At 36.1% G+C, this 72,089-nt stretch overlaps 2 protein-coding genes across 2 annotated transcripts; both read right to left on the reverse strand.

The window, feature by feature from the left end:
• Nucleotides 1–10,526: 10,526 nt before the first annotated feature.
• LOC114533467 (uncharacterized protein KIAA1958-like) lies at nt 10,527–11,153 on the reverse strand. The gene has a single exon (XM_028554989.1). It carries the CDS (start codon nt 11,151–11,153, stop codon nt 10,527–10,529), a length of 627 nt encoding a protein of 208 aa, XP_028410790.1.
• A 20,033-nt stretch (nt 11,154–31,186) lies between these two features.
• LOC114533474 (pro-epidermal growth factor-like) lies at nt 31,187–60,548 on the reverse strand. The gene is made up of 3 exons (XM_028554999.1): nt 60,203–60,548; nt 39,648–40,026; nt 31,187–31,625 (listed from the first exon to the last, which is right to left on the reverse strand). The coding sequence occupies exons 1-3, from the start codon at nt 60,546–60,548 to the stop codon at nt 31,187–31,189; spliced, it is 1,164 nt and encodes a 387-aa protein (XP_028410800.1).
• Between the last annotated feature and the right edge of the window lie 11,541 nt (nt 60,549–72,089).

Below are 72,089 nucleotides of genomic sequence, written 5' to 3' on the forward strand. Positions count from 1 at the left end.
GTAACTCAGGGCGCTTTTCATTAAGCGGCCAAAATGGTCAGACAGGCCCTATTTTTCAATTTGAGCATTTCTTTTAGATTATAGTGGTGAAACTGCATTTCCGTGCTAGGCTGGATGTCAATATCGATAAACTCAAATGCACATTACTTAGGAAATTCTATCTAATGCGTAACCAGGTACAATATAAAGGCAAAGTTATTTTGTTACAATGTTTCGGCAAAACTAGTTAATTACTAGTGTTTATTCAAGCAAGCAGTGTGCCATATGACTCGCAGTGTCCTGAATTCTCGCCTCCCAGGATGTATTCTGGGCAAATCACAAAAAAATTAAAGAAATATAAATAAATTTAATAATAAAAATACAAACTATCTTGCTGTCACAAATCTCTTCCTTTTCTCACTTCGCCGTCACAAATCTTGCTCCTATTGTTCTGAGTCATGTGACTCATCACGAAATGTCAAAGTTCGTTAAATCCTCGTACACTGAATATGTCAACATAGCCCAGTTCGATACACACTCCTCCGTGTATACTCAGAGGGTTTACATGTCGAAATACGAACTGGGTAACTGAATAAATCAACAAGTGTTTTAAAATCAACTACTCTGAATAATTATTTAACGTCTTTCGATAAGTGTTCACATATAGCAAGTCTCTGCTACTGTATCTTTACAGTTCCTGTTCATTATCAGTATAATGTCTCTTATGCGCAACGTAGCTGCCACTGCGGCATCTGGCTTCCGTCTGGGTGTGAAATTCTTGTGCATCCGGATCCAGTCTAGTTGTAGTCTTTTCATAACATTTAACCCTAATGAGAATAATTGTATCGCTCGTTCCAGGTAATCATGACTACCAGCGGGTATAAGCTTAGCTGCCCCTATCACGCCGTCTCTGCCATTAATGAGTTGTGTAACTTTGGCAAGCTTCCAGGTATTTCTTGGCTTCTGATCTTCCTTTTTGATCACAATCTCTCTGACTTTAGGATGTTGCATTTGTTTTGGTCTGGTCCTTCGATGTTGCTCACGGAGAGCACGTACGAATTCTCTAGTCCACCCGGTTCCACATTGCTTGTTTGCATTTTGGCAAATATTTGGCTCGCTTTCCCAGATCTTTCACCTCGATGTTCCCGTTTAAATTTTATTTCTTGGCGTTTTAACGCTTTGTTGAAAAGGTGAGACGTTTAGATCGATCCGTGAAAACATTTTGCTAGAGCCGTGAAAACGTTTTGGTGCAGAAGTGAAAGTGTTTAAATCAAACCGTGAAAATGTTTTATTACAACCGTATAAACAACTAGGTTTCATCTTACCATGCAAACGTTTCCGCTAGCGTGCAGTTAAATATTTCTATCTGACAGTCGGGCCCTTGTAAATTCCTAATTAATATATGCAGCGCGCAATGATTTTAATCTATATGGGTTTTAATACATAAGAAAGTATATTCTATCGAAGGCAAGCAAAGAGGGCCGAATATCAAAGCGAGAACTCTCACTATCACAATATTTCAATAAAGTGTCTGTATCATGTAAATTTATAATGCATACAAAAGAAGTAGGATTGATTCAAAATATGCCGGTGTCTGTGGAGGATCTTTCAATAATGTATTACCGAAGAAGGCACGGTGATGCTGCCACTGATGATTTGCCAGCTTGCATTGCCAGAAAAAATATAAATTCTTGCAAATCACATGGGTCAATAGGCCCCAAAATCAAGTGCACGTGAGAAGGTATACAGATGGCAATGCATGTACCCAATTGTGAGCTGAATTCTATTTCAAGCTAGATCGTCACTGGTATTTGTTCGCTATGTTATTATTGTTAATGACGAAACCACTAAGCGTGACTGCGTGACTAATTATAGCTATAACGTGAAATATCTCATATTTGTTTTCATACAAATGTCGAAGTTCTGCCTTTAGCTAGTATACAATAAAACCTTTTATATATGGTTAAATTCAATTATATTTCATCTAAGCAAGGTGTAAATTGTAAAACATTGGCTACATTCGTTTGTTAATTTGCCATTAGGAACTATATGGGAAGCCATGCATAAGTTGTTGCAGTAAAATCTCATTTTGAACAATATATGCACCATTAACTATATTATGCGAGCTTGGAATCACTCCGTCACAACAAAATAAACGTGTATTATCGCAATTACAATGAGAAAATTTTACCACAAAATTGCCACTAGCTGGCAGTAGCTGCACGATAAGATGACATCGATTAAAATGTTAGTTAAAAATCGCGTTACCATACAATGCTGTTTACTTTCTTAATAACTATCGTCCTTTATATAAAGCTTTTCTGCTGCATCCCACCCAATAGTCCAAGTGCACTCTCCAAAACGAATGAAAGAATGAAAACAACGTCAGATTCAACAGATTCACAAATAAAAAATAATAAGAGATTGCGATTTAAGAGAAATATATATTCCCCTCAGTTTTAATATTTCAAATAATAATGTATTATGCAGTATTTCGTGTTGCGAAAATCGTGATTGCAATTACATGCACGTTGATTCCGACACCGTGGTGAAGATTAGAAAATTAATTATCAGAGAAAAATACTATTACCTAGGTATATTTTTAAGCAACATATGCTTTTCTATTCAGCTCATGACGTAACAAAATAGATACAAATCACATTCACGAGTAGATCAGACCTTCGGCAATGAATGATATTCTGTCTGTTATTACTTTCTGTTATGTCATTTCTGATTATTACCACTGGCCTCTGGTTATTTTAGTACACATTTTACTACGATATAACGTCAAATACTGTAGGCCTAATTGCTATAACTACAGCTACGTACATAAAACAAAAAAAAAACTTACCGTTTCAATAGTTCTTCTATGAAATAATCTGAGATAGTTTCGCTTTGCTAACCTCTGCAAACAACCCGAATGGGGATAGTCTCAGATGCCAGCTTTTTATGACTCCATATCTGCATATCATCGCCATCTACATAGCCTGTGTATCGTTTATCATTGCTCGCCGAAACGATGTACGCTATAGCCAAAATGCTAGTGATATGCTGCACTTCGACAATATTACACTTTATTATATGGCACGCGGTCTTGTGACTAAATGGCGTGCGCTGATTGGTTCTTTGCCGGTCTGCATGGAATCCCCCAGTATTAGACCGTTGCCGTAGGAATGGTCCAACTCTCATATTTTTTAACAACAACAAGCTTGCACTTTTATTTTTGACACAAAAAATATCGACGGAGAATGGACGAGGAAGAGCATTATTTGGTACATGTGAATATTATATTCAGTATTCATCTTTAATTTTTGTGGGTAGCCCGTTCGCGGGCTAACCATTATGCTACCACTATGGCGATGATGCATGTCTGTCCGCTGAGTTTGTCTATCTACGAAAGAGACTGGGCAGAGCCGAAATTTTGTCAGCCTGATCGGTGTAAACTGGCCTAAACTTGCAGATAAATTAATCGCAGAAATGGTATTGCATTGGTATTTCATTGATTATTCTTATGCCTACTTTGTTATAACTGTATCCAACTAGCAAACTAGCCCTTTTTTGCTTTTGCGTATGGCATTAGAACGTAAAACTAAGCATCATGCAGTTGATTTCCCCGCCATTATTGCGCCCTGTCATTTGACATTGAACAAAACTTGAAAATCTTTGCCAATGCTTTGGAGGTTACCCACATGTATGCATTGCACACCTATATATTTTTGTTTATATTACTGTATCATTCTTATTTAACGAGTAAAAAACAAAGTTTTGGAAGCCACTTCAGTGCCTGCTTGGCGACTGGCTGGCGAAAAAACCAGCAAGAATGCTGCAGCGCGTTGTATAAATAAATAAACTAAATACTGTATGCCATATAATAAATCCCTTATTAACCGAATACTTCGGTAGGATAACACTAATTAAGTGTTATGCTGAATCGAACACCGTTTGAGTGCAGCAATACACTCGAAGAGTGCAGCTCGACACCATGCCAGCGTTCCTATCACACTTTCTTGGTGTAAAAAGAAAAAAATTGTCTATCTACACAAACTTGTTATTTTCAGGGTGTTATTTTAACACCAAAAACAGGGGTTACGAGATTTAATCGAAAATAATCCTTTTTTTGGGGTTACAAATAACACCGTTTCTGGAGTTAAATTTTAATCCCCATTTTGGGGTTACATTTAACTCCCATTTTGGGGTTAAAATAACCCCGTTTTCAGGATCCCGCTATAATACCCGGAAAGAAATAAAGAATCATACAAAAATTTGAGCAAAATTTTATTACTTTATATCCAATCTACAATATTTACAACATAAATACAACTTCATATTAAAGTTTCCTGATAAATCATCAGAAATCTAAACTTTTTTCTTTTAAAGAACAAACAAATGCATTGTAAAAACTTTACAAATTATATCCTAAGGTAGGCAACTTCAATCACAATATCGAGATGTACACATGAAAACAATCCGAAAATACGTCAATTAATACCTAAAACTAATCTAAAATAACAAGTGAAATGAAATCTACAATATTTTTACTTTATACTTCCTATGTTTTAACTTTGAAAACAAGTTATAGAAGCGAGAAAAATGCGAAAAGTTTTTGATATTTTACTTATTTTTGGAATAGGCCGATGCTGGACCCGCGCTGTAGACTTTTAAGAACGTTTGAAAATGACGAATTCGTAACCTCATTGGCTGTTTTTTATTCTTGCTGTTGTGACAGCCAATGAGATTACGAATTCGTCATTTTCAAACGTCAACATGCAGCGCGGGTCCAGCAACGGCCCATTTAAAAAATGAGTAAAATATCAAAAACTTCGCATTTTCCTCGCTTCTATAACTTGTTTTCAAAGTTAAAACGTAGGCAGTATATAGTAAAAATATTGTAGATTTCATTTCACCTGTTATTTTAGATTAGTTTTAGGTATTAATTGACGTATTTTCGGATTGTTTTCATGTGTACATCTCGATATTGTGATTGAAGTTGCCTACGTTAGGATATATTACTATATATAGGATATATTATACTATATATAATACCTTTTCATCCTATTATTAAATATATTTAATTCATATATAAGTCCTTATTTTCCTTTAGACTATGAGAATATGAAAAATGTTTTTCATGTCTACTGTTCCATATCAAGATATTTTTAGCGACCTACATTAATAGTTTTGTATTGAATTATTTTGTCGACACTTGCTGAAGGTTTTCTGTTGAAATATTGAAAATATATTACACACCAGCGCAATTGTGTTTGTATCCTGGATGGCTGAGCAACTGTACACTTTCTTCCAACAGAGAATTACAGACAATTTAGCTCACGAACTGCAGTTTAATTTATATCCACAATCGGCAGGTAAACAGTCGCACTCCGAGAGGCATGAAAATGATATTCAAGTACGTACATTGCCGTTTTTAACTGCATACAGCAAATCCGCCAACCTTTCTTTCACTTTTCCTCGTTCAATTCGGTTTTAGTCGTAATTTATCTTTAAAAATACAGGCAATTCTCCCGTGGAACCAGTAGTGCTTGCGAAGGTTTTAAAAAATAGCTCGTTTTGCATGATTGCATCAGCTTGATCACGTGGTATAATGTACTTATTTTAACCCCCAAAATGGTGTTACATTGCGCGTAACCCCCTTACGTGGTGTTATTTTAAGTCCAACTATGGAGTTATTAAGCTGGAATTTTGTAACTCCCCTATTACACCCCTAGAATCCCTTAAAAGTGGTGTTAAAATAACACCCTGAAAATAACAGTGTAGTGTACACTTACATTAAAACGGCGTACATTTACGTAATTCTCAGGTAATTTTACACTTTACGATAGAGCTAATATACACCTATTTAGTGTTAGATATGCTTACACTCTAACAGTGCAAATTTACACTTACGTTGGTGTTTGATTACACCAAAAATATGTGAATATACCCGATTCTTGTGCAAAGTAAAAACCGGGGTAAAAGCAGCGAAAGCGTTGTAATTTTACCTCATAAAGGTGTATCTTTATATAATCATAGTGTTCGAGATTGCGCTGCTACAGCATAAACTTACACCTAAATTGTGTAGGAAATGTGGTCAGAGTGATGCAGTATAGTTGGCTTCATATGGGTGCCCTATTTGGACACCCAGAAATCTTAGCGGGCGTGCTCTTAGCGCGTTCTTTTAAAAATTCTGTTGAATACGAAGATTATATGCTGGAGTTTCCTTCATTTTTTCACAAAAAATGCATGAAATATTTCAGGACTTGAAAGCATACACATTCATTTGAAAGTAAGTGTTAATATTTATACATTCGTATATTAATTTCGCCTATTAACATACTGTAGAACATCAATATTTTGTTTCATGTTTATATATGCCAGTGTCGAGTGTGTTATATTGTATAAAACATTTTATGCTGGGTATTTTTAGGTGATTATTTCAATCTATCATACTGCCAAACAATGCTGTCATTAAATTCACGAAAACAAATTAAATAGTCAATGGCAATGCGAATGAATAGATAATATTAAAATTCATCTTTTGCACAGAGATCGATGTCTGGCATTGGTGATAATATTATTTGTTAAACTTCGTCGTTATTCTATTTACGTTGCAAACTGTACATTTTTAAATAATACGCTATTAATTTACATTTTTTAATTGCTAAATAGAACGTGATTTTTAGCTCACCTTGAACATCGTCGACCGGCATTGTCAATCCGTATCAATCCGAAGTGAAACAGCAAACAGTTGGGTAAATGATTGCTGATTCTCAAAGAATTTCATCTTTCCAGATTGTTTCGAGCAACAGAAATACATTTCTTGCAAGGAAATACCACAGTTTATTAAAACAAAACCATACAACGTGTCTGACATTTTTCCTCGAGCAGGGAATTAAAGACAATTTCAGACAAACAAACCATTTCTTGCGTCAATTCCATTTTTCGAGGAAATTTGACGAGGTTGTGGTCACATGTGGTCAAACAATCTCAAAGGCTGTTCAAGTCAGCAGAGCTAAGGCGGTTATCGAGTTTCCTAATTAATTCATGATTTTTTTATTTTCTGACGCTTCGCTTCACCAGTGCAGTAAGTTTTTTTAAAGAATAAAGCAAATATTTCCAAATATTGCCATATGGTTGCGAAACTAATGTGGGCCGCACAGATTTGAGCACAGTATCATACCTTTAGCACAGCCCAATTGCTCTTTCTCTCACCTTCATGAAGTCTGTCCACGCCTTTTGTAAACGTGTAAATAGAAGTATCAACAAAATACGATCAGTTGTTTGTATACGATTGTCGTTCTGACACATGAAAACGAATGCTGATGCCTGATTTTTATTTCTACGCACATAGTGGAACGTTCGTTGCGTATTCATTCAATCATAGAACTAAAAACGCCTCGAGATCAAGAGATCGTCATTTGAAAAAAATATACGACAGGTTTAAAGGGTCCATTGCCAGCAACTTCTGCAAAGGATCATCGAATTGTGACGTAGGCTTCCTGATTAAATATTGGTTGAATGAATTGGTTGCAAAGCTGGATTTGTGAAGAAATCCAAGCCGAACAGTCTGCAAGGGCAGTGGCGGCATTTAATAACAACGTTATTTCCGACAGATTTGTAAAGACATTTAAAAAATATATATATATACCAATGCGATTACGATTTTCAGCTGTAGTAATTTATTCTGCCAAACCTGGAATTCGCTACTGTTCAAAGGATAAACGACAATGTTAATAGCATTAAATGCTTACAATAGACCGCATTTAATAATATGGCCTAATTATAAAAGGATCATTTTATTTGTAAAATACCTTCAACGAAATGTGTATATATACCTTCATCAACTTCATCAAACTGTTCAGCTCAAGTCTGCCGCACACGAGAGCTATTACAGCTGAGCTAAAGACTTTGCGAGGTAAAGCTTTTTGAAATTATATTTTTGGTCTTGGATCATCTTGGGAATGCATAGATATTAAAACTCTCAAAGCACATGCTCTCATGCACTCTTGATGTACAGCGGGTATAAAAAATAGGTACGCAATGCGTACATGTGGGTAGCCTGTAAAACATTATTAATGCGATAAAGCTGCTATAGTGGCGAGTAAATATCAACTGATGCAATAAAATATTATTTTCTAGTCTTATGTTCTAATGCCATAGACAACGGAATAAACGCCCTATACTTAGCTGGTTGAATACAGTTATAACAAAGTCGATTTATTACACAATCTATATTGACTATATATAATATTTTATTGTATTAAATAGATTTTAGGACAGATCAAAACATATATAAAAGCATTTTTACAAGAGATAGGAAATGAATTTTTTTAAGCAGAATAGGTGAACAGAACAAAAAAAGAGAGTAAGGTTCCAGGATGGTGGCACACATTTTCTGATAACATAAAGCTTAGTTTAGAAGGATAAAGATCTAAACAAAGATTTCTTTGCGGATAAACTACTTGATTTGGCAGATCATTTTACAGTAACATAACAAAAAGTCCAACATTGTTTCAAACGTTTGAAATTAACAATCTTTCAGGATTTATCTATGTATCTGAACAATATTTTAAAGATTTTTGATCAGTTGAAATGCACTTTTGTTAACAGTTTTGTTTTTTGAACTCCAAAGCATTTGGTTTAATAGCCGCATGCTACAAGCAAGAAATTGACAAGTGAAATATTGCATTATAATTTATAAAACAGGGCAACTTGTTACTACCATTTGGCATTTGGCAAATTATGATTTATAAAACAGGGCAACTTGTTACTACCATTTGCAATAAGGTAATGTATTTGGTTTAATAGCTGCATGTCCACAAGCAAGAAATTGACAGGTGAAATATTGAATTATAATTTATAAAGCAAGGAAACTTGTTACTACCATTTGCCAAATTATGATTTATAAAACAGGGCAACTTGTTACTACCATTTGCAATAAGGTAATGTATTTGGTTTAATAGCTGCATGTCCACAAGCAAGAAATTGACAGGTGAAATATTGCATTATAATTTATAAAACAGGGCAACTTGTTACTACCATTTGCCGAATTATAATTTATAAAGCAGGGCAACTTGTTACTACTATTTGCAATAAGGTAATGTATTTGGTTTAAAAGCTGCATGTCCACAAGCAAGAAATTGACAGGTGAAATATTGCATTATAAGTTATAAAACAGGGCAACTTATTACTACCATCGGCGAATAAGGTAATGTTTTATTCATTTTCTATTAGTGTAATTTTCAACGCTCACCGATCACCGCTTTTTCGTCTTTAAAGCACTCAACTTCGCTTTAAAATTTGACAAACGTATTAAATATAACTTCGGTTGCTTTTTCGTTTTTAAAGTACTCAACTTCGCTTTAAAATTTGACAAACGTATTTTAATATAACTTCGGTTGTTTCCGTCCTTCGAAAACAACGAAATTTTCCGGAAGTAGAACGTACCGTTCGTCATCTTTCGTACATCCGACGATTGCCGAAGATGTGGCACCCACACAGAAACATACATCCGGACACTTTTTCGACTACATAGTGGTTAGCCGCGCATGCGCAGGCTACCCACAAAAAAGAGACTTGAATGTCTGACTATTAGTTATTTAAAATAAGAGCATAGTTGATCGGGTTTCTTTTGTTTTTACCGGGTCGATTACGAACTAAGCGCCCACTGTAGCGGGCGATTAGTTCTAATCGCCCGCTCAATTGTGGATGGTCAAACATGCAAATAATTACATTCTACACAACAACAAAACCACTTTTATTGACATAAAATTTAACGCTCATTAATAACATTCCCACTTCAGTAATGTCCAAATTGAAAACTCATCTACGTGTACTAATATGAATATGCATGTCTCCGTTAACAGTAGCGCTCTGCAGAATGCCACTTATATCTAGATTTGAAATACAGCTCTTCTCATATTCCACACAAGCAGCAACCAGAGTTTCATCGTCCACGTCAACACATGTAGCAGTATCAGAAGCAGATGACTTAGATGCACATGAAAGAGCACTAGATACGGCCATGTTCGCGTTCACGTCTTCTCTCTGATAGGTCCTAACACCCTCAATTGAGCGATGCCCACTTCGTCGCATGATAGCCTTTTCACCAATGCCAGCGTCGTACAAACGCGTGACTGCAGTTACTCGGCCTGAATGATTGGTGTAATTGCCCTTTAATCCAGCGTCCTGACACATCTCTTTGAACCGTTTGCTTAGTGTATTCCAACCAATTGGTCTGCTCTCAAACCAAACTGTTGATCCATATGTCCACTTTACTCTGGGTTTTAAGTAAAATGCAGAAACAATCGGGTTTTCTGGACTAAAGAGAAAGTATTAACAATTAATTATTTCGTAAAACATAAAGAAAGGGTATATACAACAACACATACCACATGGAAAGGTAGAAATTATAGATGAAGGTAAAAGACTGCTCGTGCAGCGGGTTTTCGATGTGCTCCACGCGCTTAAACTCGTGTTTGCGTCTTTTGATGCCACCTTGGTTAGTTTTCGACACTTTTTCTGTGTACTTAACGATCACCATTCCATCAGGTTTACTGAACAAATTCGAATTGATCACGCGTTAATTCTCGTTGCTCCTTGCCACCTCGAAGAGCAAACAACTTCCCGGTCAAGAATAACAGCGTATTGATAATACTATCCGGGGAGCCAGTCCCAAGCACGCCAGCATCCCACATCTGCCTTTCATCGGTAACGGAAACTGCAGCTGCTGTCTTTTTACCTGGCTTTTGCGTCGCTTGTAGTTCCTTTAGTCTCCCGTCCAGCGCTTGTTGAAGTGGTCTCAACTCAGGTGAATTGGACATATTCAACGCTGGATGTTTGACTTGTATACTTCGATTTAAGCCACAAAACAGACTATACAAAACTTCATGCTTGTATTCCCCTCCATCAACCTTTCGTACTTCTAACGCCAATCTGCTAAACCAATAGTTAATTTTCTTCACCGTTAAATCCTCGAGGTTTGGCACATGCTTAAACTCAGCATTCTCAGGAACAAAATCCCTGAACTCCTTGTTTCTCGCTTCAGCCCATTTCTTATAGACATTGCTACTCCATAAAGCATGCCTTGTTGTATTTTCAGGCGTCCTGTTCTCTCTGGCACTCTCGACATCGCGTTCTGTGACAAACAAGAACCGATTTTCTTCGATATTCTTTGACATTGCAAACAAAAACTGTACTCAATTCTATGCAATTCACTCATATTTATACGCGCCACTTACGCTAATGTATTCAATGCGAAGTTGTTGTTCTCGTAGGAGTTTTAACAATTAGTAAAAACAAATTATACGCTTGGAAACCCTCATCAACAATGCTATTACAAACTAATAGCATGGCTTTTCGGGAGATTAGTGATTAAATGGCCCCGTAACCCGAGGCAGGTTTGTGGGATTCCCGAGGGCGAAGGCGAAGCCCTCGGGAATTCCACAAACCTGCCTCGGGTTACGGGGCCATTTAATCACTAATCTCCCGAAAAGCCATGTTATTACTTATAAATCATTTGGTTTAATTCAACATAGGATTAGTCATATTTGATTGATTCACTTGTGTTTACGCACTTATGGGTTCTACAGGGTGTCCCAAAAAAAAAGCAACCACTTAAATATGCAGAACATTAATACAGCGCTAAAGCGCAATAGATATAAAGCACCTCTGGGAATTGAAAATGGCTCTTAATCCTTCATTTACAATGCTAAAAGTCATTTTAGCTGAACTATGGTGCAAACCCGAACAATATTAATATTCTTGCATATTTAAGTATACTCAAAAAAACGCAACCACTTAATATTCTAAAATTCATATTGTTCATAAGCTCAATAGATTTTATGCCCCTGGGATTTTAAAATGGCTTCTAATCGTACAGTTCAACTGCTAATAGTCAAATCAGCTAAACTAATAATGGTGCAGCTAACAACCGAACAACAAGTTTTTATTGTCGTGCATGATAACTTGAATGCTAACTGTCGACCTTGTAAAATAAATTGTAAATAAAATTTTACTCGTTAAATACTTACGCACCCGACTTTGTTTACCGACGATTGTGCCGCTAGAATATGATTACAAGCTTTCTCGCATTCCAGGGGCCAAACGTCTTTTGTTTTTTTTTATACACCCTGTATAATACACATCATTCAAATTATAAAATAAATTAATTGTCCGCTTAAAATCTCATTTGATCTTTTCTTAAGTCTGGCTTAAGCCTCCGTTCTCAGTGTTTGACCGACATAAAGACTCTTAGTCTTATACGGCAGTTCAGTTTGAACTATTCGCTCCTTCTCATGCATTTATCAGAAGAAGAAAATCGCATCGAAAATCAGTTCGTTCGCCATTTCGAGCTCCATACTGCTTGTGATCCGGCGCTAATATATCCATCAGAAATAAAACACAAAAAGAATCGTATGGAATCTATATTCACTTGGTTGAAACTCAATTACAACTGCTGTTGGCGGTGGTACGGAAGCGTGTAAGGATCATCCGGAATTCCGAAAATCCGAGATTGAATATTCGAAAATCCGAGATACAAAAATTCCAGTCCCACCAGGCAAAAACAAAATTACAGAATATTCAGCCCAAATCAAATTCAAATCGGGCTTCCATTAGAATTTTAAAAGTACAAACAAAAATGAATACAAACAGCCAATGTATTGATGTAAAAAACATTTACACATGCAAAGTTGTAAATATTTGAAATAAGATCCATACTTATACTCTTATAGACTATAACAACATCAATATTCAGCAAAAATCAAACCAAAACCGGGCTTCGTATTGATCACTCAGAAATTGATTAAACTACTCGAGTACATTACCATCAGTTTGAGATAACTTAGCAGAATTAAAACAACACAAGAAAGTTGGAATTTTTAAACTTTTACTGGGTGAAAATTCAATAGCAACTGCCAGTTACGACAGAGCTATACTAATTACATAATTGATTATAATATAACATGAACAAGAATCAAATAAGTGCTAATGAGGCGTCTTTCAATTATCAGCCATTATCACTTACACAAATTAGTTCTCATAAGCATAAACACAAAGTTCCCTCAACTTTAAACTAAAGTAGGAACAGACTGACTGACCAACATGCTGACTGACAATCTTTCATTGAGACGCGTCTAAAAACTACAAAATACTGTTGTATACAATAAACTACAAATCCTACAAATTCTAATCTAAATGAAATATAGAGCGAGTTGCACCATATGGGATATGCTTTTCATACCATAAAGTCAAGGGAGATTATGGCATGTTGCACCGCAATAGTCAATATTTATTTCTTTTTTTTCACCAAAACATGACTTTGTTCAGATAAACAGTATTTTCTTTCTCTTTCGCCAAAACATGATGTTTGTCATTAATTGCTATGTGTTTGTCCTGCATGAACAACAATTCTCTTCAAGTAAACTGGATTATCATTTCAATTCTTTTACAAGACAAAAGCATTCTTTAGGTACTGCCGACGTTGCTTCAAAAACACCATTTTTTCATGGAATTAGATTTAAGTGAGTTCTTGTGGTGCAACAGCTTTTTTTATTTCAACCTTTAATTACAATGATAGCATCTTACTTTAGAATTACAATATTTAGCCCGAAGCATTAAACAGATCACAGGGACCGGGGAGAAAATATCGGATTGAGGATCCAAACCTACGATTCGTTGAACAAACTCCAATGTGAGGGTCTTCGAACTTGCCACAACCGCAGAAATTCATCAAATTCAGCTGCTGCACTTCAATATATTTCCCAAGTCATTGAAATAGGAAAGTTATTTGAGAAACAGCTCCACATCCCCTTTCCCACCCTGCTCCACTGTCCATGAAATAAATATATGGTCTGGAAACTCGACTAAAGCCATTACCTGTATTTTTTCACGTTTTGCATAATAAAGCAATCTTTCAATAGGATTACCTTGTCAAAATTACTATTAATAACCCGTTAAAGTCATGATAAACATGATTACGAAGGATTTGTGCGCTTTGAAGAAATTGTTTTTTGCCATAGCAATATTATAAAACATCAAATATATAATAATTATAATAAAATCGCTCAAACAGGAACTGCTCCGCAGAATACAAAAGCAACGCCTTTGAAATTGTTTTGCGCGGATTTTGCGAACATTAGATACTCAAGTCCAAGAAGCTTTAGCAACGTGAACCTTTACGTAGGCATTTTCCTCGGCTGCTTCGTTAAGGGTTTGCTATTTTAGCCGTGTCTCTCAGGAACGTAAAAAATCTTTCGCAATTTTCAACATTTCTGACTAGTCAATGCATCATGCATTGGTAACAGCTAAAAGCGTGTTGTTTGAATGCTTTCTTGATTGTTTGTTGCGCTCGATCTCGCGTCGTAGATCACTTTGGCTGGTTTTTCAGAGCGATGTTTTTCACGCCAGCGAATTTACCCTTTTCTTTTGTATTTAAGCAATTTGTTCCAGATGATTGCTGTTGAGAGCTTGGAAACAAAAGTAAAATGGCGTCTCTCGTAAGTATCATCGGTATAATGGGAAACCCAGAATTTCCTCTCACCTACTTTTGCTCAAGATTGACTTCTATAGACGCAGGCTTTACTCGTCATAAATCTCGGATGCCGTCACTATACTTAGCAGGTTGAATGGTTAGGTGCAGACGTGTCCCTCATCATAACTACATATATAACCGAACCTTGCACACCATGTTAATTCCCAGTAGGTTTATATGTATATCGATCGAGGGATGCCGTTATTATTACACATTGCACCGCCGCGCCCCGAATTTACTTGAAATCCGCTACACTGCGCTGTCATGACCCACATTAGGGACCTTAAGCATGTAGGACGGCAACACGACGACGCCGCCGCTGAAATTCTCCTTTAAATAAATGCTATAGCAAAGTTGTTGCTGTATATTATTAATTGTACCGGTTTAGTGAGTATAAGGCGTTAAGAACATTGTGTTTATGTTTATGGACAATTCTAAAGAGCCTAATTCGAGGTAGGGCTCGCTGGGTCCTGAAATGCCCCCGTTCTAGGCAAGACGTAAAAAACCACGTTTTCCCGTTGTAAACAGAACGAAGACGACTTATAAAACCCATCAAGGTCTTTATTATTCATTTATTTTCAATGACCCATTGTATTGATAGCTGTCGTCGTCGCGTTCGCGTCCTACATGCTTAAGGTCGCTATTAGCAAACTCGAGAATACAAATTGCCTGGCTTTATGTCAGAGTTTTTAGCGAAATTTAGGGAAAATTTTCGAATTTTAGGTAAATTTGATAAAATTTAACCAAGGTTGCTATATTCAAAATTTTCTAGGTAATTTACACCCCAACATCAAACCCGCGACGTACGCCTTTGCAACTCGAAATGCATGCGCAACTCGTTGTTATAAAATGAAACAAACCGATTATGTTGTTTTATATCTCTTTTATATGCAGCGGACGAAACTCACGGCCGATCAAATTTTCGTTGTAATGAAAATAATGAAGAGATGGACGGTTTATATGTATATTTATATGATATAGTCAGTATATTTTTAGTATGAAATACCTTAATTTCAGTGATGTTTTTAGTAAGATATTTATGTTTAGACCAGTCATTGGTGTCTTGGGATGTGTTAGTGTGCAGTGGTCGCATGTCACGCAGTACCGATATTTTATCCTAGACGTCGCCGTTGTTTTCTGCAGTCGCGTCCCAGTTCCTTTTTATCTTATTAATGAAATTGAAGCTCGGCCGTTTAGTCAAATTACAGACCATATATTATTAACTATGTAAGCAGCAAGAAAAGAAAATCTAGTCTATTATCTAACCCAGTGTCCTTGAATGATTGTGATCTCAGTAGCAATCCACACCGACACCACTACCATGGCCGCAGTACCAGGGAGGATTATTCCATCCATTATGACTGCAATCCCAGATGAATGATTCATCACCAGAGCATTGAACATTAGAAAGCAATACAGCACCACTTCCTTTGCCATAGTGAGCCTTCGGTCTGATCTTGGTCGCTCCAGAGAAACCCAACTGACGACAGATGACGTTACCTTCAACAATACGCCAACCAAATATTTGGCTGCTGCTGCTGCTGCGCCAACGACACACTGTGCCCCAGCCAAGTGTTGGATGATAGATTTCCACTCTTCCACTCATATTGTTACTTGAACCATTCAATCTGATCTTCAGTTCAGAGTTGGCTATAACATAGAAAATTAGAACATGTTAAGGAAAGACAACTTCCAGTTGATTTTCAGTCCTCATGTGTCTCTTTTCTCTCGGGCAAATACGTACTACGGTATATAAATGAGTGCACTTCTAGTACGTCTAGCGCTCTCATTGCTCACAAAACAGAAACAATTTTGGTTATAGCTAAGAGACAATAAATTTTGTTAAAATTCAACGCACGTCACCGATTCGATAATTTATGTTAAAAATTTTCTCTTTAGTTGGTAAGAAATAAAGCCAGCATTAATACAATCATCATATTCCTACTATATAACTTCATTTGGGGTATATACTGTTAAAAAAAGATTAACAATAAATCACAACCAATATTCGAACATTTTGTTACTTGCATTATTATCCCTGCCTGCATGCTGCCTGCTATACCTGCTACATGCATAACAAAAGATTAACGTCGGCATTTTTATACTTGGAATAGCGAAGAGATAGAGTAGGCACGGAGTTTAGGAACTGTTGTGTAATGGATGCATGGATCATCCGCCAAACACACAATTAGAAAAAAACTGTGCAAATTCTTTGAGCAAAAGCAGAGATTTCTTTGATGTCTGCACGATGATATTTGCTAATTCGCAACGTTTATTAAAATAAATTCAAATTGATCTTGCGAAAATAATAACTGATTATTGATCGAGCGTGTGGTCTGTGCTGTGAAATATCAGACCGAGGCTTTTTAGTAGGGATCGAGCGACGTAGAAGTAAGGATCGCGGAAAGGTCAATAACCGAGATACTGGTTCAGATACGGAATATGCTGACCGAGGTCCGGATATGGGTTTTTCGGCTCCTCGTCAACCAATCAGAACTGAGGATTTTTAAAAAGAAAGTTTTATAATGACAAAACGGACACATAAAAACAGTTACCGTACTTAGAGGCTGATTACATGGTGCCATTTCAGCCTGGCAAACCGGACCTAAAGTATTTTTCAATTAAATGGCAAGTTTCAGCGCAGGTTGTGTTTATGACACGTCAGAAATATTGACGCTGAAATTTCAGCCGGGGCTGAGTTTGTAAAGGCGGCTGGTAGTAGACCTATTTCGATTCTTCGAGCGCTCTAAAACCCCGAAAGACAATAACTTGACCTTTAGGGGACTATGATTGCACATAAAAATGAAATAAACAAACGAAAAATCATTGTCGAGGCAAAGTTTTCTGTCCGGGTTTAAGTTTGCTTACGATTACATGACAATCCCAGCACGAGTAGCTTAAAACGAGCTGAAAATTGAGCCCGCGGGCTGAAATTATTGACATATAATCGCGAGGTATATTTTCTTTGCATTTCATAATAATAGTGGGCTGAATTTTCAGCCCTGTAAGCCAGACTGGAACTCAGCCTGGGTTGAAAAGACTCCATATAATCAACCCTTAAGTTATTGCTACAGTACTTACATGCAGTTGGAAATTATGATATACTTAATTGTTTGTCCGTTCCTACAAAAGTAAGTTTATCGCATGCTCCTATAAATATAATTTTTTTCGAAATAATTCGACACTTTTTTACTTCTCGCGTGGCCTTGAACATATGCGTGACGTCATGCGGAAAAAAATCGCTAAATTTCGCTGACTTTTTGCGTTTTTCAAGTGGTTGAAATAATGATGAGATCAAGGTTGCTGACTATGGTTGTATATTAACTCGTATACAAGAGTCTCTACAAAGCACCTTTAGTCAATTGAGTACATTCATGTTTTGTGTGCGATTTCTCTAATCACTAGATATACACATATATGATGTATGCTAAATTTAAATTTTTATAGTAGATAGTAGATAGCCAATTTTTGTGTAAATTATTTTTTAGCTATTTCTCCTTGTGCAAAAAACCGATGTAATTTAACTCACGGTTACAACGTCAGTTTATTATAATAAATTATCAAATTATCACATTCTTGAGGACCATGCAAGAAAGCATCAGCCGCAGCGCTTTTGCCTGAAGAGCCAGACTCGGAGCGAGAACAGATGGCTAAAGTCGCATAATTTCTTAGTATTCCCACTTCATATCCTCGATTAATTTACTTGAAATAGTTAAAATACTAGAAATAAGAAACTCAACTAGCAAGGTTTTTTAACGAAATGGTCTAAGCTAGAACTCGACCGGCGGCATATAACCAATACCATTTGGAAAAAATACGATCACGGTTGCCGTTCGCTTCCAAATTATGGAATGTTATATTACAACAATCAAATCGAAAACATGTTAAGAAATGTCTGTCAGACCGAGTTCGACAGAGGTTCAACATCGGGATCACAGTACTGCGTCCTCATGTACGTTGCTAATAATTACACAACACGCCTTTTCTTCTGTTCTTATAATATCTGCATGGATATTCACTTGCCGCAGTTCGTTAAGTATTAATTTTGAAATAAAAAAATCAGATAGACAAATGTTATGTACCCCAGGGTCTCCAAAGTGATAGTAACGTCGTAAAACCACTTCCTACCAAAGTGAGCGAGAAGGAGTTAATCCTTGTATAATTCTTTGCCATAGCATGAAATTTTTTGCTTCCTATGATTTAAAAGTTTTGAAATTGCACGAATGTCCAACTTTCATCGTGGCATCGAGCCATGAAAATTTCTCTTGGTATTATTCACATTAGTCACATAATTATAACAACACGTTCGAGGTATTTCTTTAACACTTTTCTCTCCTTTCACAATTCAATACGCAGCGCGAACTTTACGGCAATGTTGATTCTTCACAATAATTTAATTTGTTCATTTAGTTTAGTCATTGATCGATATAAATATGAAACTCACATATTCACCAACAGTTAGTTCATTATCTATGACCGCATCCAATTTTTTAATCCGCGAGTTACTAATAAACCTAAGCATCGTATTGACAACATCAACGCCCAAGGTAGTTTTGCCAGTACATGTTTATCGATTCACCCGAGCTCGAGTTATATTGCAACAGGAAAAACTTTAAAGCATTCAAATAAATTACAGAATGGACTCTTGATAATATAGTCAGGATTCAAACCTCTTTATCGAAGTTACATATATTATTTTCAACGATGTTCCTTATTGAAATAACCCTTTTCTTAGCCCGATGCTACCAACCTTTTTATCAACCCCAAATTCAACACAAATCTATCTCTGAATGAGAGAAACACTACACAACACTAACATTTCCCAACCTTAAGACTTCATCAACTCAAATTGCTAACACTTCCAACTCAGGAAAACTAATGTCAGTGGCGCGCTCTTAACAATTTTTGCGACTAAGAAAGACATATTTTATCAAAGCGTTCCTAAAAAGCCAAAAGTAGGCGACCGGCCGCGCTGTAAAGTTGCTTGAAGCAATCACAAAAGTCGTCTAATTCCACTCAATGCATGCCATGCAAATTTAAATCTAATACAAATACATGGCGTTACTGTATGTGTCGAAGGACGCTTTAATTCGTCCTATTCCAATATTCATCTTATTTCAAATGGAAGCAATTTCCACTGAGATTCGACCATCCCAGTCCAGTTTGTCTTTTAAAATGTATTTGAAATATAATATTTTGATTTTTACAGCGACCCGGCGAGACTAGAATTCACAATGGATTAAATAACGATTTTTTTCGGAAAAATCGTCAAAACGAAAAAAAATCCACGTCACCTAGGTCCGAACCTTGTCCTAAGGAAGTTTCATTGCCAGAACTAGTGTTAGTGGTTATCATCTCGAAGTATACGTCATGTCATCCACTATACTATTACTATAAATTATATACTGTATTCTTCCATGAAATAAATCATCTTTATATGTTGTATATAATATATTAAAGTTTTTTGCAAACTATCCCCTTCGCTAACCAAATCACCTACGTATAGATCATCTCCTAAAGTTTAAAAAATGCTTCTCGTTTTTTAAAAATTGGTTAAGAGCATGATGCTTTATAGTTGCAATGAACGGGAATTGGCTGCTAGTGAATCGAAATAGGATTTCGAAGAATCTGCAAATAACTATCCTTTCTGGATCAAGTTCTAAAGACAAAAAGCAGACGAAATCAGTATGATCACTAGTGAGTGCTTGTGTGCAAACTGATTCATACAAGTTCAGATTTAAGTAAACATTATTAAATCAGAATTATTGTTTGCAGCTGCAGGGAAAAACTGAGAGAGTGTATTCATTTCGCCTATTTATGTGCAGAGTCACATGACTTTCTACCTCAGCGCTATATCTGATAATATGACCTTAACGGTTATGCAATAAATTTTACAAACCAAATGAGAATTATTTATTTGCCTGAGAGTTAACAATTGCACCATTGCCCTGTTTCCAAGAGTGAGGAGTTTACAACAAATTTTTATAATAATTTATAAGTATTGAGTCCGACGTTTAAAGGAGAATCTATACTGCTTTCCACAGCAATAACTTTTTAGGCTGCAATGGCTGGTAATAACCAAATGATTGTGTCTTAAAAGAAACCAGTCAAGAACCGCATTCTTTCATAGCTTGGAATTGAATCAGATTCTGATTCTGATTTGCGCTTATACACGCATTAACGTTTCCGTGCTCCTTGTTATAAACCTTCGAAGACTAATTGAGATTTTATTTTAAAACCTAACTTTTCATTTAGTTTAAATTTGGCTAAATTTAAGGCGCATCGTCCTGGTTAAAAGACAAAATTTTATCACACAAAGTCATGTTAGAACCAGGTCCATGCACTGATGATGCACAATCCATAGTTTTCTTTACTTGCATGGTAAATTCACCGGTTCGTGTGTCAAACATACCTCTTCTAAATGTGGAAGTGATGTTAGGAGGAAGAGAGGATGAAAACATACGATCAAAGATCAAACTGGGAATGCTGCGAAAATTGCATTTTATGCGATAGAACAAATACCTGAAACTAGAAGAAACCGTCAAAACCCATTAATTTATTGCACTGGTTAAATTAGGTTTCCAAAACTTTCCCGGACTATGCCTGCACTATGGACGAAGCAGGCTGACAGTCTATTTTGAATTTGTTTGAATTTTCAATATTTATATATTACTCGAAGAGGATGCTAAATCTTTTCTGCGTGAGATGCTTTTGGTACACTATACTTAACCTTAAAGTTTATCTAAAAGTATGAGTATGCAGGTGTTAAAACGGCAAATTTTTCACTTCAAAATCTTGAAATGCGCAAATAAAAGAATGGAAATATCGAGAATTTCTTACTACATTAGTCAGCTCAAGGCCGTTATGTGCATCTTAAGTAAGCTCACTGTTCTCAAGGAGCAGTGGCGTAGCTGGCTAGCATAATAATTGGGGGAGGACATATTCAATTGCTGCCGCATCGAGCGAGCCTCAAGCAAAAGAGTATAAGGCAACAAATCCTAATTTACAATTCGGCGTATAATTCAAAATTTTCTTTAACGCATTGCATGACAGTGCCAGTGGCAGGAACGGTTAGCATATTTTATTTATTTTTTGGGGTGAAGGTTGAATTTAAGATAAAATTGATTAAAAGCCATAAAATTGATTAAAATTTGCTAATTACTACCATACAAAATGCAACCTAGAAATATGAATGCAGTCCATATAGTCTATACTCCGGGTTCGACATGCGGAGAAAAAATGAGTAGCGACTTTATAGCTTACATTAAAGAAAATCAATTTACTTTGACGGGCGAGCAGCAATTTGTGGACTTTGGTTTTACATGCATGTTTGTATACAATCGTGATGTAATTTGGGGGGTCATAGTATTCCACGTTTTTATATTAGAATAAATTTTCTTTGGTGCATTATATTAGGGTGCCAGTAGATTCTGAATATAAACGATACATAATTATTTTCATCACAACAAACACTATGGTCTGCCACCTTGGTCTACGCGCTAAATATTCAACAAACTTATAATTCTCTTAGACATTCCTAATGTTGCAAACGCAAGAGATGTACTTCAAGATTTGTATTTGGTTTAAATGTATTTTATTCCCATCCCAAATATATTTCCGTTTTCTCTGCATGCCTACCCCTGAAAAGCTACATTTATTATAATCATATTAGTTAACGACTAGCTTTCGCCATATATAAGTACAAAATATTTAGGTCTGCGAGTTTGAAGTAGATTATTACGTTAATTCTATTTAAAAATTAAAAAAAACTGCCCGGATTGCATGGCTGGAGAGTTTAGCGTAATTCCACTTTTTTAGCTGGGTATATCTGGGTATTATTTTATAATAATGTGCCTTAGACTAACGAACAACAAATTAAATAATTCAAAACCCTCGTCGCTCCCATTTTTGGTAATTTTCATAGCATTATTTTAGTAGGCGACTGTTTCAACTTTAACTTTGAATAAGGCATTCTTGCACTTAATTCATGGAATCATTAGTAGGGTGGAAGAATTTTAGAATATTTAAATCTTTGAGATAATAAGCCAAAGAGAAGATGGTAATTGCTGATTTATTAATGTGACAATATACATACCATCACATCCTTTTCCGTCCACAGAGCGTCCGTTTTCGCACATACAAAAGTAAGATCCTGGAGTGTTGTTACATGACTTCAAGAAACCAGTAAGATTCATGCATGGAGATGATAAACATTCATCAATATCTAAACAAAATATCAAAGAAAGTTTTAATCACTTTCATTATCTAATAAGGAAATAGTTGAAACAGAACACTAATTAACTAACTAGATTTATCTCTCTGTTAAACAGATTTTATTTTTCTACGGAACGCATTTTTTAGTATTTTTCTACTGTTCTTAAATCTTTGCTTCTGGATCGGCTCTCTCTCTTCGAGTCTTCGTCGTTTCTTGTTCTGTCTTCTTCGTCTGTTCTGTAATGTTGATCTTCTTCAACGTTTCATGACTTTTACTGCGTTGGTTCACTGAAGTTTCTGGTGCTGTGCACACCCTTTTATAATGAAGGTTGAGGGGCACTTGCACACGTCGTCAACAAGAATGGGCCGACCCTTATCCAGCTAATCAGTGTTGCCGTAGGTTAGATATATGGGTTGGCGTTAGAAGCTCGCTCCAGTTCTCATATACTGTTTATTTAAGGCGTTGTCGCACTAGTCGAGTTGGTCTTTTACTCCATCCATCAATACTTAAAAATGTTTACAACTTAAAATATTTATCATCAACAACTAGTAAAATTTTCAAACAACACCTCTGTGAACAATATCTTTCTAACTATTTTCATTCTTGATTTTTTCGAATTGAACTTTTTGAGACGTAATGCTTAAAATGCTCGACCGCCCAGAATATAAAGCACGGTTGATTGACATAAAGCTTACATTACACAGCATGCACATTTTTTTAAATATGACAATTGAACTTAGTAACGACATACGACTGTTTATGCCGAAAATTATATTTACTCATGCAATTTGCATGTGGCAAAAATCAATCACTAATTCCTGTCATGCCAGTTGATATTCCTATTTTTAAAACTATTTTAATATGCATATGTCTGAACTCAATAAAGCCTAGCGTAACAATTGGATGTGCTGCTCAATTTGAACATATCCGACTACTCTGAATGGATCAAGGTATTCTGCGCAGCTTCTGCAAAAAGCCTTTAAAGTATCATTTTGTTAGATGGAATAATTGAAAAGATCGAATATACCAAAAAATCTCTGATATAATTCTTTCGTTCTTCCCAAATTTTGTTTTGTATTGAAATTGCAGCTATTCTTAATTACGTATAACAGGCGTTATTTTGATATTTCATCCCTTATCCAAATAAAAAACAGCAAGCTTTGATTGGGCTTCAATTGAGATATTGCTAAAGGTATCGCTTTCAAATTTATCATCATTTATTCATCGCTTTGCAACTCACTGATCGCGTCAGAGCGATTCCTGGCTGCTCTCCCTAATCTTTGCTATATAGTTACTGCTCTTTTTTGTAGCCGTAATAAATATTTAGGCTAATGCCCCAACAAATTTGATGTAACACAGTAAATTAGCACGCTTGAACGTCACTTTAGGAAGGCAGTAAAGTAAGGCAAAATTATAGAGATAAGCCTGACAGAGATCAATATAATGTTTGTTCTAGGTAAGGCAGGTACACCAGGGAGTTGTACTATTAAGTCTATATATCTATATCTATACTTCCTAATTCCTATACGTTCATATGCCCAAAACGTTGTGGGCTGAGAGAAGGCTGAGAGGCAAACAGCTTGTACTCTTGGAATGGAAAATCATGGTTGACTATATTTTTAATATTAGCCGTTGGACAACACCGCAGTTTACAGGCAAAGAATAGGCCTGTTAAAGTTCAAATACACGCCTAAAAACTCTAAGCCTGCGGTTTATCAGCATGGAGCAACGTTGTTCTGCCATTATTGTTCACACTTGTCAACGACATTGAACAATATTGTTGAAAATGAATCAGGTGTAACAATATTGTTCAATGTTAATAACAACTCTGAACAATGTGGGCAGCACAACATTGCTCCTTCCTGTTCATATCAATATTGCATCAACCCGATCGTTTTAGGCGTGTGGGCGAAATATACGGAGTATTAGCGAGATTTAGCAAACACCCCAGTGGCGGCTATAATGCGTTGTAAAAATGGCATCGAGATGGCGTAACCACAACCAATAGATGTGTATTCAGGCAGGGGCGGATCTAGGATTTTTCGTACCTTAGTCAAAAAGTTTCAAACAAGAAATTCGGGGGGGGGGAGACGTCGCATTCGTCGGGGGGGGGGGGTGCAGATGCAATGTGAATGTTTCGCCAAATATCAGGGCTCATCAGCATGCCTAGGAAAAGCATGATACTACAAAGACATTGTGTGATTCTGACATAGACAGGCATTTTCCATAAGAGCACATGCTGATTGTTTTTATGCCCCAGCAGTAGCCCAGCACCCGCCTTCAAATCTTTGCACTGCTGTAGAAATTGGTGAATTTAGTAGCAATGATGCTTTACATATTGCAAGTAACCATACTTGATTAAATTTACATAGGTGCAACCACAAATATGCTAGTTCGATTGATTATTTTGGTGTTTCTTACATTTACAACACAACAAAATATGATGAAGATCATCCAAACCTTTCTTTGGAGTTAAGTGTGGTTGAATCATGCAATTAAATAGCAATTTACTTCTTTGTTCCTCACAATCAGGATAATTAATAGGTGAAAGTATTCCTATTTAAAATTGAAGCCCATTAAATACAGACCCATTATACAGAGAAAGGATGACCATTTCTTCTCACTGCAATTAAGTATATATAGCTTCCTGTCTAACCAAGTCATATTTCGTACAACCAGTATCTATAAACATCCCTTAGAAACAGACATTGATAAAAGGTTATTGATACTTTTGCTGAAGTATTGATCATGCTCTTCCACAGCAGAAGAAAAACAAGGGTGCTGAGAATAAACAGCATTAAGGAAGAGCTCTATGGAGGTCAAAATTCTCAATAGCTCCATTAAGCTATTGTTACCCACTTCTACTAAGGACACAGAGCTTATATATACAAGCAGTTCCCAGTAGTTTCAGATCTAAGAGAGACTAGGGCATGAATGAAACTTGGTTTTATTACACTTAGGTATATCTTAGTCAGTCACTTAGGTAAAGATGAATAAATATTAACCTAGTAATTGATAGCTTGATAGCAAAAACATCATGTTCCACTTTCATGAACCATTAAGTATGAATAATTGGCAATATAATTATAGAATTATTATATAATAAACTTGTGTTCATTGTTTAAAATGTAATCAGAAAATATGGCCACTTGTATGCTTTACTGCTATGTGTTTTGAATAATTATTTTTGAAATTAAAACACAGTTTAGTGCTCTAAGCTTTACCCTAACACATCGGGTTGTACATTTCACAGAAGGTATTAGGTACACACGAAGTTCACATAATAGTGATAAAACATTATTACACTCCTCGATGGCTCGATTCTTCTTGAAGCGTATGCATACGCCGCAGTTATATGCGAATTAAAGCGAAATCCTATGTAAATTTCAACGTGCAACGTGTAAATTTCTACTTTATAGCTTGTGCAGCTTGACAGTTCTAACACAAATTACACAATCACCAATAAACAAATGCACGAAATCTTTGTAAAATGTTGTTATGTTTACCTTAAGGCTGTACAAAACTTCTTTGTTGTCTGCCGAACAGACGCCGGGATGTACAATTTCGCAGCAAAATTTCTCATGAGGCAGAAGCTGGTTTTTTTCAGTTCGTTTAATAATTGCTCAGTTGAACGCTTTGCTGCGGCGTCTATTCGCTTCCTCAGATCGGCCTCGATAGTTTTAAGATATTGCCGATCGTCTTTCTCCAAAGCACATCTCACGGCTTTGTAAAGATCTGACATGATTAATAAATAGTTTTGATAATAAAATTTTTCTTTTGAGTTTAATAATCGTTCGAGTTTTCGTTGCTGTCAAAACGACGATGACGTCAATCAGAAAGGTCAAGGAAAAAAGGAACCTTGCGGTTTGCACGCTCTCAGGTCAAGGTCAGATCACACTGATCGATCAGAAAAATACAACCAATGAGAATTGAGATAGATTTTGAATTAGCCAATTGAATAGCCCAATTCGAGCCCCTGATAGCTTCACCGATCAGAACTCCCCACAGATCGCGCAAAAAGAGAGACAGCCAATCAGATGACTGGGATTTGATGACGAAGCGAGCAAAATTCATGCATAAGACCGCTTTTCTGCGCGCTCGTGCTTGAAGGCCTGGTCACGGAACTCTTTTAACAACTGGACTGCCAAACATCACCAGTGCCCGATCAGCTCAATACACTGCACGTGTTAGCAACTGGACTGCTACTTCATTCAAACACTTTTCTTCGCAATTTTTACCTTAGTCGCGTGATCGCTCTGATCACCCCTAGATCCGCCCCTGTATTCAGGCCATTTTCGCGACGTCCTAGGCGTCGCGTATTGTTTGCTAAATTTCTTTTGATGGAAAAATTTGATTAGATTCATTTATTATGTACCTTTGCAAGCTTGTCCGTTATATTTGAAACCCTTATCACAATGACAAATTTCTGAGCCATTAGTGTTAGAACAATGGCCGTGAATACATGGAATTTTTGTGCATTTTCCTGCAAAGGAGAAAAAATACTCCATAAATTTAGTATTCTAGGAATAAAGTTTCAGATATGCATAGTTTGTCTAATTTAGCTGCTGACAGCAGCGTAGTGACTCGTACAGGGTCGCTAGCCTCTTTGGCGGTTGATAGCATATAACTCAAATACTTGATATTTATGCTGCTATCAGACTTTAACCATTTTTCTTGCTATCAACAGATCAGGCATTATAATACGGAATTTTTACAAGGACACACATTGTCTTTAGGTTCAATAATCACTTAGTCTTAGAAATTACAACGTGAAATTACAACGTAAGCATATAAAAAAGAGCATAGCCATGCAAAGCAAACTTTATAATAGAAACAATAATTATTTTAAATAGTCAAATTAAAATTATGTTAGACATTTTTGTCCATGAGGCATGATTTTTAACTACACACTTTTCCATTTACAAGGACACATTCGCCTTTCACAAGGACACAAAGTGTGTCAAAAACACGCGTATTATAATGCCTGCAACAGATGTAATTGATAATTAGGTGAACTAGCATGGTTAGGTTTTCACTTCAATAATGGTAATTGCTCAGCTTTTAAATATTTACACCTCAAATTAAATGAATCATCAAGATACGTAAAAATTTACGATATTAGCGCCCATGCAAATTTAATAGCGTATTTATAGATGTGTCTAAATTATGTAAAATCGCAGCATAGCAGCAAATAATGTGCAAGTTCTTAAACATCACATTGCCGTTTCATTGACGTAAAGTTCACTGCTGGAAATAATGCAAAAGAATCGTTAGTCTACAGGCACAAAATTAAGCCCAATTTACACCACATGAATTTTTGGCACAGGCCGCTTAGAATTGGGCCCGAGGACCAATGGCACGAGAAACTCAAATAGGTAGTTTCGGCCCGTATAAACAGTGTTCGGCCGACTAAAACAATGTTTAGCTTCTTTTTTCAGTAATCTGGCAACCCTGCATGTTTTAAATTTGCACGCCAGTAAAATAATAGCCGTAATTAACTATAAATCTGCGTGCAATTGCTTGAAAGCTCGCTGCAAAATATCCAGTCGTAACATCTCCACCTTAACATGAAATTAATAGTGTTTGCAATGTGTCTGTTTTCCTTGCTGTATGTTTGTCCGAATGAATTTTTGTAGTACTGTATGATTTGCGCGTAAATTTATAATTAGAACAAATGGATAATAATAATATGAAGTCATGTGACTAAAACAATGAACCGATTTGGCGTCCGAAGCCCACAGTTAAACAGATTTATAGAAGTTTCTTGTTCGCGAGACAAACTTTGTGAAATCAGCCATTGAGTAGGATGGATTTTTTAAGGGTGAAACTCGTTGACATCGATGATAATCTCGTTCACAGAATCACCTAATTTCTTCATCATACATCAGGGAATGAACAATATTTGAATTCTTTGTTTAGTTTTAGCGAAATTTTAAGAATAAGTTAAATTTTCACCACACACCTCAGTTCAAATCTTTACATTCCTTGGTCATATGCCCAATAATATACTTGATTTCAGAAGCTAAAGATCAAAGAGTTTTCGTGGATGGTCCGTCCAAAAATTCTGATTTGTAACATCGACTGGATGGTCCGTCCAAAAATTCTGATACCGTTCCTGAAAGACTGTCGAACGTTCTACATCACCTCTCAACTAACACGACAACTGAAAAATTACATCAGTTGTAGACCAGACCCAGAGGCCCAACATTGGGATGCTTTCACGGTCAACGGAAAGGTCTTGCGGGATATGCCTTCCCACGGTTCAACTTAGTCCCTATTGTTCTCAAAAAAGTTATGTCAGGCCAAACAGGGTTCGTCTTAATAGCGCCAATTTGGCAAGCCCAGCCTTGGTGCCCTTACTAATCAGCCTTCTCGTCGAACAACCGACTCTCCCACCAAACAACAAACATCTCGTGATAAATCCATCTGACCCTTCAATTCATCCGATGTGTCCACGTCTACATCTGGGCGTATTTCACAACTTGTTGCCTTGATTTTTCCAAAGAGAGTCTCGCCCCTCTCTGATTGGGACCTCAATCATGCAAGCTTTTTCCAGAAGGTCTAGCTTTTACTTTATTTGCCACAAAGACTCGACCGTATGAGGCCGTTTCGGCATTTCATACTTGTTTTCTTCGGATGACCGTAGGTAATGACAGTGGCATGTTTTAAACATTACATTTCAACGACGGCGGAGTTTAGGGAAACTTCAAAAGACCAATCCGATAAGTTGTTCCTTTCATTTATTAAACCTCATAAACCAGTCAGTTCAGCAACGCTTGCACGCTGGATTCGTTCAATGCTGGGTCAGGCAGATATAGATACAAAAATCCTGAAAGCGCATTCAGAAAGGGCAGCAGCAACATTAGCAGCTGCCAACTGATCTGTTCCCTTAGATGAGATACTGAAGATGGCTGACTGGAATAAAGAGTCCACTTTTCGACAGTTCTATTACAGACCTATGGTATCGACACCAAATTTTGGTCGTGTTGTCTTAAATTGATCATAATAAAGTCTTTAGACTGATATTTTTTGTACGGAGAGAAATGAAGCAAGTTCAAATTAAATATCAATTTACTGTTGTAGTGTTGAACTCTACCGCTTGTACTCTCATATATTTCAACCGGAGTTCCCCAAATATAATTCGAATTATACAAGGGTTGTTCCAGCCTGAGAGTACAACTTCGGTTATATGAGGGAACGAAAGGAGAAATATATGATCCCTCCCTTTACCCCTCCCATTTTTCATGCAGGGTTAAATAAGCCACAGCAGGTTCATGGGACAGGTCAGTTCAGGGGGGTAGTACCTATGTTTTCTGGGTTCTTGGGTTAAAAAGTGATGTGAAGCACAGATTGGTATGCCATACCGCTTGTATTCTCATATATTTCGCATTTCGTTCCCTCATAAAACCAAAATCATACTTGCAGGCTGGAATAGCCCTTGTATAATTCGAATTTCATCGAAAACGATTTTGCTTTGGATAGTTCGCTGACATCCATGCATATTATTTTGAGAACAACGAGGAATATTACACGACATAAATATATTGATAGGACAATCTTTTGTGCTTTAATGAGAGCTCTTGTTGTTAGTGACGTGAAGTTTTGTGATGCATGTCCCTATTGAGAAAACAGAAACATCGTATATTTTCATGAAATTTTCCGCATTTTCTGAAAAAGCCTGTGTTTAGTATAGTTCTCTTGTATATTATCGTATTTTTCATTCTATTGTATTGATAGGCATATTTTGGTTTGGGATATTGTATATTTTTGTGAGATATTGCGGAATATAGTAGCATAGTTCTCTGACATCGAATCTTACGTGTTTTTCCTATGAACAAGGAATGTTAAAGATAATATTTATGTAGGTTCATGAATGGTATCGGCTGTTGCATTAAAAACGCTTCATTTTTTGACGTTGGTAACGTTTTGTGATATTTTATGCTTGGTTTGCTCGAAAGAGAGTTTTTATTGAATGCATATGTGGCCGTATTGTTTTTTCCTCTTGTATTTTGCATTTATATTTTGCTCATACAGTGGAGAAGAAGGAAGTAAAAAAAGTTTGACTGAATACGTTGCGAAGACAGTTTTTTTGTGGCGCAGCTCTGATTGAATTAATCGGTGCCTAAACAATTCCGCATAATTTTCTGTAATGTTCAACAGGGCAAACAACAACATCGCAAGCCATAATTCGATTGTATCATAACAACTGCATTGTCAGATGCTCTGCCTTAGACAAGGAGCTATGGCTCAGATTTATTGTAATAAATTTAAATTGTCGGATATCCGTGTATATAAACAAAAACCAAAATAAATTGAGGGGTTTTCATTTCATAAAATCTATATATGAAACTGCAAAATGCTCCGTGTGTGAGAGCGAGGAAATTATTTTTTTCGACGGAAGATTTATTCTAATGTCTGTTTGGTAGTTTCCTAACATAAAAGCGATTCAAGAAGTGAACCTTACACTAACATTTACCAGAATGTACGAACTTACCTTCAGGCTGTCGATCTTTGTCTACGACGAGACGCTTTCTCACGTCGAAGCCTTTTGGTAACGGAATATAACGAGATATATTTCTGCTGGTTACATTCATTTTTATGACAATGGGTGAACTTCTTTCTTTCCAGTAAAGAAAATCTCCAACACCGTCCACTGACATCCATCTCCGACGATCAGCTGAACTATAATTAGTTGTTTGATTGCTGTTACGGCCATCGTAATCCATTTCAATTATGACATTAACTGTTCCCCAACCCTCGTACGCGTACACTCGCTTCCTGTTGTAATCCAGAGTCACATAGTAAAAACCATTTCTGTTGAAACCATGTATTTGTTTTTCCTTTTTAGTAGCCAAGTGGCTTCGCATCACCTTTCCTCCATCATACTCAGTCCAAAATAAATATCTACAGTGAACAACAATACAGAATTATAATAATTATTAAAACTGGTTCAAAGTCAGCTATATATATATATATAATCTGAGATATTGCGATTTAAGGGAACAGAGTGATGACAGCGGCTACAAATACAATAAATAATTTATTTATTGACAGACATACGCCCGTATTCTAAAAGTTCACTCAGACTCAAACTCATTGAGTCGGAGTTCTCAATCTTCTCATAACATTTCAATGCCGGTATTTTCAGTCGAATACGATCTAGCTTGATTCTGAGTTTTTTACCTTCGATCTTTCCATTGACCAAAAAGAATTTTCTCATTGATCATGAAGTAATAACAAAATTTCTATATCACTCTCAATGAGTGTGCGTGAGCCTTTGAATACAGGCGATAGACTTGCAATTGATTTCCGCGAATACCGCGCTCAGGGTGCTGCAAAGCTTAATCGTTGTAAGAAATGTATCTCTTCATGTCGAAGTTTGTATTCCATGCCAGATTTATCGCTTTATACAGGCGAGATCGCTTATTGCAAACCGTTAAAATAAAAGTTAAACAATCAGCGGAGAATATCTGCAGACGATAACACTGCGCATGCCGACTCCATTGTGCGGAATCCCTTTTCCATTCTAGCTACTTGAAGTAGCGCTTTCATGCTCTGCTGACGGGCTTCCTTTTCACGCCTAAAAACGATCAGGTTTATGCAGTATTGATATAAACAGGATTGAAAAATGTTGTGCTGCCCACATTGTTCAGAGTTGTTATCAACATTGAACAATATTGTTACATGACAAGTGTGAACAATAATGGCAGCACAACATTGTTATATGTTGATAAACCGCCGGCTCAGAGTTTTTAGCCCGGTATGATATTTTCCCGATTTCCAGTTTCAAAATTTAACCTGCGTGGAATGCTACCCTAGATCTGGGCTGGAAACTATGACCTACTCTATCATTCCTATAGAGGAGATATGAAAGAGTAATTCATATCTTGATATGAATAGACATATGAATAGAATTTTGATAGACATCGCTTGTGGTTATGTCAAAATCCCATGAGGTAATAATAATGCCTTGTACCTCATTCTTATTGTTATTTGAACTTGAGTATTGCGCTCTTTTGCTGGGATATCAAAACAACGTTTCATGCATACGTCCTATGACATGGCCGGAATTGTGAGAAATTAACAGCACTTACATTACTGTCCAAAAATAACCCAACAAAAAACGCCGTTAACCTATATGTCAAACCTTGGTCTGACGACAGTTGAACCCAGGTCAGACCGAGGTCGAACTAACTTGTGAGGCTGGCTACACCACTGCATGAATTTAAGGAAAGAAAGTTATAGTTTCCCTCAGCTGATCACTGCACATCATGCGTAACTGATTATTTAGTCCAAGTACTGGCAAAAATTTAGTTGCATTTATGGACAGAAATGAGAACCAATGTACAGAACCGCCTCCGACAAGTTTTAATCCGGAATACAAATTTTTGGCCATTGATAAAGAAGTTTTTGAATTTTTATCTGAAAACATAATTGAGGAAACGCATTCTGAGAGTGGTGAGGTTTTTCCCAATTTTTATTCGGCCTAAAAAGGAGCCAGGATAATTTGTGTGAGTGATTTTCAACCTTAAAAGTCTTAATGAGCTGTCACTTAACGCAAGTTCAAAATGGCCACTTTAGAAACAGCTATAAAACCTCACTGTTTCACCAATACAAAATACCAATACCTTAAATTATCTTAGAGAGGGAAACTTTATTAATAATTATTACTGCTTCACCAATGGGACAATATCGAACACACCTGTGATCAAAATTTGGTCACTCTTGTCTCGGTTACATTCATTACTCCATTTACATCGAAGATTCTCTCCGGTTGTGCAAAGATGTTATTTTTTATGCAACTCAGTTATTTGTTCAACTAGGGTTTGTACCAGATCATTCTAAGTACTGGCTAGTTTGTACCAGATCATTTGTGCAAAAATTATCAAAGTTTCTCGAAGTTACTATTCGACAGTTAGCTTCTATTATTGAAACTCTTGTCTCTGCATTCCCTAGAGTTGAATTTGGACTGTTATACTATAGAGCATCACAGCGTGATAAGACCCTATAGCATTACGACACTCATACGGAGATTTTGAACAAAAATTATGGTGTCTATCAAAGGCCAGTATTGATGAAATTAAGTGCTGGGTATCTTCCCTACCAACTGCATTTATAGGATCATGGTATCCCGGCTCATTTGAGTATGACAACTCACATATAGGTTGGGGAGCCGTTGTTAACGAAACTAGCACGAAAGGCTGTGGTCCACACACGAAATGGAATTCATATTAACGTCTTAGAACTTCTGGCCATAATGTTTGAGTTAACATTACCTCTTGATAGCACCTGTGAAACGCATATCTGAATTCAATCAAATAATACAACAGCTGTCACAGATGTAAATGCAATGGGAGGATGCAAATCTATAGAGTGTGATAATGTTAGTAAAGATATTTGGTTATGGGCCATAGCTCGCAATAATTGGTTATCGGTCGCGTTAACTCCGGGCAAACAAAATACTGTTGCTGATGAACTTCCACGAGAATTTAATGCGGAATTGGAATGGACTTTACATCCATCTGTATTAAATTGGATTACCGAGCACTTTAATCAACCCGATGTTGATCTATTCGCCAGCCGGATAACAACCAAACTGACGTTTATATTTCGTGGAAACCAGACCCGAATGCCTCTTTTGTTGATGCATTTTCAGTGAGTTGGGTAATGTTCACTAACAGTTAGGCATTACCACCTTTTTGCTTAGTTGCTAGGTGCCTACAGAAAGTATTACAAGAAAAAATTACCATGATCATTAAGGTTCCAATTTGGACGACTCATGTATGGAAACTTTTTACTTTAATAATCGATCATCCATGGAGCTGCAGAGTGTTCCAGAATGTTCTCTTTAAAGCCTATACAAGGATCAACTCACCCTCTCAGTCCAAAATTAATCTTAATGGAAATCAAATTATCGGGAATAACATCATTGAGTGCAGCGTTCATGAAAGTGTTGCCGACGTCATTATGTCTTCATGGAGACCAGCGACTTACAAGCAATACAACGTTTACATTGCAAAATGGTCCAAGTTTTGCCTTCAAGTGCTAATTAATCCAACGCTACCCTCTGTGAATAATGCGTTAACTTTTCTTGTTGGTTTATATGACCAACATTATCTTACCCTGCCATAAATACCGCTCGTTCAGCTTTGTTCAGCTATTTAATGGACGCTAAATTTATTAGAACACACTATAGAGTAACCACTCATATATTCATTGTTCGCTTCATGAAATCAGTGTTTAATTCCAGAAAGCCAGCCGCCAAGTATGACAAAACATGGAATGTCAATGTCGTATTAGATTATTTAAAAGGAATGTCCACTGCTGCTCAGTTATCTTTAAAAGACCTTTTCTTAAAGCTTGTCATGTTACTTGCCCTCATGCACGTCGGGTCAACGATGTCAAACCTTGACTTTTCAGGATCTTCAAAGTATGAGGAAAACAGAAACTATTATGAATTTCATCTTACCAGTAATTTAAACAGAATTGACCTGGTAATACGTTCTTAACCTTTTATGCAGGGAAATATCAACAAAAAGAACTGTGCGTCTATACCATGCTTTGAAGACGTATTTATTTATTAACTTTGCCAAGTATGATGCAACATTTACCAGTATATTTACAACAATATATAATATGGAAAATTGGCAGGGTGCACGCTACAGTTTTCACCAATTACAGCGGCCCCATAAACTATACTAATACTATACAACAAACACAAATCTAATAACAACACGATATTTGACAGGACAGATTACGAGACTTGTTACAAGACAAAAAGATTAAAAAAGATTTGAGTAGAACTTTGAGATTAAGGAAGGCCACATCTACAAAATTACTGCTTTCTTATGGGAAACCGCATGGTCCTAAAGCATGTGGGTTGTTCATTGGTCTCTGTGTTTCGGAAATTCTATAACAAACCTATTATTAATGATAATCTATTCAAAATTCTGAGTTACAATAGATCGTCTGAGTTTTGCACTTTTATAGGCTGTGTCCACAATTGTTAAAGTCTCCTGTTAACCGGAAGTAGCTACGTAACTACGGTTTGGTAGAATTATCATCAAACTTCAATTTGAGGTATGTCTCAATTAATTTTCAATTAATTACCTCATAAAACACTCGAATTATCATTTTTTGTGGATATTACTAAAGAATCGTCATATAAATTAAGACCTCGTCGTTGTCTCAAAGTAAAAAAAAAATATAGACGATTTGGTCGATAAATACGAAAGTATGTCGTCATGTCGATGCTACAATTATATGAATAATGATTTTCTATATAAGTAGTCGTAGGAAGATTACTTTTCTCTGTTTAATTAGACCATAGGCTTGTTTCTGCCTGTACTATGAAAATACATACCAAAAAACAAATACTGCTTACTGTTTTTAATTAAAAGCAGAGTTAGCTATCAAAATTCAAGAATCCTTGTCAGCTGACATATAATTGTAAATTATATGAAAGAATAAATCACTGAGGATGGAAAAGGTGTGTTATCTTTCTAGTATATTCTGCAAGTGGCGATACATTTCAATTATGTTTGCAGACACTTCAATAACCTCTACTAATGAGATAATATTAATTAATTATTGCCATATTCCTGTTTAATGTCCAGTGCATGATCTAGTAGGAAAAATACTGGTTCCCACCCTCTTGCCTGATTACCAGGTTAAACGTCTACAATGTTTGCAGAATGCATGTGAAGCTTTTGTACTTGGTAAACATGTAAATACAAATGAAGTTATTAAATTAAGATGGTTGCCTGTGTATGAAAGAAGAGAGTTATAAATCTTCTCAAGCTTGTTCATAAATCATTGTATAATGTGACCATATCTTAGAATCTTAAATTGCAACTGTATGTTGTACGTTAATAATTATAATTTAAGATCTGCTGCAGCTCCTCTAATTTATATTCCAATTAAGGAACGTGGCACCTTTCATGATATGACTTCAAAGACTTTTATCGGCTTGCTTTTGACATTAGAAAAATTGAACATTTCTCAATGTTTGTTAACGCAGTTAAAACTGACTTGCTTGCAAAAGTGAAAGCCTGCCTTGAATAAGGGAATCTTTGTTGATTTTATAGTATACTCCAGCCAACATTTTTATATATTGTACTGCTTAATTACTCAATTAACTTCTTAATTAGATACTTATTGAATACACAATAAATAATTGAAATATATTATATAATAGATGAAATAGTTGAATTGTACATGTTGAAATGTGGAAATACTTCTAATAAATCATTATCATTATCATATTTCATTGAGAATGAGAACAGATGATCATCATACATGTGCTTGGTATACACGGAAAAAACAACTTGAAGTCAAACTGGGGCTTAATTTAGTTTTGGATACTGTAAATGTAAGTACATACATTTTGTGATAATTTTTTTGTTCATGCCATGTATACATTATGTAAAGCCAAAATAGTTCTTTTCCAGGAGATAATTTTTCCAAATATAAGAATTTAAGAACTAGGCCGTTGGCTGTGACGCGAAAACACTCAGTTTCGTCGCCCCCAACGCGGTGCTAAGATATTTTAGCAGGGATTAGAAAAATAAAGTGTGCTGATTTCAAATATCTTTGTTCCCACACGCCAAACCGCGCAGTTTTTGCACAACTCACGGCCAAAGTTCTATATTTTCATATACTGAGAGCCATTATGAATTCCGCGGTATCTTTGATCTTTCGGCTACATTACTTGAAGTATCGAGAGTGTTCGAGAAACGTAGGCTCATATTAAATAACTCAAATTATAAAATATAAATAGGGATGAACCACCAAGAAGAACGCTTTCTGCACGACAATGTTTTATTCATTTCGAAGGTAAATCTGGGGAATTCTTCTCGTTCAAGTTAACACAGTTGATAAAACCTGAATGAGTTCAAAACGAGGGTTAGTTTGGATGAAAAACGTACTCAAATCGTGACCAATGTTGGACATCGCGAGCGTTAAACGCATTGTCTATATCTCGTATATTATAGAATATTTTGTACAATACGCGTATATAAAAGTTTCCATTACAGAAATATAACAAGATTATGTACTATAACTTCCAATATAGTAATTAATAAGATTTTCCAAGTATTAAATTGCTTATTTCTTCATGGACTTGGTGTTAGTATTACTCAAGGACAAGCCAAGGTTTTATTATACTGTATATAGAAATAGCTGTTTATAAAAGACGTGTATAGGAAATAAATATGCTCATATTGGTTTAGTTCGCTGTGTTGTTATTTCCATTTTAATTACACATTTTACATAGGTCGATCTGAGTCGTTATTCCCTATGAAAAATCTAACAGTCTTTGCAACTGTAAATGTAAGGCAGGGTGTTCAACCTTAAGATGTTCCTGTAAAAAGTCAAACAACAAGTGCAATGAAATGTGCCAGTGCGTTGGGTGCACAAATTGCCCCAACACATCTAGCGAAAGCCTTGAAGATGATTCGGAGGATGATTTGGGAAGTGATATGGAGGATGAAAACTAACGTTCTATACACCCAGTATTTGTTAATATAATTATATATATATATATATATATATATATATATATATATATATATATATATATATATATATATATATATTATACGTATTTTAGAATTATTTGTAGAATATCAGAGTTTACATGACCAAATTTTTGTCGTGATTTGATTTTGCTTCCCAACCATGTTTTTAGCCGTTTTAAAATTTTTCCAGATTTTATCGACTGTACTAACTTGAATGTGAAGCTAAATGTCACAATTCGCCAGATTTATCTTCAAAATGATTAAAATATTGCTGTGAAAGAAGCACTATTCTGGGAAATCATCCATATTTTCTGATTCGATTGTTTATGCGCCTACGTTTCGTGAGTACGTTTGATTACTTCAAGTAACGAAGTCGAAAGATCAAAGATACCGAAGAATTCAAAATGGCGCTCAGTTGATAAAAATACTGAACTTTGGCCGTACATTATGAAAAAACTGCGTGGTTTGACGTGTGGGAACAAACATATTTGAAATCAGCAGATTTTATTTACCTAATTCCCGTTTAAATATGTTAGCACCGCGGTAGGGGCGACGGAATTCAATTTCTAGCCTTAATTTGGCCACACAGCCAACGGCCTAAACTCAAATACTGTATTATGGTGTTAAGAAAATGTAATTATGGTTCTTAAAGTTTCTATAATTTTTTCCCAGAGATAAAAATGTAGCAAGATATTTTACAGAGAAGATTGAAAAATGTGCACGACATAAGCATGACAAAAGGAGTATTTATTGGCTATTGCTAAGTTATAAGTATGAACATTTTGAATAATACAGACTATATAGAGAGAATATGTGGACTTAAGACTGTGAGAATGTTTCTAGCTGTAGAATATTTACTTCCAGCCATTGGAAATGAACAATCTAATTGAGAATATTTTCTTGGATGAAATAATGATGTATATTAATACATGCAGTATATGTATATTTGATTAGTATTGTGAGATATTTTATGGTTGAAATCTGGAAGGTCATTTTCACCAATTATTTTTTAGAGCTAATATGTCATTTTGACCCATCTGTTTTTACAGTGTTTTTACAGAACTTCAATAGGCAGAGTTATGAGCTGAATCAAACTGCAAATTAAAATTATCATCTACATAGCATGCACTGAAAAACAGATATGAAGAATTTATTTTAACGGTTAAGGCAGGTTCGGCAACGCGAAAAAGCATCTGACAAGTCATGAAAATTGAACAATAATCAAGGAGAACGAATTCATGTTCAAAAATCAAAACTAATCGAAAAAAAACAAAATCCGAAAAATATAGTTACTTACGTCGCAAAAATCTTTCTTACAAATCGAACTTTATGCTGATAATATTTTTCTTAAATTGAACTCAATAATTAGCTCTTGTTGCGATTACTTCTCAATTTATGAAACACTCACCCTTCGATGGGGTCAATTGCTATATCTCGAGGCTCGAGAGTTTTAATCAGCGTTCTGCTGTCTTTACCGTCTAAAGTCGCCACGTTAATGATATGCTTCCAGTAATCACTCCAGAATATACGACGTCCTATCCAATCAATTGTTAATGCCCATGTCTTAGCATCCTTCACAACGATCTCTTCATAAGTTCCATCATAATTTGCCCGACGAATCTCTTTCTCGTATTCTGCAAAATATATTTTCTTATTCGTCATGTCAATGTCCAGCGTCCGCATATATCCTTTTCCATCTACGACGACTGTTGCATCCAGCGTCGTTAAATCGACAGCCAAGATTGCAGTGTTGTTCGCCAAAAACATATATTGCTCAGGATAAGGTCCTGGAAAAAGATTACAGCTGAAGTCAAATACTGCGTATTAATGTACAGGTTTGCATAGTTAAAAACGGAAAAAACTAATGCAGAAATGTGCTGTTTTCTGTAATTGTTCGCTGGATAAATTTTAAAATTCGATCCAAATTTATTTCTCAAAAACATTGGGGCGAGTGCGCGGCCAGCGTGATTTTCCATACAAATCTATGAGTGAGGGAAATTTACATTTGCGCTTTTTGCTCGATTTATCCAAAACAATTAAAAAATTGCTCAATTTCAAAGATTATTGAGGATAAATCGTTTTTTGTTGATATGTGGCTGGAAGTATTAGCACTGTAAATTCAAAAGGGTAGTTTTGATCCCTTAAAAGGGGTAGTTTTTTTGACCCCAGGACTACCCCTTCAAAAGGGTAGTTTTGGTCCCTTCATAGGTTACCCCTCGAAAGAGTAGAATCTACTCCTCACAGAGGGTAGTTTTGACTCCTCAAAGGGTAACCAAATCACCCTTCAAAAGAGTCGTTTCAACTCTTCCAAAGAGTAAAAAGAGCTAACTTGAAGGGTAGTTTCAACACTCAGGAAGGGTCATTGCAGCTCCTTATTTAAGTAAACTAAAAGTGGAAAGGAGTGATTCTACCCTTTGAAAGGGTCGTAACATCTCTTCCACAGAGTAAAAATAACCCATTTGAAGTGTAATTTCAGCAGCTTATAATATAAAGTACAAAATTTTTAGACAAAAGAAAACATTTCTAGTAATGAAGTTTATTAGCAAGCTTTGAAACATCACAGATAAATTATTCTTATACATTATTTTAGTTCAAAATATTAAAACTACTTATTTAGTGGCCATACTAAATATATAAATGCCATACATTTACATCTGACAGTTTTTTCAAAGTACTGCTAGGTTTGTGCAATACCTTGCTCAAATAAACAAGTCTTTCATGGACTTAATTAAAAATTGCCAATTGGCAAGTTTAGGAAAGTATCCGATAGAGCTCAGATAATGAAATTAAGCCCTTGTATGAACCCAGAAGTAGTTGAATAAAAATATTCATGCAAGAAGACAAACACATCTATGCAAACTCACTGCATGTCTTCAATTATTACACATAAGCTAAAGTCATTCACTCCTGAGCAATGTTTCCCTTTGATTATTGACCAGCTGTTCTTAAATTTTGTATATCATCCCAAACATGAAAATATTTATAAGATAACCTGGAGTATTTTTGTCCTTGAAAATTAAGTGCTGCAACACTGTGGGTCCAATTAACCATTGGTATAGCAAATTTTCCACTGAATTTCTTGCTCACTACCTCAATCCATGTTCGTAATAAAACAAAAAAGCAAGCATACTTGAGAAATCAGGGTTAAGATAACAAATGTTAAAGAAATTAAGCAGTGCATAATATATGTGAAATATATGATTGGCAATGCTATGCACAGTTTTGCATGCTCTGACAGATATAAAATTAGGCATAAAGGGTAGTCATCTGGTAAGCTGTCAATGATTTTTCCTTTTATCTATTACATGATAAATAAGTATATAATCAATTGGTCAATAAGTCTATAATTACCGGTATATTATATTATACATTAAAAACTAAGGTGAATAATCTAACAGCATTGCACAATTCCTTATAATGCATTACTTACCACAGATATTACTTTCCAATGAGACCTCTTTCATTACAGGTTTAGACTTAAACATCACCACTTAATGTTAATCCACCATCTAAGAATGCATATAAGAATTTTTAAAAGGCAATATAACAGTTATTTCATCCTAATTCTTAATCAAAGCTTATGTATATCCAGTAACCAAGATTCAGTATATCATGATCCTAAGATTGAGTGCAAATGTTTCAGCTAAAATTTGACCATGGTTTTATAGCCAACGTCAATATCACACTTTATATGGCATAGTGCCTATAGTATAAACCACGTTAAAATATGTTTATATAAACGTCGTTCATTTATCGGGAATGATGAGTATTAAAACTGCGAATATATCTGTTTATTGTTTGTAAATACGTTTACTGTTTACGCGGCAAATTCAAAAATAGCTTTCGTCTGTTTGCGCGTATAATTTTAAATCCTTACCTCTTAGGGCCTGTTCAGATGAGCTGGGCCAGCCCGGTTGAGTCGGACTAGCTCGCTTTTGCTGTTTTCATATGAGCCCGTTAAAGGCGAGATCTCGCTTTGTTCAGGCGAGATCTCGCCAAAGCCGGGCTGGCCTGGTTCCATATGAATGCAATTTTACAAATAAAGTAAAATAATATGTGAGGCGAGATCCCGCCACTGCCGTGCTAGCCCGGCTAAACCGGGCTGGCCCGTCTGATATGAACAGGCCCTTAGAAGACTGAGATTCCCAGCCACTTTTAAAACAATCTCCGCAATCTTCTCCAGGAAATCTTGCGACATAATGTCCCGTAAAATTTAATATAAATTCGAATAAACTATTCAAAGTACTTGTCGATTATTTCGATTTATTCTTCGCAAAAGAACAAACAACAACGTGCGAACTGCGAAGTGCGAAGCGACAAGCGACGCTATCCCGACACGCATCAAGAGCGCGGTGCAATCCTATCCACAGTAATCCACAATAATCCACAGTTCTTTCCGCTAGTTGGCAGTTAGCGAAGTTTAAAATATATATTTTCATAAGAAACAAACTACGTCCATTCAGAATGTTTAAATAGGCATTAAAACCTTCATTTCGTCTGCATATGAAACGAAACTTGCGAATCTTTGCTCGGTTATTAACGAAACGGTAATTTTCATAGTTCGGTTACTCTTGGCAATTAGAGTCAAATTGACTCCTTCGAAGAGTAACATTACCTTTTGGTAGAGTAGCAAGACTCTATTGTAGAGTCGTTTTGACCCCACCATAGAGTCAAAACTACCCTTAGAGTTGAAACAACCCTTCAGTCGAGTCAAAACTACCCTATTGAAAAAAGGACGGAAATCACCCCTAGGGGTCAAAACTACCCTTTTGAATTTACAGTTTGTGAATCAGAGACCGGTAAGTGTTAAAATTTGCGTCTTTCTTGAGGTGTTTTTGCGAGCTGTTTGCCCCCCTGGATATAAACAAACACCATTTATTAACTCGATTTATGTGACGATAAAGCACTAAAATGGGAAAATTTTAACCAAAATACGAAGATCTATGATATGGGAGAGATAATATGTAACTTGATAGCTCGTGCGGTGGACCAACACTGTTAAAATCTCCTTCACCTGTTGTCATATGTCAGTTCATAGTTGGTTATGGTGTATTTACTGCGACGTTGAAGTTATTATATTTGTTGGGAAGCCTTTTTTAATATACTCAAGAGGATATACAGCCAAATAAGCTTAAGCTTACAATCCTGTGTGCTTGCGATTGTTTAGACAGACTCTGCATGGTTCTGACTAAACTATGCGTACAGTATTAATACCATTAGGCATTAATTAGTAAATCGAATATAGTTGAGGCAAACTTATTTTAAATTCTACTTAAGGTAAAAAGCATGGCTCGACAATTTAAACCATGTACACTTACTTAATACCAATAAAATAAATAACACTTATTTACTGCGATCGAAGGAAACATTATGTTTTGTGGACCCAAGACATGTTCAGATCATAGCTGCCAACACATAATTTTAAAACAGCTATTCTGTTGAATACCTGTTTATACTGATAGATATCAAGCCAACACATAATCTTTTAATATTTCACAAAGTCTTTTAATATTTGATATTCATTTATATGTAATAAAAAGGATAACATTCTCCCCAAGCTGCGAAAAAAGGGATTTGAAACTGTCTGGTGATTATTTGTTTGTTTTCATTATATTAAAGGCAGAGTCATGATAGTATTGTTTATTGTTACTTCAATGGTAGTGATGTTTATTGTTACCAAATGTTCTAAATTTATAATATCTTCTGTGCAATACCCTGCTGACATTGTAGTTTCAAGTTGGAAATAAAGCAATGCTTGAGTTGCAAAAATATTTCTGTTCTTTGACCCTGAAGTTATTAAGGAACCTTGATAACTATAATGTCTTGTCCATGCCTTATATTGCAGTACATGATATTCAGCAAATATATACCATTTGTGTGATATTAAAGTCAATTTTAATTCAAGTGGTAGCTAAACTATGGTCTGGAATTATCCAGGGGGTAGTTAAACTATGGTCTGGATTTATTCAAGGGGTAGTTAAACTATGGTCTGGATTTATTCAAGGGGTAGTTAAACTATGGTCTGCAATTATTTCAAGGGGTAGTTAAACTATGGTCTGGAATTATTCAAGGGGTAGTTAAACTATGGTCTGCAATTATTTCAAGGGGTTGTTAAACTATCGTCTGGAATTATTCAAGGGGTAGCTAAACTACGATCTGGAATTATTCAAGGGGTAGCTAAACTATGATCTGGAATTATTCAAGGAGTAGCTAAACTATGATCTGGAATTATTCAAGGGGTAGCTAAACTATGATCTGGAATTATTCAAGGGGTAGCTAAACTATGATCTGGAATTATTCAAGGGGTAGCTAAACTATGATCTGGAATTATTCAAGGAGTAGTTAAACTATGGTGTGGAATTTTTCAGGGGTTAGTTAAACTATGGTGTGGAATTATTCAAGGGGTAGTTAAACTATGGTCTGGAATTATTCAAGGGGTAGCTAAATTATGGTCTGGAATTATTGAAAGGGCTGTTAAACTATGGTCTGCAATTATTCAACGGGTAGCTAAACTATGGTCTTGAATTATTCAATGGGTAGTTAGACTATGGTCTGGGGTTATTCAAGGGGTAGCTAAACTATGGTCTGGAATTATTCAAGGGTAGTTAAACTATGGTCTGGAATTGTTCAAGGGGTAGTTAAACTATGGTCTGGAAATATTTTGGGGGTAGCTAAATTATGGTCTGGAATTATTCAGGACGTAGTCAAACTATGGTCTGGAAATCAAAACAAATAATTAAATATTGATATGAAGATGTGTGGCTTTTAACTGACTGTTAATCTGAGCAACCGGGGTTCTCAAGAGTGGGATACAATTTTAATGATCTATTTGATTGACCTTTTTTTTATTTGTGTTGTAATGTTGTATTATATTTTTTTGTGTATTTTGTACTTTGTGCGTTATCATATCTTGTGTGTATATAATTTGTTTTTATTACGTGTGTACTAAATTTTGTTTATATTAATTTTCTTTTTTTTGTGCGTATCCTTTTTTATGTGTGTTTTATATTACGTATATAAATATAATATAATTTGTATTGCTCACGATTGCATACGTACATAAACTTCATTTCTAAGATAACTAAATTAATATCTCGCTCATATTATATTCGACAAGGCTGTCTGTATCTTTGATTTATGGAGACATCTTTGATGCAATATATTAGCTAACAGTAACACCACGCTATGGCATATCAAACAAATTCTTCACATGCTTTCTGCTCCCTGGAATGAAAATTTACATATCATATTTAAAACTCCCTCCTTGGTCGCCTCAACGCCAACGGTAAGGAGTGAAATGATAATTTTTATATTAGTAATATTAAACCAGGGGTTTCTTCGAAGTTTATTGGTTCGCTACCTTTGCTACCCTGGTTAGTAAACAACCTTATTGAAGCTGCTACACTACTGTGCCGAATTAAATATCCTTTTTTATGTGGTACTGTTGGCACATCGCCTCCCATTTGCAATAAAGAAATATTTCCCAATTATTAGATAAATCGTTCGAAGAATAAAACATCTAAAACGGTCTTTTCAAATGTGACTTCGCCGATGCAGTAAATCTGCGTTGAGCAGAGAAGAACAAGTGTTACCACGCAAAAGAGACTACGTCTACGAGCAATTCAACAGTGTTGGTCCAATGCACGAGCTATCAAGTTACATAATATTTCTCTCATATGATAGATCTTCCTCTCCTGGTTAAATAAGTTTCCCATTTTAGCGCTTTATCGTCACAAAAATCTTGTTAAGTATTGTTAATCATGATTCATTTTGCTAATTTATGAATGTATGCAAACTTTTTTCGTCGCTTTTCTTTACCAATCTAAAATTCTCATTCCCCTTACTCTCGTGCAGGATAACTGAAAAAGTAATAAAGGTAACTTGACAAAATTTTCATGGTTGACTTTAAAGACAATTGGCTCGGAGGTGCTGTATTCCGTTCAGTCTAAGTAAAATAGCGACTGGTAATTTCAGATTTATCGTAGAAGCTTTATATTTAGAGCCTGCAGAACGTTTAATACAGGACAAGTTTTATTTATTCTAGTTCAGCTCCGAGGCAAAAATATTTGGAATTAAATAAAAGTTAAAACCTAGTTTGTTATAGTATTTACAAAAATCGCCTACTTTCCAACATTGGCTGCGTCTGGTCTGCGTAACAATAGTGATTGTGTAGTAAGTCTATTATAGTACGTTTTCCACTCAGAGTAACTTGGTTTGCAATATGGGATAAAAGATTTTTATATTTTAAAAAAAAAGAAAAAAAATTGTTGTGGACCACTTTAATAGATGGTGTTTGTGTATATCCGGCGCGCAAACAGCTATCAAAAACACCCAAAAAACACCTCGACAAAGGCGCATTCACATATACTTCCTGCCGTATATCATCAAAGATTCATTTATCCCAATAATCTTTGAAATTGAGCAATTTTTTAATCCGTTTGGATAAATAGAGCAAAATGCGCAAATGTAAATTTCCATCATTTTGATATGGTAAGCGTTGGCTGCGCAATCGCTCGCCCCAATGTTTTTGCACACCTTCGCCAATGGCGTCTGCCCTTTAGTCCCCCTATTTTCGCTGAGATTTATGTCCACACTTCGTGACCAGATCATGCATGAACAGCAAATATTAAGAGAGAAGATTCTTTTTTATTTACGCTGTTTGACGCCAGTTTAAAAGACAATTACATGATACACAGTACACATCATATACCATCCACTTTAAAGACCGTAATCAGGAATTAAACCTGTGGCTCGGCGATTCCCGTAAAGCACTCATGCAGGCTACTACAGAGTCATTAACTACAAGTTTCGGTTCATCTATAATTTGCCATAATGAATTTATCATTATATGACAACGTTAAGAATTGCAGCATTTGCAATTGATCGAGAGCCATGGTCTATAAAAAGTCATGTACAGACGTGCGTACAGAATGATGTCACAGAAAGTTTTAATGAATTTAATCACACATCGCTTGTTTATTTTGTCAGGCAATTACACACATCAATCATGTAACATATTTATGCAGTATACAAAGCAAATAGGGTTTTTATACTAACTACACACATGCAGTTTGGATGAGATAAGTCATTTAAAAAGCAAAATCGTTACCGAAAATGAAAAATACTATAGGTGTGACTACAAGTCGAACAAGTTACAGAATTCTATTCTTGTATCTTTGCATGGTGACAGTCAATAAGTAATTTAGCTTGTAGGTACACCACGTAAATTTTTAATACTGCAAAGCTTTTAAAGTGCCTATGAAATGAAATTTTTTATTTCATATTAGTGAAGTGTTTAGTGTACAAACGACTATGTTGAAGTCGCAAGCTCTATAAATAATTTAAAGAAAAGTTATTAGGGTTTAAACTTGCCGATTTGGCCAAAAAATGTGGTTCACTTTCTGCGCGGTCAAATGGCGTCAAATTACTTCCGGTGACGTAAAGAACAGGGCACGCACAATAACATAAGCTCTTTCTTTTATACGAAATACACGAAATCTCGACTTTTCGAACAAAGTCTTATCGCATATTATAAAACTCTAAATAACGAAGAGTCTTTCGCTCGAAACGTCAAATTGAACCTTCGTACAACTTCAATATGACGAAGCGGTTTAGTTTAAATTTTATATAGGCTTGTGTGAATCGCAACATAAGACAAGATTACACTACCCGCTAAGCGCATTTTATGATAAACAACTAAGCGAAAGGTTTTTATACATTAGAATATAAGCCGTAGATATGGAGGAAACATCTCCTTTATGTGCAAATGAAAAAAGAGAAATTCTTGTTGTGTTGCCTGAGGGCCAAATAAGAAATCGCGCGCAAATCGTGGCGACACACGAGGTATTAGCATGCATTGTTTTCCTAAAGATCCGTCTGTACGAAAACAGCGGGTCCAATTTGTTCGAATACATCGGTCTGACTTCGACCCGGAAAAATATTCGTCAAGAATATGGTTGTGCTCGGCGCATTTTGACGAGAGCTGCTTCTCCAAACGTTTTGCGAGCAATGTACAAGGCTTCGATAGCAGTAAAACTAAGCGCTTTTTGACTCGAGGCTCAAACATGGACCCATGTAGCCAAATATCCATCTTGCCAACCACCTATAACTAACAGCACGGATATACCTATATAAATCCATTGCTTTTGTAAAGTTTCTCACTTTAAATTACAGAAGTTCAAACTCTTAAGTATTTCATTTACTACCAAACTGAAAAAAGCCTACATACAAGGAATCTACTTTATCCTTTTGGTCATATCTAGCCTCTATAGAATAACCGGTGTCAAGCCATCGATCGATATCAACTTCTTCGGATTTTCCCTTGTTAATATCAACCATTATATTGTCTCCCTGAGGAGGTAATGGTTCGCCTTCATATGGCATGTATTGAGAATCGCATACATACTCGATGGAATCGTTTGCATCCGAATTAGCAACAGAATTATTACTGCTATTCGACTACATCGTCCTATATTGTTTGTTTATAATTTGCGTTATTTGCGTTGTGTCAATTTCATGTGCCCTGCGCTTTACGTCACATCCGTCTGATTTGTTCCCAGTCTCCGAACCATATTTTTATTGCGAAATCGATACAAAAACGTACTAAAACTCATGTTTGTAATTCGAATTGAACATTTTTATGGTCAAATTCGAATTCTCCGCTGTCGAAAGTACCAAATGATTGAATAAAAAAATTCGTTTCATAGGCACTTTAAACGCGACTGCATGTATATTTAGTAGGTAAAGACTTACTACCGTTTGCAAGCTACTGTGAACCGTGTCCAATCAAACGTTTTGTTTTACGTTTATTTCCGGTGACGTTTGCGCGCGTAAACGTCATGTTCTCTAAGTACAATAGTTTACGTTTGCTTGCCGAAAAGTTAACGTTTGAGCTAGAAAAATTCGGTTTACAATAATGATTCAAGTTAAAATATTGTATGGCAAAGACAGATGTAAAGTAAAAACTTACAATAATGACGAACAATTGTTCAAAATGTCGTTGGACTCATTTAAAAATGATATAAAGCGTTTTGTTGGTGGAACATTCCTTGTCAGCGACCGAGTTCGAATTGAATATCGAGATGATGAAGGCACGTATGTGACTATGTACGAGAACTCTGATCTTAAAGATGCTATACGATGTCTGAGCGCCGTGCCTAATACGGATAATACTTTGAGGATGGTGATCAAAATAGACGAATCAACTACCCCTGTTATTTTGCAGGGGAAGCAATACAGCCCACAGGAAAAGAAATCTCGATTCTCAAGTACAACATTTGCCTCGACTATTGAGCGTGCGACGCCATTAGTTAAAAAGAAGTTAACTTTTTCAAACAAAACGAATAATATTTTCGAAGATGACGATTACGAGGAGACATTTGACAGGCGACCGGCAAGTAGCGACGAAGAAAGTCAAGAAGAAAGTGATATGAACAATAGTACCCAACTATATCAGAACACTGGCAAGACACCGATAGCTAGATATATCGAGAAGACTCAACATAAAATTAAAAAGAATGACAATGCCATAGAAAAATTGAAACGTGAAGAAAGGTTGACAAAGCAACGAATAGCAGAAGCGAAGTCTAACAATCAGTCCGTTGGTAATTTGTGTAGCCGATGTCATCTTAGAATGGGACATACAGTTAGGACTTGTATTTTTGAGCGATACGACTCTGTGTTCAAATGTGGAGAAGAAAAGCAACATCCCGGAGAAATAGATACCAGAAAGAAAAAGAATGCTATAGTGCGACTGGAGTCAATCGGACGTAAGTTAGAAGCTGAGCTTCAAAATAAAAAAGATGCTGCTGAAAAAGTTGGCTCATCCATTGTTAATCGGCTGGAGGAAGAAATTTTAGCTGTTGACCAAGCTTCCTACACGTTTAACGGTTTTAAAAACTGGAGTCTTCTCCGAAAACATGTTTTTATTTTGCAATCATATTGCAAACGTCATTATGGGGGAAAAATTCCTCCGAGACATAAAGTTATGGAGTGTTTACGTAGAGCAATTCAAGAAGACGAAAGTGTTTCGTCTGGGACTGTCGGCATGTCGCAGGTAAGGTCTCGTCGCGTTTGGGAAAATCCTTTTAAAGATCACCTCGAAAAACAAGGAATTGTTTTTCCTCGTTCAAGTGAAACTATATCGAAGATGCCTACAAGCGATATGTTTCGCTACGCGCCGCAAAATGAAGTTGAGGAGGATGAGCAATTTTGCATGGCTTTATCGATTAGTTCTTACGACACTGAGCCACGAAGCGAAACTCGTGACGAATTTGAGCAATATGAAAGTGTCACAGACACCCCTGGCCCTGCTATGTCTATGTCTTCTAACGATGCAGATGCCGCGAGTTTGTTACTATCCCTTAAGAATGCAAACAAATGATCATTGACATTGTAAGTTCCAACATTTTCTTCAAGTTACAATGGCTTACTTTGAACGTGAATTTATATTTGTTTAAGAAAACTTTTAATTATAAACTTTCAAGTTATACGTTCCGTTTTTGTGCCACTGTGGAAATTATCATCTACAATGAACAAAACAAAATTTATTTGTTCTAATGACGTTTTTACAAAATTTATTTGTAAAAAAGTACATTTTTTTCAACATTAATCACATTGTTTACGTTTTGTTTATACAAATTTTATTTTTTATCTTGTCCAACACACTGCGCCATGGTGGTAACTTTGGTATTATTTACACCACGCGTACTATCTTTGTAGAAATATCTCTATCTTACTGTAACATTTACATATGTGGAAATAAGTATGAAGTACATATATTTATAGAAACCCTTCATATCCTCTTGGGAAATCTGTTCAATAGCGAGCATGGCTGCCAAGGGTAAATTGTCATGAACTCGAGATTTTAATTCATAATTAAGCATAGTTTTTATTTTATTGAAGCACAGCTCTATAGGATTTAAATCCGGTGAATAAACGGGGGTATACAAAAGCTCTATACCCATCTCTCCCAAAAATTCTTCAAGAACTTCCCCACCCTCGTATTGGTGAAGCGCCAAATTATCCATTATAACAACATCACCCACACCAAATACTGGGCGATGAGTGTTCAATTAATAGCGGCCGCAGCTTCTTCAAAAAAATTGAGGAATTCCATGGTGTTACTTGCTCCCGGAATAATGCTATAATAATCAGCTCCGTTTAAAGAAACAAGCAAATTTAATGTATTGTTTGGGGATTCATATTTTCTAATGACGTTTACACACCTTTCACCGACTGGTGAATGGCCGTAGCGTCTTGTACCAACGTCGGGAATTTTCAGGCCTGCTTCGTCAAAAAATTTTAAACGCCAAGGGTCTTTAGAGCATACGTAGTCAATAAATATCTGCGTATAAAGCAAGTTCGACTGGGTGAAACGTTGAGTGGCAACATGTGATATTTTTTTCCTGGAATATCTTTTTCCAGAAAGCATATGTTTTCTCACAGCTCGAGATATTGTGGATAAGGAAATGTGTGTATTATCGTCATTAACTTCACTCAAAATTTCATAAATTTCATTTAGTGAAATTGAGCCGTTCTCTGTTTTCAATATTTCTATTAGTTCAAGGTCATCAGCATTTAACTTCTGACTGAAATTTCCACCACGTTTTGACTCCTGTACAGTATATCTTTCGCAGTATGTTCTCCATATGTTTGACACGGAGCTGTGGGATATTTTAAATCTCTTTGCGACATCTTTAAACGAGGCGTTAGTAAAACCTGTACATCTATCCCCTTCGGCTTGCAAGAGCTCAGCAATGACACACGTTCGAATATCTTCAGACAAAGCCTTTCCTGGGCCATACGTTCTTCCATATTTGTTGATTCTGGGAGCTGCCATCGCCTTGTTTTCGTGATTTTAAAATGCCGTATTTCTCTTTTGGGTGCACAGTTACTATGTCAAAGGTTAACTTTTCGGCGAGCAAAAGTAAACAATTGTACTTAGAGAACATGACGTTTACGCGCGCAAACGTCACCGGAAATAAACGTAAAACAAAACGTTTGATTGGACACGGTTCACGGTAGCTTGCAAACGGTAGTATTGACTGATGGCGGTAATTTTTTTAGCCTGCTCGCAGCCCAAAATCGAAAATTAGGGTGTGCTAAACTGCAACGCTAATCATGTTCCGTGACGAAACACTTACAGAGATTTAAGTAATGCGTGTTGATTGGTCCACACAAAGAAACCAATCTAAGTCGCGTCATGATTGGTTTAATTTCAAAATTAATTCTATAATTTATTCAGCGTTTCATTATTCCGTAAGCAAGATGGCGGCGGCATCACAACAAACGTGTTTTGTCCCAATTGATCGGTGGAATAACGCACTTGAGAGTGTTTGTTCTACATTTAATTTTAAAGAGCTCTACCCAGAACAAGAGGAGGCTTTGAAAAAATACTTTTCAGGGTACCATGTTTACATTAACTTGCCAACAGCCTTCGGAAAATCACTAGTGTATCAAGCAGTGCCTATATTGTATGACTCGCTTAATCGGCGACCAAAAGGTACTAGTATAATCGTCATCATTTCGCCTTTAAAGTCATTGATGGAAGACCAGTCAGCGTATTTAAATAGTTTGGGAATATCTGCTATTTGTATCACTGACGAAGCCAAAGATCATGCCATACAAGATGTGATTCAAGGCAAATATTCCCACGTTTATGCCTCGCCAGAGTGTCTTCTTGCAACATCAACATGGAGAGGTTTATTTTCCTCTAAAGTTTTTTTGGAAAGTCTAGTTGGAGTGGCAATCGATGAAGCTCGTTGCATCAGCCAGTGGTAAGTATCCTCTATTTCATATAATTAACAACAACTTTTTGACCTCATTCCATACCATACAATAATAGACTTATGTTTTGCCCAATATTTATAACATCTTCTCACATATAATGGTTTTCTCAATTGCAGGGGAATGTCGGTAGATAGGCGAAGAAAAGAAAGCATCCCATTCACAAAATGGTATGGGAACTTAAGTGAATTGGTGTCTCTGTTTCCATCCAATCTAAATTTCCTAATTCTGACAGTAACTGCCACACAGTCAACAACTGATTGCATTTTTGATAGTTTACATTTATCAATGAAGAATGTGTATTCTGTTAAAAAAAGTCCAAATCGTAACAATATAAGATACAGTTTGCAGTATATTGATAACAATATGCCACTCGAGATGGTTTTCAGAGGACTTATTGATGAAGTGCTTAAAAAAGGAACTACAACTGAACGGACACTCATCTATTGCCAAACTTGCAAGCATTGTGGGTTAATATTTCGATTATTTGAAATTCATCTAGGGAACAACCTATACAATGGCTTTACCAGACCCCAGAATAGAGTTGTTGAAATGTTCCATGCTGGTACACCTGAGCAAGTAAAAAAGCATGTTATTGAAAACCTAAGTGAAGAAAGTGGATATATTCGTGTATTGATATCCACCATAGCGTTTGGCATGGGTGTTAATTGTAAAAGTGTTCGGCGAGTGATACACTTTGGGCCTTCTAAGAACTTGGAAAGCTATGTGCAAGAGAGTGGGCGTGCAGGTAGGGATGGCAAACCAAGTTGTTGTATAATTCTATACAATGGATTGCTATCCAGCCATTGTTCAACAGAAATGAAAAAATTCATTACTAACGACAAACCCATCTGCTTGAGACAGACAATTTTGACATCAAGTGTGATGAATTTATCATTCTGCATGAATGCTGTGATATTTGTGCTGAAAAATGGAAGTGTGGGAGCAATGAATGCTGTAAGGTGCCAGTGATGAAGAGGAAGAGGACTTTGCAACTTCATGTGAATCAAAACTAACACGATCTGTATCATCTGAACAGAAGAGCAAATTGAAAGCTCTTTTGATATCATACAAGAAGGAATTAATTGATAGTGAGAGCCATAATATGATTTCAACTGTTGGTGTCCCAAATATCTTTTTGGAATTTGGAGGATTTCAAATAAAACAAGTTCTTCAAGCATGCCACAAACTTTTTACCCTAGAAGATGTAATAAGAAATGTGGAGATCTGGAGGAAGAAGCATGCAGTTGGTGTTTTGTCAATAATTGCACAAATGTTTGATGATATTGAAGTTGACACAGGGCTTTACACAGATAGTGATGATGAAATGAGTTTTGAAATGGAATGGGAAGAAGTGAGGGATGACCCAAGCTTTCTGAGTTTGATGGACAGTCAGGATTGGGGATATTGCGAAACTGAAACTTCAATGGAGTCGTATGCCCCTATGGATAATAGCGGGTTTTTTGAGGATTATGCAATGCCAGACAAAGATTAAAAACACCAATAATAGTTGGTAGAACACCCTTGTAGGAGTGATTCTAATTGGTTCAATTTAACAATGCTTTGCTATTTAACCAATGAGATTGCTTTGTTCTTTAGAAATTATAGAAAACTTTAGACCAATTGGATGAAAGCTTCCAAGAGGTGCTACACCTCCTAGGCAAAAAATGTTTTTGACATTGTAATTTTTAAAAAAAACAGGTTTTGGTTTTTAGCAGGAACATAGTGAATTATTAATGAATGTACATTTTAAACATCTCTTCTCATCTACTTTTGTACATTGAACTGGATAGATATATTAACCCATTAAGCTGCAATGCACCCCAGTTTGTTTTACTTGTTAATGGGGAAGCTCTGGAACTTTATGGGTTAATACACAACAAATATTTAAGAACATATCTTATCATTGGTAATGTATGTTTTCTTTTAACTTAAGGTGGCTCCCTACAGTTTTAAGAATATTGAAAACTAATGATTTAGATTGAAATTTTTGGCAGGAAATTTCTTGCTAAACGAAATGAAATTTTCCAGATATATTAACCAACATTCTAACAGTAAGAAATTGCCCATAAGCATGACGTCATTACCGTTGTTATGGTAACAATGGCGATTCAATATGGCCGACATTTTACCTATTCACGCATTTTACTCGAAAACAAGTTCGGTTACCCCAATTTTTTATTTTAAAAAAATTTTTCTTACATAAAAATGGGAAATTTGAGCAAGTTTAAAAAAATTCTATCGAGCCAAAAAATTTCTATAACGAAAAATCACGTTTTTTAATTTTAAATAATTTTGGCTCCATAGAATTTTTTTTAACTAGTTCAAATTTTCCATTTTTTTGTAAGAAAACTTTTTATAAAATAAAAAATGGGGGTAACCGAACTTGTTTTCGAGTAAAATGCGTGAATAGGTAAAATATCGGCCATATTGGATCGCCATTGTTACCATAACAACGGTAATGACCTCATGCTTATGGGCAATTTCTGACTGTTAGAATGTTGGTTAATATATCTGGGAAATTTCTTTTCCTTAGCAAGAAATCTCGTGTTAAAATTTTAAATCAAAACGACAAGTTTTCAATATTTTAAAAAATTGTAGGGAGCCACCTTAACTTAAACTTTAAAATTGTTCAATGTTCATATGCTATTACTGCACCTATCTAGCTCTTCTGTTTAAGATCATATAATGTTTGTGATCACTGATCCAGTTATAAAACTTTTGCAAGTCAAAGTCATACAATAAAGTTGGCTTGAAATTTGAATAAAAGGCATAACTTCTGCCAGGTGTTTTTGTTAAAGCATCTTGTGACACAAGTTGTTTGACAATCTTTGTCATATCAACCTTCTTTGACCTTCTTGCATGCTTCCCAGAGCGCTTGTACAACATCATCGAACTGTCAAAGTTCTCAGTTAGCTGTTTTGTTACACCCATAGCATGGCAAATTCTGTTAATGGACTTTGTATTGGCATTAGGTCCGAGTTTCTTGACAACATCTTTGAAAATTCTATTAAGAAACTCAAGAGCCAAATCAAGAGAGATATTACCACCCTGCTTTTGTTTTCTTTTTGAAAACCTGTTCCATACCATATCATGTGCAGCTTTCAGACTAAGAAGGGCATATATCTGAAACATCATGTACAAAGCCTCCAGAGCATACTTGTTGCTGCGTTGGCCATCATTATGCAAATAAAGCAATAGAAATTTCCAATTTCTAATAACTCTAGCTCCATCTCCCTCGGAAATTGCATCAAAAAAATTGAGAATTACCATACCATACTCAAGCAGGGCTTTCTGATAATTGTACATATCATCTGCTATCACTTCTTCATGAATTTCAGTAAGGAGTGGCTGCTCTTCTATGTTTACTGGAGGGTTGTGCGATTGTTCATGACTTTGTCGCCATTTTCCATCACATGCAAACGTCTTTTTGCAACCAGGAAAGCGACACTTGTATCTGCCATTTGATGTTTTCTCCTTTAGGCGCTGCAACTGCTTTTCTTCCAGCTGACTGGTAGCAATGACAATCTTTTCATGCTTGGCTTTATCCAAAACATAGTTGTCAACTATGGTTGCAGACAACTCATGTAGAAATTCTTTCTTCCTAGCCTTGGTACAGCTATCTATTTCATCTGGTACTAACAGCGACACCTCTTCCAGTTCTTCAATACACAGCTCCTTCATTGCAGCAGCAACAATGCGGGCTTCTATTTCAAGTACAAAGAAGCGTCGACAAGGATTCACTGCTGAATCAACATCGCTCTTTACACTTCGTCGATTAATGAGGTTGCGATCGTTGTATAAAGTACACTTATCTCCAGCAGATGCTGGGCTGTAGAAGTGAGAAAATGCAACCTATATGAAAAGAAATAGTTATATTTTTGAAGAATAGTTATATTATTAATAGTTAATAGTTATATTATTTATCCCACCATGACTTGAACAATTGCATGGCTTATTCAAACATTGCTTTTGGTAATTAGGTAGAAATACAATACACATGTGACAGTGAATAACCCTATTTTTGCATGATGCTTGACTATCATAGATAATGAGCTATATATTGTAATTTCATAGAGTTTCCAAACAATGTCTTCGATTATCTATGGTTACATAAATACCTATAGTTTGCTTAAATTGAGGGACTTTTAATCTATACAACTGCAATATAAATAGCAGTAAAGTGACATACATTATTCAAGTATAATTGTATATACTTACTCCAAGTGCTTTGTTTCCACCATGCCAATCTGCAATCTCACAGTGAATTCCTTCCAAACGTTCTTCTGGCGTGAATTCATTGCTTAATGTCATATGAGCATTCACTGCTCTTTCAACTGTCAACTGGTCTCCGACAATTGCCTGACTTGCATATGTTCGTTCTTCATTATCACCAACAAATGGAACATAACCATGGAGTTCCTTTAATATTTTCTGTATGCCATTTGCATCATTTTCACTCTCAAAAATAACTCCAAGGAAATTCTGAGAGATATTGACAGTTTGATTTAGGTATCTATCAACTATAATTAAATTGATAACAATTGTGTTCAATTAAGTCCAAGTGGCCTCAACTCACTATAATAACAAATGGTCTTCCTATAATTAGCAGGTTATATTCCAAATCTGAAAGGTCATACAATTACAATAATACTGATTGTATTTACTACAGTAAATATATTGAAACTTACTGAATTTGTTGGCTGTGATGCTTCTTCACTGAATTTGTGAGGAATGTGCTGTTCAACAACACTTTGTCCAAATTCAAGGCAGGGAATATTTTCAACAAGAATTCTCTGAACTAATGTAATGTAGTTATCCCTTTGTGATTTCTGTTCCAAGTGATTAGGAATACATTTCCCATTTTCCAGTTGTTTGATGCCATGTACAGGGTTGTCAGTACTAAGATGATTTCCAGGAATTCTATTTGTGGTTGCATTAACTGTCACATAATGCCTATCAATGTTTTGGTGTTCCTCTGTCATATAATGGACAGTTTGATGGTAGTCAACATTGTCTATTGTAAGCTTGAATCCAGGGGATGGTTTCACACATGTAGCTGTGGTTGATCTCTGCTCTGTTTTTCTTTCTAAAGCAACCTTTTCTGCTATCCATTTCTTATCACTTTCCACCATTTCTTTTACTTGCTGGTCATAACCCTCACCAAACTCATCCAACTTTTTATAAAGATGAGTAGGTGATGTCAGGAGCCAATCTTGCCATAGTGGGCTATTGAAAAATGTAAAAGTAACAAGCTGCATTATGAACTTTGCATTTTTTTTCAGAAAGGTTTTTATAGAGGAGTTACTGATGTTTTCTGCAACTACCCAATATAAGGCTATGAGAAGGCAACAAATGTATCTAGTGTATTTAGCAAAATTTCACCCTATATAATAAATTATCTTAAAATTTTCATGTACTTACAGCCCAGTTTGAATGATATGAAAATATCCCCAACATTAATTGCACAGCATTCATGTACGGTGATCGGTTTCTGAGCAATACTGCAGCAGCCATTCCAACTGCTGGAATCCAAGAGCTTTTATCTGTTTTCTTCTTGTTCAACCACCAGCCACCAAGACTGCATAAAACAACGGAGCTCTATCTTGTAGCTCTTCACTCTCCTTCTCGAATGAAAAGTCAAGCATTTTCTGTTTTGATGGTGATCTTAAACAGCTAGGATCTTTTCTCGAGCAAATATTTGAACACTCCTTGTCAATTTGTTTTAAGACTTTCACTGTGAGATGCTTTCTGATCTGTTTGCTGTTCCATGCGGCATTGGCTATTTGTTTATAGGTACCACGGACCAACATTTTCCCAAGTGACTCCAATTCTGGATGCAATGTTTTTTCCACAGTTTTACTAGGCCATGATACCTAAACATCTACAGATGTTCTAGTGATTGCGATTTTCTTTTCCTTAATGGGAGTGGAATGACTTAACGGAACGAGCAGAGGTGAACTAGCGATTGAGAAATCTGTTAACTCACTAGAACTTTTATCTTGCTGAAACACGTAATTCGTCTTCGACGTTGATAAAGTTGGTGTCGTATCAACTGCGACAGATAAGTTCGATCGTTTTTCGGCGGGTTCTTCTCTTCGTTATGTTTTCCTTTCTGGTAAACACTTGTGAGCTCTGCAACAATCGTTCTCTCTTGCAAAAGTAGGCTTGATCTTTTTTGTAACTTCGACAAACACTGCCGACAAATATAAGACGAAGAAACAACTGATACTACGAAAGGTAGTTGATCGATAGCCTCTTTCACATTAAATTTTGACTTGCCTGACACCAAATATCTTTCGTGAGCTTTTTTGATCACTCGGAAACATAAAACACAAGAGATATTGTCGACTTTTTTTTTGTAGCTCGGAGGCAACACTCCTTCCGCCATGAATATTAATGTCGACAACAGCACATTATATACAGGGCTCTCACAACGAAATTGATCAATTCCTCAAAAATTTCTAAAAATTTCCCCAAATTTCTGAAGAATTCCTTAGACACAAATAACGTAGTATATATAGTCAGGATATAGTATAACACAAGTATAGCTATTGCGTTATTTACACCTTTTCAATTATTTACCAGAAAATACACTTTAAATTGTTTAAAAATAAATAATTCATACAAAATTTTACATTGGCAGTTATATTGCTACTACAGTGAAATAACAAAAAGTATCTTGGCGTCAAAATATTTAAAACATGTTTTACTATGTAATTGCATAACATAACATTACACCTTTTGTGCCAATTTGTAAAATACTCTCAAGTCGCGAATAAAACAATGCTGCTTGCCACATGTGACCAATTAGACCAAAATAATCATATTTAACATAAAAACCAGGCAAAAACAACTGAAGCATGAGCTTCAGCAACATTTGAAAAAATCCTCAAAAATTTCCCCGAAAAGAGTGATTCCCCAGATTGCTCCCCAAAAATCCACCAATTTCCCCGTTTTGAAGAAATTTCCCCAAATGTGAGAGCCCTGATTATATAGTAATTTATGCAAGAGGTCTGACGTCACGGAACACGATTAAGCTCGCAGTTTGGCAGACCCCTAATTTCCCGTTTAATTTTCGGGTGGGGTCTGCGGGCAGGCTATAATTTTTTTGACATAATACGAAAAAAGAGATTTACACCTATAATACAAAAATCAAAGAATCGCTTAGCTTACCGTCATAGAAGCACATCTCTGAGTGCATACGCATTCTCTCCTGGAGATATTCCTTTTCTGCCGTGCAACCAGGGGAATTATTCTCACGTCGACGTTCATTGAAATATCGTTGAGTTTCATTGTCAGATCGTTGACTTTCAGTGAAATATCGTTCAATTTCATCCAAGTTTTGCAGTCTTTGTTTCACACATCTCTTTTCCCAGTCTTTCACGTCTTCTTTCAGTTGTTTTAATTGCTTGTCACAAATGGGAATATCTTCATTGCAATTGATCAGATTTCCACCAAAGTAAATCAAGATCGTTAAAGCAAACAACATTTTCGTTGAAACAAAAGCCATGTTAGTCATTTCTGTTTCTTTTGCCAGTAAAGTTTACAGATTATCTGAAAAAAATATGAAATTTTACTATTAACAAAATTAATGACAGCTGCAATTCAACAAGCACCATTATACCTACAACGCCCAGTGGTCGACAGATTTTTCCTTTTAAAAACATATTAAAGCCTTCGCCCTGCAATCCCAAAGCGTTTTTATGTAATCCCTGAGCCTGTGAAAGAACAACGGGAACCGATGTTGCAATAGGTCTAGATTGTTATGCGCATGCGATGGCTTTGAATTCTTACCAGTTGGTCGCTATTTAATTCATTCCGTATTTGTTGAATGGATATTTATATAATTATGAGCTTGGTTTGTCGCAGACGTAAGCCAACACGAAAGACTATTAATTTTCAATATATAACTTATATTGAATAAAAAGACTTCTTTTCAGACATTTTAATATAAAAGTGAGCGATAAAATTACACGACGTTTCGATGTCATCATAACATCATTCTCAAGTGAATTAAAACTAGAACAAACTTGTCCTTATATGCTATGAGCTAAAAATTTGCATTTGTCCTGAGCAAGGGCTAATCGACCATGACTATGTACAATAAAAGTGGATTAATAAAATTCTGCAATACATCATTAAAATACGTTATACAGGGTGTATAAAAAAAAACGCAACCACTTAATATTCATGAATATCCTTTTTGCTCTACAACACAAAAGACGTTTGGCCCCTGGAATGCGAGAAAGCTTGTAATCATATTCTAGCGGCACAATCGTCGGTAAACAAAGTCGGGTGCGTAAACCAACGAGCTGAATTGAAAGTATTTAACGAGTAAAATTTTATTTACAATTTATTTTACAAGGTCGACAGTTAGCATTCAAGTTATCATGCACGATAATAAAAACTCGTTGTTCGGTTGTTAGCTGCACCATTATTAGTTTAGCTGATTTGACTATTAGCAGTTGAACTGTACGATTAGAAGCTCTTTTAAAATCCCAGGGGCATAAAATCTATTGAGCTTATGAACAATATGAATTTTAGAATATTAAGTGGTTGCGTTTTTTTTGAGACACCCTGTATATTAAGAATAAAAGCTATGGTGTAATAATGTATAATGTACAACATAGGACTAATTAAAATAATTTAGATTTAATAGAATCCGACTGTCCATTTAAGCTGGGCTTTAGTTCTTTAATGAAAAGCATTTCGAAAACCAGACAGTCAAACTTGTGTCTGCATTTTCGAAGAACCGAGAACCTCCCAAGCAAGTCATCCAAAATCTGTCCATGCGCTTCCTTGGCATGCCTTCCAACAATCGTGGTTTTATGCTCTTCAACGCGTTGATATAAGTGTCGGCACGTGTATCCGACATAACCAGCATCGCACTGGTCACACTTAAAGCGATACACAACGCATTGTTGAGACAATAACACCGGTTTTCTTTCACGTATCCTGAGCTGCTCACCAACGTTCTTACTGACGAAGACAGGTCTCAGGAGCTTTCCTACTTTGTTAGATAGATCAGACAGCTGCCGCTTGACAACTGCATGTTGCTGACTTCTGATCTTTGAAGGGTAGGCTGATGTTTATACTGTCGCATGTATCAAACTTACCAGAATGGACGCTATCTTGTGAACCAGGAGTATTGTCTACAGCATCCGCTGTCATAAAATCCAAAATCATGGATTTAACCAACGCCTCGGGGTATTTCAGCGTACAAACCTTGAAAAAATTCTGTCACATTCCTCTTGAAATAATTCAAATGACGATGACAATCTCTTGGCACGATATAGCATGGTTTTGATCAGTCCGATCTTGTATCGCTTGTCGACATGACTCTGGTAGTGTAGCAACAGCCCGGTATCTGTAGGCTTTCGATAGACGCTGGTGGAAATGGAAGTATCTTTCTTTGTCATAAGCATACCCAGGAACGGAAGTTGACCATCCTTCTGAACCTCCATGGTAAATGCGAGTGACGGGTGAGCGTCATTCAGCGTTTGATGGAATAAATTCGCTGTACCAATGTCAGTAGAATGGTTGAAAGTGTCGTCAACATAGCGACTATAATCTTCTGGCATTTTTCCATCTCTCTCCAATTTACCTTCGATTTTACACATTATAACATTGGCCATAAATGGACCCAATGGTGAGCCCATAGCCACACCATCCACCTGCTGATATAATTGACCATCGAACTGGAAGAGTTGGTCTTTGGTTGCAATTTCAAGCAATTCGGTTAACTGTCTCTTAGTCAAGTTAAGATCGTATGTTTCATTAAACCAGTTGCCTTTAAATGCCTCTTCGACGATGTATTCAATGGTTTCATCTACGGGTACGTTGGTGAACAAGGCTGTTACATCGTACGATACCATGACATCGGAAGCATATACTTGCTTTTGATTAATCCGATCAGCAAACTGAAAAATGTCGTCGATGACATATTTGGTTCGATGACATATTTGGTTCTATTGTCTCAACAATGCGTTGTGTATCGTTTTAAGTGTGACCAGTGCGATGCTGGTTATGTCGGATACACGTGCCGACACTTATATCAACGCGTTGAAGAGCATAAAACCACGATTGTTGGAAGGCATGCCAAGGAAGTGCATGGACAGATTTTGGATGACTTGCTTTGGAGGTTCTCGGTTCTTCGAAAATGCAGAAAAAAGTTTGACTGTCTGGTTTTCGAAATGCTTTTCATTAAAGAACTAAAGCCCAGCTTAAATGGACAGTCGGATTCTATTAAATCTAAATTATTTTAATTAGTCCTATGTTGTACATTATACATTATTACACCATAGCTTTTATCCTTTATATACAGGGTGTCCCAAAAAAAAAGCACTCACTTAAATATGCAGAACATTAATACAGCTCCAAAGCGCAATAGATAAGCACCTCTGGGAATTGAAAATGGCTCTTAATCCTTCATTTACAATCCTAAAAGTCATTTTAGCTGAACTATGGTGCAAACCCGAACAATATTAATATTTTTGCATATTTTGGTCTGGGACAATTTTTTTGGAATTTTTTTTTTCTTTTAGATGACTAATTATATATGTATATTTCATCCTATAAAATTATTTTGTGGCTATTCATATTATAAAAGGGTTGAAATTAAGAAAGAAGTTGGTTTTATGTAAATTTCGACCTTAGCAATGCCCCTTAGTAACGAGATGTTGTTGTTAAAAGACCGCAATTGGTCCATTTTCAGATACAAAACTGAGAGCAAATGGCTTCTACTTACCCCTCCCTCTCTGTGTCATATTTTAACGCCAATATATGCTGCTTACACCACGTCTTAAAGATATACAAAAAAGTCAAAGTGATCAAACATTAATTGTCGGCCATATTGTCGTTTTGGAAAGCGTGCGTTTAGAATTATCATAGTATTGTTAGTTATTTGACCTCCTGATTGTCTAAGAAATGGCCAGGAATCGAGTGAAGAAGCGGAGGTTTCAGGGAAACCAACATGTATTCGATGTAAAGCGAAGGAAATGTGAGAAAAAGTCGGCGCAGTCTGATAATGTTCAGGATGGGCCTGTTCGCTCTGATGGTGGTGAAAGTAGCAACGCAACAACGTGTCAGTCGGCGTCTGCTAGAAAAATCGGAGCACCTAAAGACAAGCATGAGGTCAACGTTGATGAGCAAAGCACAACTGGTTTTCGTATCATCGATTTGAAAATACTTGGCTCGGTTTTGAGCAGGTTACCTTGCAGAGAATGCCTTGCTTGTGAACTGTCACTAACTGAGGATGACTCAAAACGCATGGGGTCTGCATCTTGTTTGTTACTTTCATGTAACAGTTGTGACTGGTCTGAATTGTTTTATACATGACAAAAATCTGGCCATTATTTCGAAGTCAATCGACGAATGGTGTATAATATGAGGAGTGTTGGTTGTGGACAATCTGCCATGTCACGGTTTTGTTCGATCATGAACATGCCACCACCTGTTGGGGCTACACCATATGGCCGGCACACTAAGACACTTCTTCGAGCAGCTAAAGATGTTGCCAATGCATCAATGAAGGATGCTGCAAGTGAAATCCATCACTTGAATAAGAAGAAAGATGGTGAGGTTGTCAAAACTGGTGTGTCCTGTGACGGCACTTGGCAAAGGCGTGGCTTTTCCTCACTTCAGGGGTGTGTTACAGCGATATCCATGGAAACCGGGAAAATTCTGGATGTTGAACCAATGAGCAAGGTGTGCAAGTGGTGTAAGAAGCACATCAACGATGAGGACACTGTGGAAAATGAATTATGGAAAACTGAACATGCTTCAAAATGTAAGGCTAACTACAGCGGTTCTGCTCCAGCAATGGAACCTGAGGGTGCCAAACGAATTTTTAGCCGGTCAATTGACTCGCATAATATGCAATATAGTGAGTTCTTTTGAGATGGAGACAGCAAAAGTTTTGGGGCTGTAGAAAATATATACGAGCAAGAATACGGAGTTGTGGTGGAGAAATAAGAATGTGTAGGACACGTACAGAAACGGCTTGGAACTGCTTTACGTAAGCTGAAGAAAGAAAAAAAAGGGCTTGGTGGCAAAGGGAAACTAACTGACTCTATGATTGATAAGATGCAGAACTATTATGGGATAGCTATACGTAGTAATAGTGGAGATTTAGAGGGGATGAAAAGAAATGTTCTGGCTACTCTGTTCTACTGTGCATCCTCTGATGCCAGACCATTACACACATACTGTCCCGAGGGCCAAGATAGTTGGTGTGGGTTCCAAAGAGATAAAGCAAATGGAACTAAGACATACAAACATGGCAAAGGCTTACCTTTAACAGTTATTGCTGAAGTTAAGCCAGTTTATGCGAGGTTGAGTGAGGATGTGCTCCTTACCAAATGTCTTGATCGTAAGACGCAAAACCAGAACGAGTCCTTCAATGGAATGATCTGGTCAAGGATACCAAAGACAGTGTTTGTTGGCACAGACACATTCCAGTTGGGTGTGTATGATGCTGTGGCACACTTTAATATGGGAGCCAAAGCAACCACTCAAGTATTGAAAGCTGTGGGGATAGACCATGGAGCATTTTGCACTGAGGGTGTTGTAAAGTCTGACAACCTTCGCGTCAAGAAAGCTAACTACAAGGCAGCAGAGAAGAATAAAAAGAGAAGAAAGGTCCTCAGAGGTGCAAAAAAGAGACAAAAAGACAAACATGAGGAAAAAGAAGGGGAAACTTATTCAGCTGGGTCATTTTAGTGACCAAATGAATGTTTGTTTAACATTTCTTGCTTTTAAAAAAGGTACAATTTTAAAATGCGATTTTCACAAAATGGCATTTTTCTCGACATGGGACATTCTACTTTCTTCAATAATGATCCGATTTGCATGAAATTTTCAGGATTTGTCTAGCTGATTTAGATCTCTAGGCCAAACCTCAAAAATCAGAAAAATAGTGCATAGAGGCTCAGCAAATCCCATTGGCATCCACTTGCGGACCTATGTTATTACGTCATTTACAATTGAAGTGCTTTTTTTCAGAGAATACATAAAAGTTCAGACTTTTTTGAGGTTTACATCCTAAATATGGTTATTAGGTTCAAAATAAACCCATTTTGGTATATGTCGTGTTTGTTGTTCTTGAGATATTCTGCCCCACACAAAGGTCACTTTTTGCACTGTTGGAGGTCCTAGCTTGGTAACCATGGTAACAACACATGTGAAACTTGCATTTAAAAAATCAGCAAGTGGTATACAATTGATTTAACCATTAATATACTGATAAGAAGGTAAATTGGAAAAAAAGTTTTGAAATGTCCCAGACCACCTTAGTGTTTGCGTTTTTCTTGGTATACCCTGAATAACGTATTTTAATGATGTATTGCAGAATTTTATTAATCCACTTTTATTGTACATAGTCATGGTCGATTAGCCCTTGCTTAGGACAAATGCAAATTTTTAGCTCATAGCATATAAGGACAAGCTTATTCTAGTTTCAATTCACTTGAGAATGATGTTATGATGACATCGAAACGTCGTGTAATTTTATCGCTCATTTTTATTTAAAAATAACTTATATTGTTACTTTTATGTTGACTCCAAAAGACAGCCATTTTTTTGTGTGAACTAAGCTTTTATGAGTGCAAATCCAATTCTTAATTAACCCAATTTTGGTTAATCGAAATAAGTCGTGGTAACTGCTCCCTGCGTCTTCATTCTAATTTCAGCGTTTCATTAAACTTCTTGCTTTTTTGTCCTTAACATCAGCTGCGGGTGTGAGGACTGTTTTCCGACATACGTTACGTTAACAAAAAGTGTAATAATAATTTTATTATTCCTACTCAATCAAAAATATGCCAATGTTGCTACTATGGGGATGGAAGTAATGGCACCGTGGTAAATTTACCCGCGCTAATTACCTGCGCAAAAATTGACTACCAGCGTCCGGGACTGAAAAGTTTCGGCAGTTTATGTAAATTAACAAAGGAAACTAAACCAATCTAAAAGTAGACGAAACCGCATGTGTAGCGCAATGTCCATTGTGTAGTTCGTTTTTCTTATACAAAGTTGTGCTAAGCATCGTTTACTGAGAGTTACTTGTACTGTGTGATTACTCTTGATTAGGTCACCATGTCAAGCAATCTCGTTCCACGCTCTGGCGCGAAAACAAAGGCTCTGGGATAATCCAAATCAGAAATGATTTTTTTGGACGTTTACGCCGTTTCAATTGTGAAATACAAACAGACGTTATAAAGCGGAAGACCGGTTTGGATTATCCCAGCGCCTTTGTTTTCTTGCAAGAGGAATCGCGGGCTCGGCGGACGAGATTGACATGTGAAGGCAAAATATTTAACAGGTGAGTTTGGTGTTGTCTGTATTTTCCTGTCCCTTTAAAAAACATTGTTCAAGATAATTTACCCGAAGACAACGATTTAGGCAGTTTAATTTGTTACAAAAGTCTTAGCAATACTTCATTTAGTATATTTGTACGAAATATCTCAACACGAGTTGATCGCACTACGTCAATACTTTGTACTGATTACGTCATTGTTTTGAAAAAGCATTAAAATATAAAACCATCCTAAAACCAAGCCGAGTCCTGATCGTTAGACATCAATACTTCTCATTTATGAATTAAAAAATAACCGTTCTAAAACCACGTTTTAATTAGTAAAGCAAAAAAAAACACACGAGTTTATACCATTTATAAATAATTTACTTTTACAATAAGATCGAAACAAAATTAAGAAAAATTGTGATTTTATTAACGGCGGATGAAAAAAATAACACCTGCATATTGGCAACACTTTAGTATATTTTTGTAGTTACCACCAAAGTTGCCTTGTTTTATCTCTTAGGTTATTTCTAGCTAGGCATCTTTTGCACTAAAAAAATACCTCGCTTTAAATAAAGTTTATGATTGCATGGCTCATGCACTGACGATATGCTGCAATAATCCTCTAACTTGTTATTGTAATCAAGTTATAAAACGATTACTGTTTCTTATATTTTGGAATTATACAATCTTATGTTTTTAACCAAATATATACAATACGATGCTGCTATTCTTCAAATTCTCTCAACAATTTTTAAGGCTGAGTTTGCAAACATTTAAGCAGAATAATTTTCTTGTATGATTGCATGGCGACTTTAGTAATTATAATAACTTGTAGGTACACCACGTAAGTATTAAATACTGCAAAGCTTTCGGTCCGTTAACCCGGACCTTCATCAGTGCAATTACTTGAATACACGTTTGCGCGTCACTTAAATATCATGTTAGTCGTGATTAGTTTGCTCGCGCTATTAATTAAACGGTTTCATTTAATTAAGTTCTAATTAATGCGCGCGCCCTAGACAAGTATTTGACTAAGAGACACCGAAAAGAGCACGCCACGTACTATTAAGTGGCTTTCCCTCTTGGACGATAGTTTGATGTTTATAAATTTCAATAGATAACCAACACACACTTTAACCAACACACACTGACAGATATCTGAATTATAGTTCATTTCACCATCCTAGCATTAAAAGATCAGTATGCAAAACATTAATCAACCGTGCCAAAACAATTTGTGATTCAAATAGCATTGACTCAGAGTTAAAGCATTTGAAGGATGTTCTGCACATGAATGGTTATCCTAAGAAATTCATAGAACATGCTATGAATGAACAGCAAAGACAGAGGCAAGACACGGAATATCTATCCTCTGTCTGTTTACCATATATTGGCCAAGCTTCATATAAAATCGTTAGGATTTTAAAAGAAGTTGGAATACAAGTTTACCATTCTAGCAATAACAAATTGTTTCGCGCTCTTTACACACACAAGGATGGCGTCGATGAACAACAGAAACCTGGTATGTACCGCATTCCATGTGAATGTGGTTTGGTTTACATTGGAGAGACCACGTCTTAAAGAACATAAGACGAACTGCGAGAAAGGTAAACTGGATAAGTCTGCAGTAGCTCACCATGCATGGACTTATGATCATCGCATTAAATGGAACGATGCTACCATTTTAGCAAACGATAAGTTTACTGTCTCTCGTAAAATGAGAGAATCTATTGAAATTTATAAACATCAAACTATCGTCCAAGAGGGAAAGCCACTTAATAGTACGTGGCGTGCTCTTTTCGGTGTCTCTTAGTCAAATACTTGTCTAGGGCGCGCGCATTAATTAGAACTTAATTAAATGAAACCGTTTAATTAATAGCGCGAGCAAACTAATCACGACTAACATGATATTTAAGTGACGCGCAAACGTGTATTCAAGTAATTGCACTGATGAAGGTCCGGGTTAACGGACCGAAAGCTTTGCAGTATTTAATACTTACGTGGTGTACCTACAAGTTATTATAATTATTTAAGCAGAAATTAACAAATTTCTGCTTTTGAAATGAACAAATGACTTTCTCTTTTTAGATTTAGAAATCAAACGAGGCCGTCATAGGTGCAAGTCGAAAAATTATTTTGAACCTGTTAGCCGAGAGCGACATTATGAGGTTGAGGAACAAGAAGCAAAACTTACCGTGGCGATAACATCGCAAACCAGGATTTTCTACCTACGCTCCGGGACCCAGGCTTCCCACGCGAAAATCCTGGTTCAAGCTGATCACGTGATTCTTTTTCTACGCTTCTTCCGTGTAGGGATGGGCGGGACACAAGTAACGCATAAATCGATATCACTTGGGGAGTAAATATCGAAAACAAAACAAACAATTTCCACGCAATAGCACTAATGAGGAACTAGAGTTTTGTTTGTCATTGTTTGTTAACATTTCCCTATCATGCTGACTGAAAAGTTTACAGTCTGATATTATCCAAAACAAGTTTTTTTATTTGGGAAATTTTTTTGCCTCAGATGTCCTGAAGATTCTCCAGCTGGTTTAGGAAATTGCTATTATATCAGGTTCTACCATTGCTGTTGTACTGCAATGCGATATAAACAGTGTCGTTATTGTTATTTGCCCTCTAAACTCTCTTATCAACGCCCAAATTCTGAAGATAATTACGACAGATCTTGAATCTAAATTTACCAAGCAAGTGTACGTATACGAGTTTTATTAGCTTTACCGGCCTTTGAATACCAGGTGCATTCTGAGTTAGAGTAGTTACTTGTCATTAAGTCTATACTCAACCGCTTTCCTAAGAATAAATGCGCTTGAATAATATCACAAATATTTTGTTTTTGTAAAATGCCTCATCCCAAAAGATTTAGACGAAATGTTGAAAATGCAAACTGCGGAGAATTTCATCATCATCCAAACTGCGAAGAATTTTTCATCTCAAAATATTGTGCATTAAGAAATATATATCATGGACAATGCCATTTTTTTAGCAGGGATGACATATTCAAATTTGCCTGGTATTTAAATTAAACGACAGTGTTTTGGGTTTCACAGATCATGGGTATCCTCATAGAACATTACAAACAAGTTGAGAAACAATTTCCTCTACCCCAGCTGCATGGCGTGAGGGATGTGCGTGGAGTTATTTGTCATTAAGTCTATACTTAGCGGAAATAGTCTATTCCTAAGAGGAAATGCGCTTGAATAATATCACAAGTATTTTGTTCTTCCATGTAAAACGCTTCATGCGAAATAAACTCAGAAGTAATTTTTGAAATCCAAACTGCAGAGAATTTAGGATAGGAATATTCTTCATCTCAAAATATAGAGCATTAAGAATTATATGTCCTGAACCGCGCGATTTCTTTACCAGGCGTGACATATATTCACAAAATTCCCTCGTTTCTATAAGTTAAACGACATTGTTTTGGGTTTTACAAATCCTGCGTATTCTTATAGAACATTACAAACAAATTCAAAAGTCAGTTTCCTCTACCCCAGCTGCCGTCAGAGCTGTGCGTGGTGCATGTTACTTGACACTAAGCCTATATTTAGCCTCTTTCCTAAGAGTGAATGCGTCTGAATAATATCACAAGTATTTTGTTTTTGTAACACGCTTCATCCGTGAAAATTTAGACAAAATGGTGGAAATACAAACTGCAAAGAATTAGCGATAGGAATATTCTTCATCTCAGAATATAGCAAATTAAGAAATAAATGTCCTGAACCGCGCGATTTTTTTACCAGAGATGACATAATCAGAAAAATTGCCGTGCTATAATTATATATATGTATTTAAATTAAACGACAGTGTTTTGGATTTCACAAATCCTAGGTATACTTATAGAACATTATAGGCAACGCACATATAGTTCAAACAATTTCCTCTACCTCAGCCGGCGTCAGAGATGTGCGTGCAGTTATACTTGTTTTTATAAGCATATATACTTAGTGACTTTGTTAAGAGTGAATGCGTTTCAATATAATATCACAAGTATTTTGTTTATATGCAAAACACGAACACGCACGAAATATTCAAACGGAATATTAAAAATACGAATGTTTTCACGATTAAACCGAAATAAAATGATATTCTTTTATTCTAACGTAATTTACGCAACAATTTCTAAAAAAACTTTAGAAACGCAATTTCATTCACGGCAATAAAAACATGCAGTCTACCACTTGCACCTGCCGCAATAAAAGAATAATTTTTGACAGTTTATAGTCACGAAACGTCTTATTTTATATCTTCAAGAATTATTTCCAATCTTCCGACTTGAAAAGTTATTCGGAAAAGACTGGCCCAGTTTTCTTTAACCACCGGACTCTGGGCTCTTTTATAGATCAAAGTTTTTGCCCGAAAGCAGGTTGACGTTTTCAACGTATCTTCTGCTTGAATTAATTATGAAAGCAACGAGCAGAGAAAACCGCCCAAATAGAGTAAAACCGTAATATACTATATTATGCGCAAACCCAGATGTTTTTCAGGACATAGCAAACGCAATTCAAAGACGCAAGGTTCGCTTTAAATTCACAGCAAAAAATATTGCTGCTAATTTAGTTGACGAGTTGCATTCTTTGGGCAATAGAGCGCAGAGTATCGTAGCTACTGAATATTTCATAATGAACCGCGCTATCATATAATGTATGAAACGTGCATTGTTTTGCTCGGAATGAAAAACACATGTAGTTGTTTAGCAATAATTTTATTCTTAATTGACATATCGGGTAGGCTGACTGTACG

The sequence above is a fragment of the Dendronephthya gigantea genome, unplaced genomic scaffold (assembly GCF_004324835.1).
Source record: "Dendronephthya gigantea isolate DGI-Jeju-01 unplaced genomic scaffold, DenGig_1.0 000002F, whole genome shotgun sequence".
Lineage (NCBI taxonomy): Eukaryota > Metazoa > Cnidaria > Anthozoa > Malacalcyonacea > Nephtheidae > Dendronephthya > Dendronephthya gigantea.

What these genes read in the sequence shown, in the direction of transcription:
- LOC114533467 (XM_028554989.1), bottom strand. Translation starts at nt 11,153, where the DNA reads ATGTCAAAGAATATCGAAGAAAATCGGTTCTTGTTTGTCACAGAACGC.
- LOC114533474 (XM_028554999.1), bottom strand. Translation starts at nt 60,548, where the DNA reads ATGACTAACATGGCTTTTGTTTCAACGAAAATGTTGTTTGCTTTAACG. An exon ending in AGAGATGTGCTTCTATGACG is followed by an intron (nt 40,027 to 60,202) that starts GTAAGCTAAGCG and finishes ATCTTTTTCCAG; the next exon opens with GACCTTATCCTGAGCAATAT. An exon ending in GCAATTGACCCCATCGAAGG is followed by an intron (nt 31,626 to 39,647) that starts GTGAGTGTTTCA and finishes TGTTCACTGTAG; the next exon opens with ATATTTATTTTGGACTGAGT.